This window comes from Callorhinchus milii, unplaced genomic scaffold (genome assembly GCF_018977255.1).
Source record: "Callorhinchus milii isolate IMCB2004 unplaced genomic scaffold, IMCB_Cmil_1.0 Scaffold1, whole genome shotgun sequence".
Classification (NCBI taxonomy): Eukaryota; Metazoa; Chordata; class Chondrichthyes; order Chimaeriformes; family Callorhinchidae; genus Callorhinchus; species Callorhinchus milii.
Window position 1 is genome coordinate 115,577,061 of NW_024704742.1, and position 72,089 is coordinate 115,649,149.

Sequence of the window (72,089 nt, forward strand, 5' to 3'; positions counted from 1 at the left end):
ACAGTTTGCCCAGATGAAACTCATCCTTAACTTGGATTCTATCACAATTTTGAACACTACTTATTCGCTCTGTCTTTTCCCAGGTGAACAAGCACAACTTTACGTCTTGATTGACATGGAGCCCAGGGTTCTGCCAATACTGTTTTTATTGATTTGTTGAGAGTGTACAAAAGCAGACAAGATAACCCTTCCTCAAATGTTTCCTTTTCTCTTTCCTTGAGTCTTGTATTATTCAGGTAGATTTTGGCATGTGACATATGTCCAGGTCATGCAATCACTTATCAATAATATGTAGGAGATTAATAGGGAAGTGTTGGGCTGACGCTGTGGGTTAGGAGGCTCTACTTTCACTTCTGAGTTCAAATCCATTAAATAGTGATATAACAAAAATCTCTCTCTGATGGCTATAAATTTCAACAACAGCTTGCATTTAAATATAGCAGCTCTCACATGGGGTAAAGTCTCAGAGTGCTTAGCAATGGCATAGATTGACTCTGAGCTGAGCCAGTGAGAAAGGGGAGGTGAACCCTTGAAGAGGAAAGTCTTCAGGTGGACTCCAAAGATGGAGCAAGGCAGAGGGATTGAGGCAGGGAGTTCCAGAGGTTTGGGGCGCAGTGGCTGTTTTACATTTGTATAAGTAATTTGATTAGGAGAAATCCAACTCCAGAACACAGACAATGACTATGACTTGTGTACACTGTAATGTAAAATAATGGTTGCCGTTCCTACCGGAAGATGACCGTTCAGACAATATAAACACCTGGGTATGTGAATTTGTTTTGAAATTGTTAAGTGTAGAAGCTGCTGCCCGCACAACAACCACACTCTTAGAAGAGGAGTAGAGGGCGTCGAAGGATGTGTAGAAGGCCTGAGCTGGCTGAGTGAAGGGAATATGTAGAGCAGTGGGGTGTGAGCAGGTTGGAGAGGGTGGTGCCAGGGCATGAAGCAATTTGTAGGTGAGTATGAAATCAGGAGTTCTCAACCGAGTTTCAAGTGTCCAGAATCTACAACACAGAATACCCAATTTATACTTATTACAGACCATCTCTCTCTGACGACAAGAAAAAATAGGGGCTTCCATTTAAAGACCATGGTCTAATTCTGAACTGGAAAGCTCAACAAGCTAAATACCTCCTTCTTAATCCTATGAAACTTTTATTTTCTGATAAGACTGAGTTATAAATCCCTGCTAAAATCTTTCCTCTTTAACTGTGCCCATGATCAGCTCCCACTGCCTCTCCTTCCTTGCTTGGTGTCCGACACCATCCCTGTGAAATGGTCTGAGACATTATCCTACATGAAGGGTGCTGTATAAATACAAATGCTTGTTTAGCCAAACAATTAACGGACTATGCAGTGGTAATATTTCATCCCCACCCCCTCGGCTCCCACACCTACCTCGAGTGGAAATCCTGGACTGTCCAATGCCTTGTGATGTCAACCCGATGTCAAAAGTGCTATATAAATGTAAATTTGTTGTTGTTGTAAATTCATTTAAAAAGTTCAGTTGTTATTGTTCCATGTTAATATCTCTTAGTTGAGATAAATAGTATTTGTTGAAAGCTGATCAAAGTGGGAAGGGGAGAAAATTAGGCAGAAAATCAAAATACACTTCAAAATGAATGAATCCTTTTCTGTCTTTTTAAAAATAAATGTATTTGTATTGTAGAACCCTTGTTGTTGCTGAATGCAGGACAGTGGTGTGTGCAAATTGGCTGTCACATATGTCCACAAAATACAGTGTCTTACCACTTTACAATATATCCTGTGAAGCACTTTGAGATATCTCAACCATGCGATAAGGCACTATATCAAATACAAGGAATGTTATTATATTATTATTAAATATTTGTTTTCATTCTATCCTTGTCGATTATCTTGATTTATCATATTTCAAATTTTCACATTATAGCACGCGGACTATTATCCCTGTAAAAATAGATAGAAAAATAAATTAAAGTGGGATCTGTTCCAGTTCATTTTTCTGACCACACGAGAGTAAGTGAATGTGAAAGGGGATGTGCTCCTTGGAACTGTTGAGTAAGAGCAGACAAGAGCTTTGTCTTTAAAACGGAACTGTTCAGAATCCAAAAGGGTTGAGGTGAAACCATTTCAATTGTATTTATCGAAACAACGTAGTCCATGTTTCACCAAAGCTGGGTATTTACACAGAATCTCTATCAATGCCATTTACGTAGCTTGCATTCTGTTTCCAAGGAGAAGCATTCTATCATGTGCTTCAGTAATGACTCATAGATTTTAGCGTATTTTTCCAGCTCAGTAGCTGACGCGATGTAAATGTAGAAGAAAGACCAGCATGTCTAGTGTCATTCCTGCCAACACAATTAATAGTGGCTCTGTGATGGTAAGGCTATGTAGATTTTATTTCTACATTTACCATTTATGTGATATGATACAGCATCAAGTACAACAAGGATATCGGGGGTTCAATCTTTGTGGTTTATACAATATAATATCCCACCATTGGCGGGAGAGCCTTCAGCCACTCTGCCCCCAACCTCTGGAATTCTATCCCCCAGTCACTCCGCCTCGCCCCCTCCTTAGCCTCCTTTAAGTTCCGCCTCAAGACCCTCCTCTTCGACCATGCCATCGGCCACCCCCCTTCCCTTCCCCTCCCTTCTCCCCCCCTGACCCCAGCTCGGGTCTGAAATGCTGTACACTGTCCAGCGCTTTGGGACATCCTCCCGATGTGAAAGGGGCCATACAAATGTAATCTTCTGTTCGACCCCGAGCTGTCCTTTATCCCCCATATCCGTGCCACGACTGGAATCACCTCCGGAATGTCACCAGACTACGGCACTACCTCACCCCTCACGCTGCTGAAACTCTGGTCCACGCCTTTATCACCTCAAGGCTGGACTATAGGAACTCTCTCCTCGTCGGCCTTCCCGGCACCTCCCTCCACAAGCTGCAGGTCATTCAGAACTCTGCAGCTCGTGTACTGTCCCGCACCAGGCTTCGGGACCACACCACTCCCACCCTCGCTCACCTCCACTGGCTCCCCATCCCCCAGAGGATCGAATTCAAAATCCTCACCCTCACCTACAAGGCCATTCACGGCCTCGCTCCCTCCTACCTCTCCGATCTACTATCCCCCTACCTACCCGCCCGTACCCTCCGTTCCTCTGGCTCCGGTCTGCTCCACATCCCCCGCCCCAACCGCCCTACCATCGGTGGCCGGGCCTTCAGCCTCTCAGCCCCTAGGCTCTGGAACTCTATCCCCCAGTGCCTTCGCCGCCTCCTCCCTTTCCTCCTTCAAGGCCGGTCTCAAGACCTTTCTCTTTGACCGTGCCTTCAGCTCCCCTCTCGACTCTCTACCCCCTCCTCACTCCCTCCCTTCCCTCCCCTCACCCTGACCATTTCCCCCCTGCTCGGGTCCTGACCCAACTGAACAGCGCCTTGGGACGTCCTCCCGACGTGAAAGGCACTCAATAAATGGAATCTTGTTGTTGTTGTTGTTGTTGTTATAATACAATTCATTTTACATTCATCTCGTGCCTTTCACGTTGGGAGATCATCTCTCTGTGCCTCACAGTGCTGGATTAGCACATGACAATCATGGTGTTCAGGGGTCCACTAGACCTGGGTACTTGAATAGGATTTCAACTCATATAATTAAAACATTAAAACAGCAGTTTAATAGATTGGTAAGGGAATCAAAAACAACATACATTGACTGCTGTTTAACCTGAGAGCTTCGTGTGGAGGCTGCAATAAAATACGATCCACTTTGAGTGACAGTAATATTTATCCACCTTTTAACACGCAGCATGCGTAAGTGGTACCATGAAGAGGATGTGAGTACTTAAATACGTGTCTGTTTCAGTCTCGTGATCTCTATTCACGCACAAGTGGCAGAAACAGAAAGAAGTTGTGAGACTTTGGTGAAAAATTCTTCACAAAATTGACAGTAACTGATCAGCTCTTTACATAGAGCCACTTGACAGCAGAACTGAAATGAATCATGTAGAAAACAATTCAGAGTGACATGCAATTTAACTCTTCGGACACTTGAAGTTTATTGGCTTCCCAATTATTAATAATAATAATCATCATCATCATCCTTACATTTGATATAGCATCTTTCAAGTCAGAAGAATGTCTCAAAGCGTTCAGAGACATACTACAAAGTGGAGTTACTGTATTTTGTGGCTAAACGCGACAGCCAATTTTCACACAGCAATATCCTACACAGAGTTGTGAAATGAATGAGCAATTTTAATTGGGAGATTGTTGGCCAGGCCACCAGGAGAAACTCCCTTCTCTTATCGAATAGTACCATGGGATCTTCAATATCCACCTGAACAGGCAGACTGAATCTTGGTTTAACATTTCTTTCAGACAGCAACTCCAACAATGCAGCACAGACCAGCACTGCATTAGACTGTCAGCATAACTTGTGGGTTTGAATTCCTGACATGGGACTTGATCTCATAACTTTCTGAGGCAGAATTAAGAATGCCACCAACTGAGCTAGGTTAACACACAAATTAAGAATGTATTTACTCAAAATATCTGCATGACAAACATCTGAAGGAGATATTCTTGAACTGCAATTGTTTAAAGTGAGGTTATTGAATACACTGCCATGCTGAGATTCCTCTGCGTGAGGAATATCACCAATTTTGTGCCAGGCAATGCTGAGTTAAGGTCATTTTTGTGCTGTGAACCAAAGATACATGGCAAAAGGGTAAGAAATTCATGTGTTTGTAAGCAACCAACAGGAATTGAATTGTGACTGACTAAACCCATTTATCCTGCAGTGGAACATAAGATTCACATAGGACCCTTATTCCGATAAACAGATGAGATGGGCTAATACCAAACCAATTCCAGGGTAAAATGCCACATTTAGAAGTTTGCGGAGGAACATGAACAAGAAGATATATGGCAAATGGTGAAATGTGGTAGGGATAAATGCCACTTATTTGTAAGCAATGTTTGGCAGACGCTGTTCACAGAGGTGGTTTTCCTTTAAGCATTCCTCCAATTTTAATGTTCTGTATCAGCCTCCTGCATAACATTCTGTTTATAGATGTTGTATCATTAGAAAATATGTATATTATAAACAATGCAGAGTACATTCCCAACTGATTGTCAACATTTCTCTATTTATAGTATCTTTAAGCACAGTCTTTAAAGTCGCAGTTTCCCTTTTCCTCTGGCTTTTGTAGACTTGTATTGAAATCTCTTAACAAAAGCACAATATTGCCCTTGTTTGAATTTCTGAATAATTTCATTTCCTTTTACCCTGTTTACATTTGAGGATCCAAACTGGTCTTGCGCTCCCCAGTGTTTATGTTTGACTTCTGTCAGGACATGAGATAGACATTGGGTTTATAGCTGCTCCATCCACTGTCTGTGTATGGCGGCTACAGGAACACACTGATTCAAATCGCTTGACTTTGGCTTGGTTTAAATCACATTTCTTTGAAGTTTCCCTCAAGCTGGTGGGATGGGAAAAAGGGAGAATAGTTTCTCTTAACTAATAATTTCATTTAAGTTTCCGTTTAGTCTAAACAAAATTATTGTGCATAGTGTAAACTCTCAGCAAATAAAAGTAGGAACCTCAATGTTATTACACGTACTGCATGAAAGTAGACATTGGTTCAGACAATCTATTTGTTATCGGTGTGGGAAAATGCATCATTGACATTTGAGCAATTAAACTCAATGATCAAGGAGGAAGAAAGGAGTAAATGTGGGACAGCAGATAGGGTTCCAACTATTTGAGTGAAACAAACAAAGGATTTGTTTCCTCATGCTTTAGCTCCCCAGTGCTGCTGAGAAGTCGGGAGAGCTGAACCCTGCAAGACTACATCCTATGTGGGTGATCATTCCACCTCACGGAGCTGGTGAGGAATTTCGGTGTCTTGTCTGAGCCTCTACCAAACACCCTCTCTCTCTGTCTTAACCTATTTGATTTCACTTTTGGCCATGTTCCCCTGCCATCCCCACCCCCCATCCCCCAGCTCCAACACCCCGATGGAGCATGGGCTCCCACGCAGTTGTGTGAAACACTTGAGTTGTTCTTTCAGTGTAAGAGGCACTGTATAAATGTATAATTGTAATCATAAACTGATCTATAATAATCAGTGGCTTGGGATGTCCTCCAGACGTGAAATACGCTACACAAATATAATTTTGTATTGCAACATGTCATTCAAAAGACCTAGTTGTTCTTTAACATGATTTACCACTAACATAACTAAAGATAATTACTGCTAACATAGCTAAGAATGGCTAAAAACATTTTTTAGATCTTGCCACGATCACACTTTTACCCTCCTTTTAGTTAACCTCATCTTTTTGTATGACTCCTCATCCTCGGTATGCTTTGTTCCCAGCTATTTTCTGATGTATTTCTATCCATTAGTTTTAATAAACCTTGCATTTTGACCTCTTTAATCAACTATTGTGCATTCGGTCTTGCTGCACAGGTCTTTGGCGACAACAAATTAAATGAAAATCTATGTGCATTTCTCTTACAATGCTCTTCTGCTTCAGAATGCAAAACTACTTTAACTTAGCTCATAATTTTTTTAGTGCATTTTCATTCGATTGGCTTCTTAGTTAGTCCTGAATCCTGGAAAAGAGCTGTTGATTAGGTAGTGAAGCCAGAGGGACTATAACAGTTACTTGCCAGAATATTAATATGGGGGAGAGGATTCTTCTGTCCGGATTTACTAAGAATAGCTAGTAAAGGTCCCAGAAAAAAATCATCATTTCTCATCTTGCCAAATTTTTGACACAAAAAAGAACTGTCCCACTGACCACTTCAGTAAAAGGCTGTTTGATTGCTTCTGGCATTGACCCATTGATGTATTCATTGCCAGGACTGAGGATAGATAAAACATAGAGTGGACCAGAGGCTTCCTTTATCATGTTTCATTTTGGCTTCAGGTCACAAGGAGATTTGTAACATTTAGAACAATTTCTCACACATTTATTCTAAAGATATACTCGACCGGAGTCATAAGTAATGCAACTTTCTCATCTTTTTACATATTTCTTTGGATATAGTTTTTCTGAAGCCAAGCTCAAAATAGAATGCATTCTACTTGCATTCTTCCCAAACCTTGTTCTTGCCCTCTAGATGGAAGATTAAAAAGATGCCTCAACAGCTTATTTTAGGGTGAATTGAAGCTCCCAAAACACAACTCAATAACTGTGATTGGTCTTGCCTGCAAACGCAGCAGCCATAAGCACCGGCAAGATCCCATATACAGCCATGAGAGAAGGGAGTTTCCCTCAATATCCTGACCAACAGTGAGATTGATCATATTTGAATGACCTATTTATCTGGAGGACTTTTGGCCAGCACACCACGAGTTACCTCCTTATCCTTTTAAATAATGTGAAGGGATCGTTAATGGCCAGACAAGCAGGCTGTGAGTTTAATACCTCATCTGAAAGACAGCTCTTCCAGCAGTGCTGTCCAGCATTAAATGCAACCTTAGGTCCTGATGTGGAGCTTGATCCCAAATCTTCTGACTCAGAGGTAAGAATGCTATCAACTGAGCCAGACTGTCATCCAATTGAACAAAAAGATCAAATTATAGCTTCATTGTTAAAGTGGAATTTTAAACTTTAAGGAGACAAATTTTAGTCAGCTGGGAAGAAATTGGCTATTGAGTTTTGTGAGTTTTTGTTTTTCAGCCACAAACGATTCTCCCATCTTTACGAATTTTACATTTTAATTTAGTGTTTGGACTCTTCAGTAATAATGTAATAATGTTTAACTCAGACTCTTAGTTTTACAGATATCTAGTATTTGTGCACATGTATTACTTCCGTATGTTGTTATTTCGTTGCTCTATTCTGTAAATAAACTTATTTTGATTTAATTGAAAAATCCATGTCAGCTCACAATGCCTCCATCTTCCAAAAGAAAATGGTGTCACAGAAGAAGCAGTCGATGCTAAGCATAGTTGGTAAATATTGCTTTATGCAAAATTGGTTCCATATCGCCTACAAATATAGTCACTCCCCTTCACAGTGTATTCCATGGAGTGCTTTGAGGCACCCTACAGATGTTAAAGGTGTTATATCAAATGTAACGATTAGTAATATTATTATCAGTTCTATAATTTTATTGGGGCATAGTATTTATGCTTCAATGTCAGAATCAACAAAGTTAAGGTTCAATTGGGATTTAATTTTCGATATTATGGTAACAAAATTATAATAAAATAATCATCCTTCACGTCTTCGAGACGTCTCAAAGTGCTTCACAGAATGTACTGTAAAGTGGATTGATTTGTGTTTTTTGTGGGTGAAATGCGCAGCCAATTGCGCACAAACAGTCGCAGTTTGAGTGACCAAATTATTATTATTATCTTTTTTTGAAGGGATTATTATACCCGGGAAAGCGATCCGTCAATCAATTAACAACCAGGTCCTTACTTACTGCTAGGTAAACAAGGCGTGTGGAATAAGGAAACATGCCTAACATTTCACCCTGCTCGGAAATCAAACCCAGGTCCTCTTGCTTGTGAGGCGAGTGCTCTACCCATTGAATTTCTTAATAAAGAATGAGTTTGGCAAATGGGGACTCCCTCTGGCAAGTAAAAGTATGCCATGCTGACCCATTGGATCACTGCTCCAATAAACTTTACTTCTGAAATAGAATTCCCGCAGGTTGAAACAATTGAGAAATAGCACAAGTTCTAGACTGAAGTGGAGCCACTGGGCTACCCAATTGTGAGGGATTTGTGAGAACATACAACAAAAGCAACAAAATTACATGTATAGAGCGCCTTTCACGTCGGGAGGACGTCCCAAAGCGCTGGACAGTCAAGGGTCAGGACCTGAGCATGGGGGAGAGGTGGGGTAGGGGTGAGTGAAGGCAGAGAGGTGGGAGGGTGACTGAAGGCATGATAGAAGAGGAGGGTCTTGAGACCAGCCTTGAAGGAGGCAAGGGAGGAAGCGAGGTGAAGGGACTGTGGGATGGAGTTCCAGAGTGTGAGGGCAGAGAGGCTGAAAGCCCAGCCACCGATGGTAGGGCGGGTCGGGCCGGAGACATGGAGCGGGCTAGAGCCCGCTGAATAGAGGGAGCGGGCAGGTACTGGGGTTGTAGTCAAGAAATGTACAATAATAATCCTCACATTTGATATAGTGCTTTGTCATGTTGTAGAAAAATCTCAAAGTGCTTCACAGGATTTTACTATAAAATGAATTGACTGTGTATTTTCATAGGCGAAGGTAGCAGCCAATTTGCAAGTAGCGGTGATCCACAATCAGCCATGAAGTCAGTATAATTCAAACAGCATTTCACATCCCCCAAAAAGTCAAGTGAAAAGTTGCTCAGAACGTGATGTGACAGTGTTTCCAGTCTATGCCTGTGATACCTTTGGAGCGATTGCTGTACAATGCCGCACTGTATCTCGGTAGTCCCACTTTTCCCATATCAGTGAATCCTGCGTGAACTCAGTCCCTGGGGAAACCAGGGTAGAGTTTTCACTTCCGCTTCCCTTCCTTTGTTTGAAGAAGTAAGGGAACTCAGCTGCAGTTATGCAAAAAAAAGGAATTAAAAAANTTGTCCAAAAAGTGGCCAATTGCCTTGTTTCACATTGTGCAGACAGCAAAGAGGAAACAATGAGGTTGGCTGATACAGGCCCTCAGGGGATTCAACACGGTCACTCCCAATGAACAGAGAGGTGTGCCTTCCTCCTCATGTCCTCCGATCTTTTCTGTGCATCATAAAACCCTGCTATGTCTATTCTTTGCCAGTGAAAGGAATAATTTTTTGTGCGTTTTTTTTTGCTGCAGCTTTGAAACCTTAACATGGTCAGTTTTGGGAGGTGTCAAACTTTTCTCAGAAAAGTCCTGATCTTGACGAGGAAAGTAATAGAAACATATCCTAAGATACAAAGTTTGAACTTTGTTCATCTCAATTGCTAGAAAGTTCAAAATGATGCATATCTGTCTAGTTCCGTCCCTTTTGTTTTACTATTGGGATTAAGATCTCAAATTTGCACCACAACGCCTATAGGACTGTCAGTGGCAGTAAAAGTTACAACTCCCTTACAATTCCTTTGCCATTGGAACTTTTCACGCAAGAGATGAGTGGCATCAAGCCAGACAGACTTCATTTTCTGCTGCAGATAACTAGACCTTTCTGTAATAAATCCTCAACATGTATCCTCTACTCTCATAACATCTAAAAACAAAGGGAAGGATAAAAATGCTTTTATGAAATTGATTGGATTAATAACTGAGAATTATTATTGATTACTCACATAACCAAACCCAACTGTGCATTTAAATGATAAAGAATTATATGCCTTATCATTCAGCTAATAAAGAAATTATACATCACATCAGAATGTGCTTCAGGAGTAATTACTATCAAGTGTAGTGACTATTTTTGCAGGCACCTGCAGCAGCCATTTGGACCAGCAAAGTCCCACAAACAGGCAAGAGCAGAATACGCAATTACTCAGAAATATCTTTACCAGTTCTCTCAGAAGCAACTCTCTTCTCTTTTCATATAGTGTCATTGGATATCCCTTGATACCCTGACCTAACAAATATTTGTTGTCTCACCCAAAACAATTCAGCATTATTATTCAGCAATGTACCCTCAGCTTGGACTAAGATTTCAACCACCAGTTGATAAAAATGCTACCATATGAGTGGCATTGAAACTTAAATATTACATTTCCTGGTGACATGCCTGCATTGTCCATACACGGACATGTAAGTAATAGGTAACCAGACATTTTCTGATTAGACTTTTGGACAGATCAGGGGGACACTGTAATACAACCCAACCAAAGTGAGAAAAAACACATCAGCTTTTGTAATTTTACCAGGTTCGCAAAAAAATGAGTCTTCACACATATGAGCCAAATGGTCTCCTTCGACACTGTAAATTTCTATGATTCTAGATTTGTGCTGCTGTTGTGAATTAAATATTTGATATCTATAAATATGATGATTTTATATATAAATATAGATGAAATGGGGGGAGTGCCTGGCTTAAGTGACTTCCACTGTACTTTGAAAATGATGTACAGTTGTTACAGTTCTCCTCTTTGCTAGACAGCAATTGAAGTATCACTGGGATCCATGTATACTACACTTGCTCATGAATAGGTCATTGGATTTGTGTTAACTCTGTGTAAACACATGTAATATGTAATTAATAACCAATGAACACAATTTCAGAAGATTCTGCAATCCTTGCGTTTTCAATTTTCATTTTTAATATAGAAACAGACGGCCCAAATCTGTTTTAACATATAAAATAGGAGGTAGGTGTATGCTTATGTTTCTGGGGCAATACAGTTCTGATGCTTTATGTGCAGCTCTGCTTTAATTTTAATATCCCAGAAACAAATTACTGCACAATAGCTTTGTTGCTTTGACATGCTCTTTCATATGATATGGGTAAAGGCAGGACATATTTAAAATGCAATTAACAATGGGTCTTATCAGAGCATACAATTTAAGATTGAGAAAGGGCTGTTAGCTAAGCAAGCTCGCCCTGCCACTTACATCCTTTCTCAACAGCCTGACTGACCGCTGTTTATCTCCTGTCTTCCCGAGCAGCAATATGGATGTGAGCAACCAGAAACAATGCAATGCTTTACGACTTTGTTTTGGAAAAAAACAAGATTCTTTTAACAAAGCAAATGATTATTTAACTATTCAGGGCTGAACTTGTAATGAATGGGCCAGCAGCATTTACAGTACTACAGTACAAAATAATCTGTGCTGCACACCGACTGAAGAATGGAAGGTAGCAGAGTAAAAATGGAACACATAAATCAGTTTTTTAAAAGATGAAATGGGACAATACAATAACAAGGCATTTGGATACTGAGGAGGTGAATGGGGATGGCAACAGCGGAGGTGAATGGAGGTTACTGAGGTGAATGAAGGGTTACTGAGGTGAATGGGCATGGATATTGAAGAGGTGAATAGGGTTGTTACTGAAAGGTTAATGGGGGATGGCTGCTTTCTTTTTCACTGGGAGTGTCAAGATCCGAAAAGGTTAAAAGAAACCAATTTAGTGTTTAAAAATCCAGCAAAGTCCTTTAGGACATGTTCTCTTTACACTCTCTCTTCTCACTCTGATCCAAGAGTTTTTCCGGATCTAGTAGAGATTGTGCAATTGCAATACTGCATCATTCAATCCACGCAGCTGTGTTTTTTATTAATAATGAATGAGGAACAGTGCACATTTATTACAGAACAGACTGCTGACTGTACAACATTTTATTATACCTTCAAGCTTGGTAGTTTGCAGGTTGCTTTAAACCATTACAAATTGTTTTCTTCTCCTTGACCAGTCAATTAAACAATTGTAGAAAAACAGCCAGTGCTCTCCGCCTTCATAATATTCTGCATTATGATTTGAACACCATTCTTGTGGATTCCTGTAGCTTAGTGGTTAGAGCACTCGCCTCACAAGCGAGAGGACCTGGGTTTGATTCCCGGGCAGGGCAAAAAGGTGGGCAAGTTTCCTTACTCTACACGCCTCTGTTTACTTATCAGTAAATAGGAACCCAGTCGTTAGTCGATTGGCAATTGCTTTACCGGGGGTAATAATCCCTTCAAAAAAAAAAATCATTTGGTCACACAATCCACGACTGTTTGTGGACACTGCTGTGCGCATTGGCTGCCGCGTTTCGCCCACAAAATATACAATCAATTCACTTTACAGTATATTCTGTGAAGCACATTCAGACGTCAGAAAGACGTGATAAGGAGCTAATTTTAAAATAATTTTAAACTTTTTAAATGCAAGGATTATTATTATTATTGTGGTCATCATTTATTTAAAAAGTAGGTAATTGTCTTTAGCAGGAATTAAGTGTTGAAAGGGTTAATCAATGTGTTCTGCTGTTAAACAACTCTCAGCCATAAGACTACTTCCAGGCTGCACACTCAGCTCTTGTATTTACAAGGCATCAGATTGAAAAAAACATTTCTTTCTCAAGACTGTGCGGTTGCTGCTTTGAATCATGTTTGCTGAGTCGGCCGGTTGTAGACAGTGCATTGTTGTTATAAAGAAGATCTTCAATTAGAAACAGAAAGATGGAGGATCTTGTTGAGCTGACAGAAACAATGGCAAACAGGGAATTGTTGAAACTGAACCTTTGCTTTTGTCTCAACAATACAAAAGAAGAACAACTAACAATTCCAGTTTATGGCTCACTTGGAATACATAATATCATTCAGCTGCTCTGTACAATAAGGAGATGAGAAAGCATGGAATGGTGCAAGGCAACTTGCCTCCTCAAGATTTAGCATACAGACAGACTTATGCTAAATCTGCCCTTTTGGGACTTCAAACCATCCACTCTGTGTACAGAAGACTCTGTAACTTTAAAGACAATCATAAAAATCCTACAGAATGTTCTTTGATCCTTGCATTCCTTGGTGTTATATTATCAACTTGTTCTCATCTTATTTCAGAATGTTAGTTGTCAGTTTAACACTCAAGTACGCACAATGTCTTATAGAACACACATTCAGTATTCTCTTTGGGTAGAAAATCTGTTCAGTGTTACGCGTTTCTCATTAAAGGTCAACACTCCAAGGGCAATGTGCACAATACTGAATGGAACATTTATCACAAAGAAGTCGAAAAAGATCATGGTGTGAAAACAGAGCAGTGTAAATGATTTCTTACACCAAAAAGATCTCATTCTCTTGGAAATTCTACATACATAACATCAACTCATGAAATCTTGGTTCCTGTACAAATGTAAATTTAAAGAATCCTACATAGTAAATTATCGTGTGGAAATTTTCTGATAACTATAAGACCTCGTACAACAACTGTTTAGGTGTCATGCGATGATCGGATTCCAAAAGGTGCACATAATGTGAAGTAATTCACTGTGGCAGAAAAAATAAAGAAACTGTCTATAGTCTAAATGGTAGGAACCTAAGAGGAGGAGCGACGAGATCTCAGGATTTAGATTAGCAAATCTCTAACAGTAGCAACACAGGTAGATAAGGTCATAAAAAAAGACAACGAGTTCTTATAATAATATAATAATAATAATCCTTGCATTTGATATAGCGCTCTTCACGTCTTCTCGACATCTCAAAGTGCTTCACAGAATAGACTGTAAAGTGAATTGACTGTATATTTGTGGGTGAGTCTTGGGCTTTATATTCAGAAGGATAAACATGAGGAGGTGATGTTGAATTTATGTAAAACTTTGTGAGACCACATTGGACCATAATTGTGTCCAATTCTGGTTTCTATACTATAGGAAAAATATAGTAACGATGGAAAGAGAACATAGGAACAGGAATAGGCCATTCAGCCCTTCGAGCCTGTTCCGCCATTTAATTAGATCATGGCTGATCTATATCTTTACTAGAATTTCGAATCTCAATTTTCCGCTTTCTCCTCGTATCCCTTAATACCCCGACCTACCAAAAATCTGTCAATCTCTTTCTTGATGGATCCAGCATCCACGACTTTTGGGGGGAGAGAGTTCCAGATTTCTACCACCCTTTGAGTGAAAAATACTTCCTAATTTCAGTCTTAAATGGTCTGGTTCTAATTTTAAGACTATGCCCCCTTGTTTTGCATTCCCCCAACATAGGAAATAGCTTTTCTGCATCTACCCCTTTATCAAATCCCTTTATCATCCTAAAAACCTCTATCAAATCACCCCTCAACCTTGTAAACTCGAGGGAATAAAATCCAAGTTTACGCAGCCTTTCTTTGTAACTTAATCCTTTTAGGCCTGGTAACATTCTGGTGAACCTGCACTGCACCCCCTCCAAGGCCAATATATCTTTCCTGTGGTGTGGTGCCCAAAACTGAACACAGTACTCCAGGTGGGGTCTGACTACAGCATAAGTTAACTAGGTTAATCCCAGGTTACTGTTAGCAGGATAGGCTAGTTGGTTAGATCTATTTCCACTAGAGAAGAAACATTTGAGAGAGGACCTACTAGAAGTGTTCAAAATTATAAAAGGGTTTGATAAGGTTAGAATATCTAGGCTATTCTCATTAGTTGTGGAGTCTGTAAACAGGAGACACAAATATAAGATAACAACTACGGGATCTAAAAAAGAAATTAGAAGGAACTATTTTATGCAGAGGGTGGTGAGAATGTGGAATGTGAAACGGTGGATGATTCAGATGATGTAGATGATTTAAGAGAAAACTAGATATACATGAGGGAGAAGGGGATAGAAGGGGAGGGAGTAAGGAGCGGGAGAAGACCCATGTGGAGTATAAAGCCTGGCATCGACTAGTTTGGTCGAATGGCCTGTTTCCTTGCAGTACAATTAATGTAATATTCTGTGTAAATGAAAGAGAGAATTTATCAGATTGAAACAAGCTTTACAAATAATTGCTGTAAATGTAGTGATTCTTCTCTGAAGGCAAGCAAGCTGGCCTTGAAGATGCTCTTCCACAGATACAGTTGCAGAGTCCTATATCTGTGACTCTTAATCTCTCTTTCCTCCACAGATAATAAAACAGTCACTATTGCAACAAGTGCTGTAGCCCGATTAAAATTTCCTGCCCAATTTGCTAGAGCTGCAGCAATGTCAAACCACATCTAGATTTTACACCCTCCTAACCCTCAGTGAAACAATTTTGTGTTCATTGAATTTCAGAAGCAGTAGAATATTATAGATTCCCCAGCTCAATTTCTTTCCAGCATCAATTAATCTCTTTATGTTATAGCCTCTATTGTCCAGTTATACCACAAGTCAAAACTTTTGTTGTAAAAGGATGAAATGTGTGTACCACCAAACTCATTATTATTGATATGTAAATTTTGCCAATAGAGGATTAGACCCTTACTTTTGCTTAAGACGATGTTCAGTGACACGCATAACATTTATATTTTTTATTGAGAAATTACAAATATTATGATATAGAATATATGCAACAATTAGGAATGCATATCATATTATTAATAATAATTAATTATCTTGATAACACAGAGAAAATGCTAGCCAATACTGGAAAACAAGTGAAGAAAGTCGCCCAAGGAGGGAAAGTATAATGTTTTTGTTTCCTTCAGGTACATTGATTGTTTGACTAATACAATAGAATGACATGTAAAGAGACAAGAGGTTCATTTTTATTGTTGATGATGAAGTATAAACACAACATTTGGTCAATAGTACTTTCATTTGCTACTTTAAACTTTAGAGTAATACTCTTTTACAAACTACCCAATAACAATGATTTCTAAGACATAAAGTATTTTGAGACATTCTTAATATTACAGGATCTAAATCAAATGCAAAGGATTATTTTTNATTTATAAAACCATCATCAATATTGTTGCATTCAACAGAAAACAGTGGTTACATTCTTGAAAGTATATTTTCTTTGTTATAATCACATCTAACCCAATTTCACACCTCTCCTTGATCTTTCCTTCTGTTCTTTCAAATCTCCTTGAAGACCTATCTCTTTGAATGCGCTTTCAGTCATCTTCCTCTATCCCCCCGCTCCCTCCAATCTCGGGCGTCTGTTCAGTCTTTGTAAAGCACCGTGAGACCTTTTCCCAACCTGAAAGTTTATGTGCAATGTAAATTATTGTTGAACTGACTCATCCCTTCGTGTAGAACTGTGATTCATTAATGTACGAGTCAATGCTCACTCTGAAATGATTTGAATCACAAAGAAGTTTAATCAAGTGGTTCTCAGGTTCTAACAAGGATCAAAACAAAAATGAGAGATGGAAATCACATGGCATTAGTGCACTCATACACAATGTGCCTTTGTGATCTTATCTGTTCAGAGATCAGGCACTGATGACAAGCATATGAGCTTCTCAATTTCATTAAAGAAAGAGATTTATATTATTGTTACGTATTTGTTCTATTTGTAGTTAGTTTGTTACCATTCTGGTACTTGTTGCCATATTCTTGTGCAGTTTACAGTTATCACAATTTTTTATATAAAAATGTGTATGCATTGGACAAAGACCAAACAATAAAGACAGGCTCTGATTGTAAAGTATACTTCAACACTTGCTTTTGAAATCTAGAAAACATATCAGAAAAGCCTGAATCAATAACTGTCTAATATCTGATTAGTAATTACAATAACATTATAATAAGCGTTTCGAATTATATCTGAAGAAATATCACAAAATGTAAATTAAATTGGTGTCAGACATGGTAAACAAAGTGGAAAAAGTGCCTATTTAATAGGTTAGACACAATCTGCTGGTGAATATGCTGGTGATAGATTCATGTCTCAGCCAGATGCAAGGTTTACATTGTCTGCCTGGTAAATAGACAACGCTGGTTTCATATCTCAAGCATTGGGGATAGCAGCCTCTACCTCAAGGCTGCCCAGCTTGCTATCATGGCTTTGGCGCAGTTGCAAGATCTGTATTGTTAAAGTTCCTTGGTGCCACTGACTGTGATTTGATAGAAGTGCCAGGTTTTGGCCCCATTAACCGAGGGTGGCCAACTCAATGGGCGTGTAATCTAAATACAGGTTAACATGTTAAGGAAAAACTACTGTATGTCTCACATCTCTTATGTCTATTCAGTATTACACTCTGTCTATAACATTTCTATTTCATTCAGATGTTCAAGCAATATAATGGTTAAGCTTTGTTAAGACGTCCTTTAGGCTTTTGACATTATAGTTTTCATTGAGATTATCAAATAAGTAGCAAACATTGTTATATTTGTCAGCTTCAATTCCATTCTGCAGAAATTCTTCATTGACCAGCAGGTCCTCCTCGTCTTCACTCATCACTCTCTCTTTATCTTCGTTGGCCAAGTCTCTGAAATTATGAAGTGGTCTTGCTGCTTTCAGGGACAGATCTTCTGGTACATATAGCTTGTCATCTCTGCAATACTCCTCAGGGCTATACTGTCCCATTGTATAGTAGTTGTCCTCATCTTCCTCATGACAGGAGCTTCCCTTGGCACTCTCTCCATCCGACTGAGAGAAGCTTGTTTTTACTCTGCTTTTTTGGGAAAGATCAAAGGGTTCTTCCTGCTCAAAGTTGCTCAGTAGATTGGCCTGGGAAAATACACTTAGTCCTCTCCTCCTGAAGCCTAAAATGAAATAGAACAATACATTCATCAGCTATCACGTCATTTAGTTTAACAATCTGGGTAGATAATCATTACAATATATTACCAATGAAAATGCATATGTTTCTTAAATAAATACAATCGATTCAATTAAGTTACAGATATATCAACTCTACCGACTAACCATCCTCTAGATTAATTGGTCATTCACCTATTTGCCGTTTGTGGCAGCTTCAGAGCTTCAGACCCGAGCTGGGGATCGGGGAGGGTGGAGGGCAGGGGGGAAGGAGGGAGATCGAAAGCACGGTCAAAGAGGAGAGTCTTGAGATGGGTCTTGAAGGAGACAAGGGAGGGGTGAGGCGGAGGGACTGCAGGATGGAGTTCCAGGCAGAGTGGCAGAAGCGGCCAATAGTGGGGCGAGCGAGGCGGGGGGATGTGAAGCAGGCCGGAGCCTGCTGAGCGGAGGGAGCAAGCAGGATGGTAGGGGGTTAGGAGGTCGCAAAGGTAGCAGGGGGAGCAAAAGCTTTGAAGGTGAGAGCGTCTTTCACGTTCAATGCCACCACCTTTCCACCACCATCTTTGGAATTGCTGCCTGTGGAGACCTGGTATTGGAGTGTTGTTTCCTGGAATGTTGTCTTAACTCAACCAGCACTGTTTATCACATTGCAAGTCACATTTTTCACCTTCAAAAAAATCCTCACAATTTGAATTTCCAGGCCCTTGTGCGGTTGGCTCTTCATTGAAGAGTGAGGCAAAATAAGGTGCATTATGCATTATTACTAGAAATGCATTTAACAGCTATTGAGTGAATTTTAAAGGGATTTTATTTAAGGTTATTGTTTCAACAAGTTTCTGCCTTTTTGAACCGTTCTTTGAATACAGGATTTGATTGTTTTATTTGGCTTCCACTTGGTCACGCTTAGTACAAGTGTATTCATTAACAACTAGAACAAAGGGGCATAACATGCTATAAATATTAGGGTGCATGAACTGAAGTGCTTGATATTAATCTCAACCTCTCTTAAGACCCCAGGATTTCTGGATATCATTTAACTAGCTACACTATCTCTTATCATCTGGTGATTATTAACTTAAACAATTTTAATTTTCTTTTGGCTATATTTTAGTATTGAGTGAGCTCAGGAAAAATGTGTTTTTTGTATAGTTTTGTTACAGATGATAACAATAAAGGGAACAAAACCCTCTATTATTCAAATGCAGTGCCATAAGAATATAAAAAATATTCAGCCCTTCAACCCTGCTCCACCACTTTACTAGATCATGGCTGATCTGCAACTTAATACAATTTCCCTGCCCTTTCACCATATCCCTTGATACACCGCCAGCCAAATATTCATCTAACTCTGTCTTAGAGATTTCAGTTGACTTGACATCTACCACCTTTGGAATAATAATAATCCTTGCATTTGATATAGGCCATTATCATGTTATTGAGACGTCTCAAAGGACTTCACAGAATATATTGTAAAGTGAATTGACTCTATATTTTGTGGGCGAAATGCAGCAGCTAGTTGCAAGCAGTGGTGGATAGAATACATTGCCATAACCCTTTGTGTGAAAAAAATATTATTTCACTCTTAACTGGTTTAGATCTAATGCCCATGGTCCAGAGTACAAATTATAGTTATCCTGACTCATTGCAAACACTGCTCATATGAAAAATAATCAGTATATAAGGATCAATATTCAGTATATTTATACACAGATTAATTTTAACATCAATTAATCAAAACAATTAGAATTTCCCAATAGTTTTACAAAATTTTTCACACTCCACCATTCTGTGTTTCCCCCAGCTTGGTTTCTGCCTTCCTCTATGTCGTAACTCATTATGTTTCCTGTTTCTGACTTTCTATTTTGTTTAGTTTTTTTTAATATTCTTTGACACGTTAACATAAAATATTCCTTTATGAAGCTTAAAGCTGTTTAGAGCATTTATATAACATATTTTTTGGAGAATGACAGTAGTCCTTATTCAACCTTACTGTCACATCCACTCCTGTCTGTGCACTCTGGCCTATATGTTTTCCTGCCACAGAAGTCCTGGCCAATAAATCCCCCAGATAAAACTGGTCATTCACTTCACTGATGTTTGTGGGTCATTGTTGTGCACAAATTGGCTGCCATATATGACTTTACAGTTCAGTCAAAGCACTTTACAGTAAATCCTGTGAAGCGCTTTGAGCTGCCCAGCTGATATGAAAGGAGCTATATCAAATTCAAGGATTATTATTATTATTATTATCATTTTTATTATTAAGTGACTCCTGATGGAAAATGAACATGTGTGGAGATAGAGTAAAGACTGCATGAGCCTCAACTGCGGTGTCCCCAGTTAGGTTCCCGGTGGAGGAACAAATCAGAATGATTCGTTATATACACTGCTCATAAGCAGCACCTTTAGGAATAGGAGGGGAAAAGAGATGAGAGAATTGGAGAGAAACAAAAATTAAACAGAACAACGTTCTGTTTAATTTTTGGCACCAGTAAGGAATATTAAAGGAAGTGTATGAAAATTTAAAGACAAAATACAGAAATGTTTCACATAAAAAGATAAACAAAGAAGGAAGGTAGGATTAAAAGATCTCTCCAGTGCTATTTCTGACACCTGTATACATGCATTGGCTATGCTATTCATCACAAGCAACAAAAGAAAGTTACCAAAAGAAATGATAATTGACTTAGTAGATGTGAGATGTATCTGGTTAAATTGGGGGGACACCTGTTACTCCTTATGTGCAAACACCATTGTTTTTCCCTCATTAAAGTTTAGAATATAACATTGCAAAGTAGTAGAATAATACTATCAAACAACAGTAATAGCACTGACACAATGAATGGGACAACAAAACATCAGAAAGTACGTATTCCAATAACAACAACTAATATTTATATTTATAATTATTTATATTTATTTATATTTATAATTATATTTATATTTATAATAACTGCAGATTTATATATATTTTCTTATTTATGTATCTATTTGGCTGTATCTTTAAAGATACAGGTGTTTCAGGTTTCTAGAGCTAGTTTCTTACTGTGTGAATTGGGGCCTCCATCCATGACTCCGTGCTTAATCTTCATATGCCGTGTAAGGTTTCCCTTCAGGGTGAATTTGCTGGGGCAGTAAATGCATTTGAATGGTTTGTTGTCAGAGTGCAGGTGCATGTGTCCCATCAAATTGTGCATTCGGTTAAACTCCTTTCCGCACAGCTGTTAATGCAAACAAATAAACACTTTTAATTGCATTCATTCGTTGCCTTTTTTTCAAGAAAAGACCAACAATTTCTGGTAAACTTCCAATGTATACTAATCCCTCAGGAAAATCTCAGGGCCTTAACCAGTAGTTTGGGATGCTATACACCACAAGCTATCATTATGTTTGTGTCTAAAACATGAATCTGACATTATCTTAGTTTGGTTAAACTGCAGAGGTTTATAGGATATTGTACCCCATCCTCATTTACAAGTTGCTCTCTTATAACATAAAGTACTTAACTAAATCATAGTTTTCCTCAGAGGATGTAATTGATAAATAGATTGTTCTCTTATCACACGACTCTTTCAAGAAAACATGCTTGGCTCTATTGGAAAAATTCTATTGAATTTCAACCAAAATGCTGTGTGCTTTACTCATGTTACATCCACAACAGGTTAGTAAAGGTAAGTGTTGACCAAATTGAACATGAGCATATAAATAGTGTGTGATCTTCATCACTGAAATAATAGGTGAATACGTGAAGGAAGATTTTCACTTCCAAGCTTCAAATATATTGTCATGACTGCACTTTCCTCCTCCCTATCTACTTATTGTTTTGAAATAAAACACTCATCATTTTACCTGATCTTCCAGCTTATTCTTTCCCATATCTCAAGACTGTGGAATTCATCATTTCCCTCAGGCTTCTCTTCAATCTGTGTGCACCTAAACTGCAAGTTAGCTTAACAATTTCTTCTTCACTAATCTGATCTTTCTCTGCTACTCAACCTTTGATGATGTACAATACTATAAGACTTATCCCTTCATGTAGGTTTCTGAATCCTAACACAAACTCCAGTCAGTTACAGACATTTAATACGCATATGATGTGCATTAGGAAAATCAAGTGGCTACAAGAAGAATGAAAAACATCAATGGAGCTCAGCCTTAATTAGAACTTTTGACAATGTTAGTTTTGTGAAAAGCCAATGTCTTCCCAGTGATGGAATACCATGGCCTTGGTTAGAAAGAGACAACTCATGTTTTGCTCCTTGGTTTAGTCCAGTGTAAAAATCTGCATATTGTGAGCATGATGTGGCTGTGACTATTATATGTTAAAGTTCACCTTCTACAATCATAGAAAGATGATTACTATCCTCCACAATATCATAACTGGGGAAACAGCACTGAGGAAACTGGTACTTAACTCAGATCTCTGGTTTATGCCAGAAACACAACAGCTATTGATCTACACATGAATACATACATAATGCCACCAGAAAAGCTTGGCACATCCCTCTTGTGTCTCTTCCAGACAATGAGACTGCCTGAGGTTTAAAAATAAAGTTAACCATCACTGCTCAAACCAAGGTTAGTGGTAAATACATTGGATACAATCTGTTGTCTGTTAGTATCCAACTTAATTTCATTTAATCTTTCTGTCCTTTCGAACAGTTACCATTTCATGAGACATTCACCCTTCTTTGTGTGTATCATACACTGATCACTGGCAACAATCAATGTTTCATCTTATAATTATGAAGATTACCATTATGAAGATGTAATAAATTGTACGTTGATTCCTATTGTTAGGCACCAGAATATGATAGGCCACCCTAGGTTTTGGTTGCCCCTTGTTATTAGTCCTCCTTGTATAAAGGGATTTATTAAGGATAATAAAACATGAACCGGATATTTGAAATGTACGAGGCACAATGTTTTGCATTACTCCACGTGTATTTCAGTTAAAGGCTAAGTTATGACGCTTCTCAAAAGTGCCATTTCGGTTGTGTTTAAAATTGCTGTAATGATTAAAATTACAAGTTGCCAATACCAAGAAAGTCTTTGAGGAGGTACTGAGAGGAAACAGGCACGTCCCTAAATGAGAGAGATAACAGGGTGAGTCACCATTTGTTGCTCTTGAGCACCTCCTACTGGTGGGCTAAAGAGTTACCTCTACAGGGATCAAATAGATACAGTCGTCCAACCAGAAAATTATGTGACAAGCAATGAGAATAAACCGAAAGGGGGAAATTATTAGGGAGAAACTTTTTTTTAAGAGTATTATAATCTAAAACATTGATAAATCTTGCCTGCTGTTTTCCAAGTTTCCCATCGTAAACAATCTAACAACGTCAGTAAATAAAAGTATTAATAGTTAAGATATTATTTCAAACAGTCAGAAATCCTATTTGAATTGGTATGACTTTGTCAGCTACAAGCAACAGATTTTTTTTGTCATGAGGAAACCCATCACCATGCTTAAGAGTATCCAAACCAGATTGCTAGTTCCATTCATGTGACTTACACTTGGAAATTCCTGTGTTTGGAATGGAATGTGCAATCTCTTCCTGGAGGGATGTATCTTGTTACCTAATTCCAGAGAATATTGGCAAGAGTTAAAGCTTGGGGATGCTAGAGTATTTATTGGGGTACTGCTGGAATTTAACCAGATAACACCACAGTGATTGCCATTGAAAGCAATTATTTGACAAGCTTCCTGGAGGCCTGTAGCTCAGTGGTTAGAGCACTCGCCTTCTTGCAAGTGAGAGACCTGAGTTCAATTCCAGGCAGGGCGAAACCTTGGGCAAGTTTCCTTACTCCACATGCCTAATAATAATCCCTCCAAAAACCAAAAACAATAATAAATTGGTCATTTTCAATCTACGACTGTTTGTGGGACATTGCTGTGCGCAATTGGCTGCTGCGTTCGCCCACAAATATACAGTCAATTCACTTTACAGTGTGTTCTGTGAAGCGCTTTGGGACGTCCTCCCGACGTGAAAAGCGCTATATCAAATGCAAGGATTATTATTATTATTACTACTAATCCAACTGGGACTGCCCTATCCATGTAGGGTTAACAGGACCTGAGTGGGAAGAATCTCTGCCCCCAATGTCTGGTCTGGCATTCCAAGTCCTACTGATAAGAGGCTGCCTGGTCTGTCATCAGTAATACCCTGGAGTACTGCAGACCTGCCTGGCTCAGGAACCAGATGACCAAGACCTCCATAGAGGATTGACTTGATTCTAACCCTAATCCCATCACTAAGCATGTCATCTTGGAGCCAGTTCAGCTCCCATCTATCTCCCTCAAGGAGAACACCTTCCCAGCAACCAGAACATTTGGCTGAATATAGTCTTAAATCCCCAAATTAAAGTCTCTGACACTGGGGAGTTATGAAACAATGTTGCTTTCCATACTATACATTCTTTTCACAAGATTTCCGAGTTCTCAAAGAGAGAGGGAGCAGGTCTGTAAACTTTCCAAAAGGACCGTGAGAAAACAGGAAGTTTTAGGAAGTACAAGAGAAAGCGAGATGAAATCTATTTGCAGAAAGTTCCCTGGAGACATGAAAACTATTGTTAAGCAAGCAGTCAGTGCAGCAATATCCTTCCTTCTGCTGAAGAGGAGCTTCATGCCAAAATGCATCTATCTGGTCACTGCTTTAACCCTCTACCAGCCGAGGTCAGACACAAATTTTAGGTTCAAGTCTTTGGTTATTTAGTCAGCTGATCGCACTTCCTTTCTTGTCTTGATCATGAAATTATATTTTAGTTGCCAACATTGCATAGATATATATATTATGTAGATATTATAAAACTAGCAAAGTCTGAGCAAGGATGTTATTAACCCTCTGAATTCTGGGCATCTTTCACATCTTATAAATTACATATTTTAAATTATGCACATATTCAAAACTTATTTTACCACACAGCACTGTTGCTGAATAATACTCCAGAAGGCCAAATTGCAGAAATGCGAAGAATGTGAATTATTATTAGTATTGTCATATTCAAAGATGCTGCATTCTTGTTAAATGAAATCTCAATCTGGTGCATTTTAAGGATTACAATGCTATGCTGTCACACGTAAAATATATTTTATAAACAAGAAACAAAATAAAACTATAAATAGTCCACAACATGTTCCTCTTGATGTAATCATTTTAAAATTTCAAGGTCTTTTCCTGACTTGCCCTCCACTGCTCTACTTGAGATTTCCCTTCTACTGATGAAGGTTATACATGAAATATTAATCTTTTTTTGATGAGTAGGTCTGACACTTCACCAAGTTTAAGAGTTTTGCATATGTATGCCACCCCTATGCTTGAAAATGTCCCCGTTTCTAGAATGGAATTGGACCTTCTCTCCCTGTAGGGATGTACCCTTCATATCTAATTTCAGAGAATATTAGGTGCAAGTTGGCAAGAGCCTAGTATTAGGGACCCAGATGGTGCTTTGAGGTACTGCTAGATTTTAATCAACTAAAACTGCATAGCTTGCCATAGAGATCACTGTCTGGCAAGCTTCCCATTGTCCAGCTCTCAATCACTATGCAGAGATGACAGGAATTAGGAAGATGATAGGATCAGGCTTGAATTTGATGTGGGAGAGGGAGTTGAACAGCTTGCTGACAATCACTGTTCAAGGTTCACACTGGTCAATTGTGCAAAGAACAAGGAAGGTGGAAGAAAATCGGAGGAGAAACAAAATCCAGTTCTTGTGTTCTAGGTGGATCTCATTTGTCTACAATGTAGACTATAAGACCTACATAGTTGTGCTAGGTTTCTTGGGTGCTCATAGCTCATTCTATGCATGTGAAAGAGAATTGACTCATTTTCCTCATGGTTTCAAGATCTTTTGAGATCTTGGGATGATTTGAGAGCATACAAATTGTTCTTACCATTTACATTTACAAATGTAATGCTAAGAGTTAAACATCTCAAGTGTATCTCTGCTTCATGATCAGTTCTAAGGCTTATATTCCCTGAAGGAATGTCCCTCTGGCTTTACATTGTTCCTTTCACTTATTTGATTCACCCCTAGGGTAGCTAGAAGATTGTAAATGAATGATACCACCCTTATTCTGGCTGTCCTTCTTCACTGAGTAGTCCAGGTTACCATCACAGTGACTTCCTTTTGCTACATTCAGTTGTAATTGTTTATTACTTAATGGAAATATATTCTGGGAAACAATCCTTCTTTGAAAACAATGTTGATAGTTTGTTTTCAGCATCCACAAATGTTTGAAGGAATGCACTCCACAGCCTATCTGAGTGAGCGGGAACAAGATTTTGGAAACAAAAACTTATGTGGCTTAAGATTTTAAAGATTATGTGAAAAATGCTCTGATAAAAGATTTCAACACATAAAAGACAAGCTGCGGTATGGACAGCATGTCTTGCAATATACTGAGTTTTGAGTGCCTCGCAATAAACAAGCTTTGCACATATGAGCAATAAGTCCACTAGACCTTTGATTTGTATCTGTATTTCATATGTTTATATCATCAGCGCATCACAGACAACAGATACAACTCACAGAAACAAATTTACTTTGAGCAAATGTAACTAGAATCTATTATGCAACTTGTTTTATACATTGGCATTACATATGTTCCTGTTAATATACCTCACACACTGGATTTCTCCAGTCAATTTTCTAAGTTTCAAAAGTGGTTGGAACAATTGCAAAGCTCCAAACTATAGCAAACTAGGGAGAGAACCGGAAGATCAAATTAGTTAGAATATTGCCAATAACCACCACCACAACAACAACAACTTGCACTTATATAGCGCCCTCCATGCAGGGTAGAGTCTCAGCAAAGCTATTGAATATTAAATACTATGAAATTGCTTTATTGTCATAGAATATTGCAATATTCATATCAAATCACTGCATATTTTCATATCAAATTACTGCAGCTTCACAAATGAAGGAAAGATTGTAGAAATGTCATGTTTATTAGCAAGATCCTGACAATCAGTAAGTACAAACCTTGCATTTGAAAGGCTTGATGTCAGAGTGCACAATCATATGCGCTTTTAATGTTTGTTTCTGCACAAAGCTCTTGAAGCACAGGTGGCACTGGTAAGCTCGGATGTTGGTGTGGATGAGAACATGACGCTTCATGTTTGCCAGCAGCGTGAACTCACGCCCGCAGATTCCACACTTATGTTCCTTCACACCCTGGTACCAGGAAAACAAAAGTGAACAATTAAAAACCACAAAGAATAGGAATTCTCCCTATATTCTCTCTCTCCAACATCACATTCAAGCCTGACCCTGGCATCTCCCTAATCCCTGTCATCTTTGCGTTGTCTTTTATATGTGTTGAAATCTTCATCGGATCTTGCAGTCATTTTAGGTGCATGTTACAGTCATGGTACAGCATGGATTCCCCCCAACATGGAGGGCGCTATATAAATGCAAGTTGTTGTTGCTGTTGTTGTTGGTTCATAAGATCAAATAGAAGAAATGGGTAAAGAAAGTTCTTTGTCCCATTTGATCCCATTTTTCTATTATATCCACCTTATCAACTTACCATTAAAGCATCAAACTGTTTCTTAAATAAATCTAGTGTCCTGGCCTCTACCACGATTCCTGGTAACCTGTCCCAGTAGTCACAAATAATATTAATAATAATCTTTACATTTGATGAACGCCTTTCACATTGGGAGGACGTTCCAAAGCGCTTCACAGGTTACAGTGACAGTTTGTTTCATGGCGTGTGTGAGCAAAATAAGGCATGAAACGCAGAGATAATTATTGTTTTTAAGGTGCATAAGAAATAATAGTCTTAGAAAAAGTCTAGAAACCAAAATCAATTAGGTAAAAATTGTGGGATTCCTAAAGATATTCTGGTTTTTTTAGGAAGATGTTGTGGAAAACCAGCAGGTGGCTCCCTCTGCAGGTGTATTTATCCTGAGGTAGACAATCTGATTTTGTCAATTTTAGAATTTATGGGTCTACATCAAACTATATGTGGTTGTTTTTGCTCATTATTACTTGTACTAAAACCCAGAAACAATCTGTAGAACTGATAACCACTCCAACACAGTACGACTTAATAATTCAGGTACCATGTACAATAAAGTTATTTAGTAGTTGATCATCAATTCCTTATACACTGATTTATGAAAGAAATTCTCCCCCGCCCCCACCACCACCCGCCCTTGCTTGGCGTCCAACTGTATCTGTAAAGTGCTCCGAGACGTGAAGGTCATTATATAAATTGACATCGTTGCTAAAAAAATCTTTGGATTTCATGCAATATCTGTAACGTTTAAACATCTCAAAGAGCTTCACAGGGAAGTCCTGTAAACTAAAGTGACTGTTTACATGTGAGAAAAGTGGAGTCAATTTGCTCAGAACAATGTCCCACAAACAGCAATGAAGTGAAGACACATTTTATCTGGCCAGAACACTGGGAGAACACCCTTTTCACTTTGAATAGTATAACACTGTGAACTCAGGGGCCTGAACCCACAAAGCATATTAGCATTAAACCAACAGCATTGAACTCTACAAAAGCATAAATCAGTATCTTATAAAACAAGTCTCAAATCAGTGCAGTAAATTCCAGTATCAATGTGTTAATATTTAAATTCAAAACACAGTATGAAATTTGGCAGAAGAATAAAGAGAAGGAATAAGAAAAGAACATTCTACCCTTACATATTCTGCCTTTTAAGACCATATTCAAGCTCTGCACAGATAATGAGACAGAGGAGTGCAATTTTGATGGATATTTCTACTGCTTCACTCTTCCATATATTCATAAGAATAATTATCGTGCAATGTTAATGCAGAACATGGAAGTTACAGTAAAAAGTAACACTGTTTTCAGACATCTCATTTACATTTGCTTTGTCTTCCTGCTATGTACCTACCAGGATGCAACATTCTTTCCATCTACCAAACATATAGGCACCCTTTATATCCTGTCCTTTCAGCTAACCTCCTCATCTGATTCTTTTGTCACTAGTAAAAGCCTTGGGCCTTTCCTCAGCCTTTTTACAGTATCTCCCAATCTGAAACGTGCTGTGTAATATTCGTAATAATCCTTGCATCTAGTATAGCACCTTTCACGTCAGGAGGACGACCCAAAGTTTTGCAGGATTTACTGTGAAGTAGAATGGCTGTGTGCTTGTAAATATGTGTAAATTGCTCTAGAGGCTGAACTGTGCTCACCTCAAGGAGATTATCTAAGTGAGAGAGTGGATCTCTTCCTGCTACCCAATGCTTGGACAAGAAACAATATCCAATGGAGATCCCTGTAAGTTGCGTCTTCTTGAATTGAATAATCTTGTGTTTTTGGAGACTTTCTCACGGAAGATGGAATGACTGGGGTAAAGGTGTACCAGGGAAGTTTTAATGTATTCTGGTGAACTCTCCTACACATTGTAAATAATTTGAAAGTATCAGGAGACTCAAACTGCTCCGGTGAATGTCAATCCAACCCAGCTCACACCACATGGCTATAAACATATAAGCTTGTTCTTAGTTACATGTATTAGTTGCAACAATTAGTTGGTCATTTTGAAGGAAATACACTTCGATAATAATAAGCCTTCCATTTGACTTGGTGTCTATCATGTTGAAATGTCTCAAAGCACTTCAGAGATGTAGAATGAAGTGGCTATATTTGTAGGAGAAGACAGCAGTCAATTTTTTCCACAGCAATGTCCTATAGACAAACAGCTGTGAAGTGTGAAGCTATATCAAATGCAAGGATTATAAGTGAATGACCAATTTATATGGGAGAATTGTTGTGTAGGATCCTGGGAGAAATATGTGGAGTCCTGTAGCTCAGTGGTTAGAGCATTCGCTTTGCAAGCGAGAGACCTGAGTTCAATTCCAGGCAGGGCGAAACCTTGGGCAAGTTTCCTTACTCCACACACCTAATAATAATCCCTCCAAAACCAAAAACAATAATAAATTGGTCATTTTCAATCTACGACTGTTTGTGGGACATTGCTGTGCGCAATTGGCTGCTGCGTTCGCCCACAAATATACGGCCAATTCACTTTACAGTGTGTTCTGTGAAGCGCTTTGGGACGTCCTCCCGACGTGAAAAGCGCTATATTAAATGCAAGGATTATTATTATTATTATCCTTCTGTTTTCAAATGATCTTCAACCTGAGTGTTAACTAAGCCTGTGAGCGTAAAGGCCCAACGTGGGGCTTGAACCCACACCAGGTGAGGGAATGCTACTAACTGAGCCAAGCTGTCACCTTAATGGATATGCACTAACATTGTTTCAATTTCTGCCACTAAATATGGGAAGAACTTTGAAATATGATCACTTTTTAAAACATAAATGATCATGAAATAATGATAATTCTCTGTGTTTCCTGTACTTAGCTGGGTTCATAACTACAACTTGCATTTAAATAAAGTCCTTCACATAGGATATAGTCTCGGAGTGCTTTACAGAGCCGGTGTCAGATGTTGAGCAAGTTACAAGGGGAGGAAGAGTGACCATAGATGTGATTAAGGAGATAGATTGCAGGTGGTATTTAAAGAAAGATAGAGAAGGAATGAAATACAGTGTAGAAGGGAGGGAGTTCCAGAGGGTGAGGGCATCATTGCTGAAGGTTCGGCCATCGAATTGGCGGGAGGTGGGAGGTGGAGTGGGTTGTGCAGCAGAACCACATTTGCTGAGTGCAGGGAGCAAGTACACCAACCATAGTCTCTTAAATGAATTATGTTACACAAATTAGGATCAGAAAGGAAATACAGTCATTGTGAGTTTGTATTAATGAGAACTGAAACTCTTCTATGTAAACACAGGGCCAATTTGGTGGATATCAAAATAACAATGAGAAATGAAGCCTGTCATATTTTCAATAGAACAATGTGAAATGCAGTCACTGATGATGTGAGATTTATTACCAGTGCAAATGATCACATGAAAAACATTGCATGTTTAATAATAATAATCCTTGCATTTGATATAGCGCCTTATCATGTCATTGAAACTTCTGAAAGCGCTTCCTGGAATATACAGTAAAGTGAATTGACTGTATATTTTGTGAGTGAAACATGGCAGCCAATTGTGCACAGCAGTGTCCCACAAACAGTCGTGGATTGAGTTGATTACTATTATTATTTTTTTGAAGGGATTATTATCCCCAGAAAGCAATCAACCAATTGACGAACAACCAGGTTCCTAATTACTGTTAGATAAACAGAGGTGTGTGGACTAAAGAAACTAAACTAAGGTTTTGCCCTGCCCAAGAATTTAATCTGAGTCCTCTCATTCGCAAGGCAAGTGCTCTAACCAATGTGCTACAGGAGTCCATCAATGTTTCACACCAATGTTTTAAACAGGCCAATTAAAATGTATTTTTTTTATAATTGTGAATATCACCAGATTGGCCCCCAGTTTACAGGATTAGTCTTCTCCCTCAAGAAAAGAAAAAAAAGAAGACTTGAGAACAGTCATGTGAAAACACATGATCAGATGAGATTCAGATGAAGAAGTTGGTTTGCTGATTTGATCTCATCTGTCCTTCCAACTGTCATCTCATTACAGCATCAAGTGATTTCTTAAAAGAATCCAGTGTCCTGGCCTCAAATCACTTTTCTTGATCGTCAGTTTGAATCATTAATCACCCTCTGAGTAAAGAAATACTTTTTGATAAACAAAACGTAAAATACTGCAGATGCTGGAAATCTGAAACAAAAACAGAAGTCACTGGGAGCAGTCAGCAGGTCAGGCAGCATCTATGGAAAGTGAGTCAACATTTCAGGTTATGAACAAGCATGAACGTTGACTCACTTTCCTTTCTCCATAGATGCTGCCTGACCTGCTGAGTGTTCCCAGCGACTTCTGTTTTTGTTTCAAATACCTTTCGATGTCTGTCTTGACATTACACTTTGCGGCCATGAACCTGTGCCCTCTTGTTCTGCTGTCTTTGTTATCTGCAAGTATGTGGTGGGTTTACTTTCTCAGTTTAAAATCCTAAATACTGTACAAGGTCCCCTCTGAGTTTCCAAGGCTGTTTCATTCTTGTAACATTAAGATCATTGATTACTCCCTTCTCATTACATCATAGCATCATCACCAGAGCACTTGGCCCCTCTTCTGAGATATCCAGTTTAGTTTTAAAACTGGCGGAGGGGAATTTCACATTGAAAAATAAACTTTTTGATAAATAATAATAATAATCCTTGCATTTGATATAGTACCTTATCACGTCGTTGAGACATCTCAAAGCGCTTCACAGGATATACTGTAAAGTGAATTGACTGCATATTTTCAATCAATAAAAAANTAGGATAAATCCGAACTTCCTCCTGTATATTCTGCACATTTTCAGTTATGCTTCTAACACTCTTAACGTTAAATGTATGTTGTGAATATTAGAAATATCTTAATTTCTGTAATATTTCTACAGTTTTACTACAATTTATCAATCTACTGGGATGTACTGATATAACTCTCACTCATATAAATAAAATATAGAAAGGACATGTCACCAAGGATCAATGATCATGAAAGGGATCTAACCCTATCTTAGACCTAGAATGAATGACCTGGGCTGTGATGGTTGGGTCATGAATGCTAAAGTGTTGTTGTATGCTTCCAACAATTTCTTTATATTTTGCTTTTATCATAAAAATTTTGTCAATTTCAGGTACTAAAATGTTCTAATAATTTATGTGGGCATTTATACTCAGTTTTATGAAAACAGAAATTGTGAAGTTTGGCCACGCATCAAGACACAGGGGACAATAATTCCCATTGTGACTAAGTGACTTTTTCTTGTTCCAATAAATGAACAAATAAATTCTGTACAGTTTTGCATATAGATAATCTACCAACCTCCTTGAGATGATCTGAATGAAAGGTCACTTTGTCTTTAGACACAAGATTCTTACCTTGTGAGTTAAGGAGTGCTGCTTGAGATGGTGGGGTTGAATGAATTCCATCCCACATTCAGTGCAGATGTAGGGACGGATATCTTTGTGTTTCATCATGTGATTTTGAAGCTGACTTGGATACTGGAATGTTTTGTCACATTCATTACATTGATACAGAATGGGACCTCGGTGAGACGTCAGATGTCGCTTTAGCTGGGCTAGAGTGGGGAAGTCCAGTCCGCACTCCACACAGATGTTGTCTCGACCATTTTCATGCTTGGTTTCATGGGCTTTGAGCTCACTTGGATAGGCAAAGCCTCTTCCACAAATGCCACAAGTATATGGTTTCACATCACTGTGCTGCATCATGTGTCGTTTGAGATGACTAGTTTGTGTGAAGGCCTTGTTGCAAACAAGGCATTTGTGAGGTCTGGTACCCTGATGTGTCAGCATGTGAGTGTGCAGGTGGCTCAGTTGTTTGAAGAGCTTCCCACACTGAGAGCAAGCATGAGGCTTAATACCACTGTGCCCCAAGATATGTGTCACGAGGTTATATTTGGATGTGTACGACTTTTCACACATTCGACATTGCCAGCGTTTCTGATCGCCACCCACATCAACATAATAGGTATCATCAATCTTAATGTTGACATCAACTCTTTCGACCCTGTTTTTCTGACCATTTTCTTCTGCAATATGGAAGCCTCCAATGGGATATCCAAGTAGATCATGATTATAAAAGGGATGTCTAAAATGCAGACTTGGTGGTGCCATAACAAAAGGGAACATAAATTCAGGATGAATATTAGCAAAGTATGGCCGGGGAGAGTGCATCATCAGAGGACTTGCTGGCCACATCACGTTATGCTTAATGGATTCAGGTTTCAATCCCATAGTACCAAGATGATCTAAAGTTCTGAAGAACTGAAATCCTCCGTTGCTCAAGTCTATCATCTGGGCACCGGCTGTGGGTTTTGGTGATGGTATGTCCATCTTGATGTCTTCAGGCTCTTCCATTTCTATTGAAAAGTCGTCTAACCGGGAAGTGTGAATTACTTTTGTGGGAGTGCTTTTCCGCTTACGGGACCCTCCTTCAGAGTTTACAGGGAATCTTTCCAGAGTTGGGGTAGACACATCCTTCCCAGAATACATGATGCCCGATTCATAGTTGTCTCTAAAGATTGTATATTTGTTTGGTTTAGCAGTAAGTGAAAGAGGCTGCATCGAAAATTGTGGAGAAGTCTGTATTTCCTTAAAATCTCTGAAACTTGGAATATGTTCATCCATTTTGATGATGTACTTGCTCTCCATGGATGTTACCTCTGATTTTTTCCTTTAAAAAAAGAGTAAATAAAGTTATAAATAAATGTATTTATAAATTTGAGGATAATTAAACCAGTCCGTTTTAATTCAATATTAACTCTTAGCCACCTTAAAAAAACAGAAATTCAAAAAGCCAACAAAATAGATGCTGTAAATAGCTTTTTAAGAGTTAAAAACATGAAGAATTATCATTTGTACAAATTTCTCTCAATTTACCGGATCAATATAACTAACAGATATAGATTACATCTCATTCAAATTTAAACTCCAATGAAGTTATAATTTAAATAATTCAGACAGCCTGGAATAAATAGAGTGCCATGTATTTTATTTCTGTCCGTCCTGCATTTGCTCACTATTTTATTAGTGCCTAACCAGTGAAAAGCATGTATCTCTGTAAGCTTTAGTGAGGTTCAAATTGGATATTCTAAACCTTTAGAGAGACACTGAACTATCATTCATAGACTCGTAGAAAATACGGCACAGAAGGAAGTCACTCAGGCTATTGCAGCAAAGGTGGGGATAGCTCCTTCACCTATTATATTGATGTGAGTAGCGATCAGAAACAATGGCAATGTCAAATGTGTGAAAAGTCAAACACATCCAAATATAACCTTGGGGCACAGTGGTATTAAGCCTCATGCTTGCTCTCAGTGTGGGAAGCTCTTCAAACAACTGAGCCACCTGCACACTCACATGCTGACACATCAGGGTACAAGACCTCACAAATACCTTGTTTGCAACATGGCCTTCACACAAACTAGTCATCTCAAATAACGCATGATGCAGAACAGTGACGTGAAACCATATACTTGTGGCATTTGTGGAAGAAGCTTTGCCTGTCCAAGTGAACTCAAAGCCATTGAAACCAAGCATGAAAATGGTCGAGACAAGATCTGTGTGGAGCACGGACTGGACTTCCCCACTCTAGCCCAGCTAAAGTGACATCTGATGTCTCACCGGTGATTTTAAATGAGCACTAAAACCGCAAGAGAATGTACTTTTGGTTTCTTTCTGATCATAGCCAGAAAGGCCATGTTTTCAGTTACTATGCCCCATAGTCTCTGGAACTCCCTTACTTTATCCCTCTGCCTTGTTCTTTCTCTATCTGCCTTTAAGTCCTGCCTTGAAACAAACCTCTTTGACCAAGCCTATGGCCAATTCCTCCTTCCCCCTCTCCCCTTTATCTTGCTCGGTGACTAATACTGCATCTGTAAAGCACTCCGATACATTATGCCATTGGGAGGGAGCTAAATAAATACAAATTGTGCTTGACCTACAAATAGATATGTTGCTGTTTCTGAGAAGAAAACGTGTTCAGATTATATCATTGCTATGGTGATGCGTTTCCGCATTTGTAAAACACCCAGTGGTCAAAGATAATTTACTCATGTTTTTATCAATGGGAAGATGTTATCAACAAAGTCGATACCAAGTTATAACTCAAAGGTGTTTGTCTCAGGCTGAAAGAAGGTATTCGAACACTATATGGATCACTGATGAGGCATTTGGAGTGTTACAATATCAGATATGTTAACTTCAAGAGAAATTTTACAGAATAGCATGAAGGACAGCACCATGATGATGCAGCTCCCCATTGAATAATACTATCCAATGTTACTTTTATATAGCTCCTTTCACTTTGAGGTGATGTCCTAAAATGTTTAACAGCACTGGCTAGGCACCCAAACTGTGGGTGGGAGCCAAGAGTGCTGGGAAGAGGAAAGATGACCAAAAGTGCAAAAAAGTAGGCCTTGAGACAGACTTGAATGAAGTGGAGTTCCAGAGAGTGAGGGTAGAAAGGCTGAAAGCGCACCTGCTGATGGTGGGGCGGGAAGGGGGGGTATATTGAAGCAGGCCAGCGCTTGCCGTGTGAAGGGAGTGGCTGGTTGGTAGGAGTTAAAGAGTTCACAGAGATAGGATGGAGCGAGACTATGGATGAATTTAAAAGTAGGAACTCACAATTTACTGATACAGAGTTCTATCAAATGGACCAAATCAACAATATTAAATAATGGCTTGATAGGTCTTTGGCTAATGTAAGCAGTGGAATCTTAACTGTGGAAAATAGAAACATAGGAACATATTCTGTTCTTTTAGACTGTTCTGTCATTTTATTTGAATATGGCAGATCTTCTAATTCCATTTCCCCACCTTTCTCAACATCCCTTTTGTAGCCCTTATTTCCCAAGTAAAAGATACCAAATCTGCTGCACATTACTGCCAATTATTCTGACTGTTCAAATATTATTGATGCGCAAACGAGATGGAACAATTTTTTGAGAAGGCCTTGTCTGCACACATGGCAAACTTTGTTTGTTACTTAGAAGCCTATGTGAATTTCCAAGATCCATAGTGAGGGCAGAACCATAATAATAAATAATAATCCTTGTATTTGATATAGCACTTTATCACATTATTAAGATGTCTCAAAGCACTTCATAAGATATACTATAAAGTGAATATTACTGTAAAGTGTATTTTGTGCATGAAATGCGGCATCCAGTTGCGCACAGCAATGTTCCACAAACAGTCATGGAATGAGTGACCAACCTGGTGATCCTAAGAGGAAGGCAATACTGAGGGAATAGAGAGTTTCACAATCTTGACAGTCATTCCACATCAACCTGTGAAAACATTCTCCCGATGTAAAAGACCCTATGCCAAATGTAAAGATTATTATTATAAGCTCAGGGTTCTTGAAAATGCATTAAACTTTAAATAGGACTATTGCAGATCGAAGAGGGGAACCGACATTGAGTGGGAAATGACACATATTTGCTGATCCATCTAATCCTGCTCTCTACCCTGGTTCTTGGAATGTATTCCTCTGCTTAGTGCCAGAAAAAATCACATCCTTTTTGTAAGACACGCCTATGCTTTCTCAAGGGAGAAATGTTTGTCTGAAAGAGAATAATAACTAGATAAACACAGCTGTCGATGTCATCAAACTGAGCATTGGCTTGAGAGAGTTTCAGCAATGAAACAAAGCAGCAGCTGATATGTGGTTGGCCTATCTGCCTTAGCAACTACAAAACCCAGGCAATTATTTTTGGTGAGCCGAGTGTCTGACACATGTGGAAATCGATCACCATGGTAAGAGTGTCCAAATCATAGATTTAGATAGATTGTACAGCAAAGAAACAAGCCATTTGGCCTAACAAGCTTGTGCCTGGGTTTATACACCACATGAGTCTTCACCCACCTCTTACTCCCTCCCTTGTGGAATCCTGTAGCTCAGCGGATCTAAAGGTTAGAGGAATTTTCTAAAGGATAGAGGGATTAAGGGATATGGGGATAGGGTGGGTAAATGGAATTAGGTTAGAAGATCAGCCATGATCTTATTAAATGGCGGGGCAGGCTCGAGGGGACGAATGGCCTACTCCTGCTTCTACATCTTATGATCTTATGATCTTATGGTTAGAGCACTCGCTTCGCAAGCGAGAGACCTGGGTTCGACTCCTGGGCAGGGCGAAACATTGAGCAAGTTTCCTTGCTCCACACACCTCTGTTTACCTACTGGTAAGTAGGAACCCGGTTTTTAGTCAATTGGCGGATTGCTTTTATGTGGGTAATAATTCCTTCAAAAAAATAAATAATAAAAATTGGTGACTTAATCCATGACTGTTTGTGGGACACTGTTTTATGCAATTGGCTGCTGTGTTTCGCCCACAAAATATACAGTCAATTCACTTTACAGTATTTTCTTGAAGTGCTTTGAGATGTCTCGAAGATGTGATAAGGCGCTGTATCAAATGCAAGGATTATTATTATTTATTATTAAATCCTTCTCCCTCATGTGTCTATCTAATTTCCTCTTTAATGCATCTATGCTAATTGTTTCAACCACCGCTTCGGACAGTGAATTCCACTTTCTCACGATCTTCTCGTGAAGAAGTTCCTCTTAAATTCTCTTTAAATTCTTTTGTAACTATCTTATACTTTTGTTCATTGGTTACAGACCCCAACAATTCGAACCGATTATTTACACTGTATACTAATCTAATCAAACCGTTTTATGATTTTAAATGTTTCTATTAGGTCCTCTCTTAAACATCTCCTCTCTAGAGGAAAAAAGACCTAACTTATGTATTCTGTCCTGATAGAAGTAACCTGTTATCTACATCAACAACAACTTGTTCAACAACTTGCATTTATATAGTGTCGCACATGTTCTACACTGTATAAATGAGATGCTCTGAGATGCTAGCAGTGTTCACATAAGTAGCATCTCAGAGTGCCTGAACATTTATTCCAGCAAACCTATACTGTACTCTTTTCTTCAGTGTGGTGACCAGAACTGAACTCCATACTCCAAGTGTTGTCTAACCAAGGTTTTATATAAATTCAACATTCTCTTCTCACTTTTACACTGTATCCCTCCGGAAATAAAATCAGGACCCCACTGGTACTTTTATATGGCCATATCTACCCATGTTACTACCTTTAGAGATTTGTGGATCTGAATTCCCAGATCTTTATGCTCCTCTCTACTTGTCTTATAACTATATAGGCTATATACAGCTTCTTTATTTTTTTCTACTAAAGTGAATTACTTTGCATTTTCCGATGTTAAACTTCATTTGCCATCTATTTGCCCATTCTGCCTTACAAAATCCTGGAGTTTGGCAAGAGCCAAATATTGGAGACCTCACTGGTTGTGCTGAAGTTTAACCAGCGTAAACCACCTAAATTACTATTGATATCACAGTCTGATAAGCCTCCTACTGTTTATCTAGCTTGGACCACTCTACCTCTTAGGGCTTTGGCTTGCAGTGTTTACTGAAGCTGAGTAGTAAGAATCTCCTTCCCTCCAACATCTGCTGATGAGTCAGGCTGGCAGGGTTGTCATCAGCAGTGCCCCGGAGTACTACGGACCCACCGAGATTGCCACAGAGAGTTGGCTCGATTCTGACATTCTTTGCCAGCTTGACTCCAAGGAGACCCCACGTAAATGCAATAAACCTAATGGAAATGTATTGGCTCAAAAATTACCACAACCAAAAACCTCTCCTATTTCAGGCAAAGATCGACCTGCTGTGCATCTTCAGAATTTTCTACCTATATTCCAAACTTATAACCTTTTTGTACTACTGAGCTCTATAATAACTTTGAGGCTGTTGGAACAAATTAATTCATGAATTTGACCTGGGGATTATATTGGAGCCATTTTAAAACCTCAGTATAAGCTTGTCCATATCAAAGCCTTTCAACATCTAACTGTTTTCCAGTGGTAAGGTATTCCTGTGATTTACAGAGGTAGTTTCCCTGGCAACATGTATTGACTTCATGTAAAACCTTCAGACATAGATATTACTCTGCTGGCGTCTGTGAGTAGAATGCCTGGTTTTATTTGTGAATATTAGTCACGACTAAATCAATAGTAATTATGCTTTAATTGACTAATTGACCTGTTCATTTCCATAAACTTTGCTGGATCTTAGAAATGGTATGATCTATACACTTTTTAATTGACAAATATTAACAGAATTTCTTCAAAAAGACATGAATGAAGAGCTTGACATGTCAATTGATGAATTAAAACTAGATTGAGAATAAAGGCATCATAATATTTGAAGATTAACAAATACAATAAAAGAAGGACCAAAGACAAAAATGTACCCATAAATAGCAATGTTCCACATCATTCTCAGCAAATCTCTATACAGTAGGAGAATTTACAAACAATAACAACTTGCACCTTTCACATGGGGTAGCATCTCAGAGCGTTTACAAAAGTTTTTCTGAAAACATTATCGTATCCACCAGCAATTGGAAGTCTGTGTGTGTCGTACATTAAAGGAAGGTTGCAGCTCTGATTACAAGAGATTCAGATAAAAAAGGCCCTTCAGCCTATTTAATTGCAGAGTATCCATACAACAGTTCACCCATTGCATCATCCAGCTGTTTAACAGATGGGAAAATAGGATAAAAAGTATAAATAGGTGCTAATACACCAAGGCACACTGAGTATGTTGCCAATGCAGGAGCTACATCTGGTCTAAGTACTGTACTGTATTGTAATACATCTCTTATCTAATTTTCTTATTTAGAGAATTAAGTTTGTGGTCCTCATTAAACAAAGTCATGATAAACCAATATATGTTCCAGAATGGAGTGTATAGACTGTAAGGAGAATTGGAATCATCATTGTCACTTCTCTGGACAAGGAAAAGGTATGGAAATATTCTCAGCATCATAACCCTTAAGACAACTAGGAAGATGTACATCTTTAGCAACTAACTTGATTGGGAAAAAGCAAACCCAAACACAACTATCTGCAAATAACCTCTCCTTGGAGGAAGAATACTGCTGACAACTCTATTGACAAGTCTGCCTGAACTGAAATACCAAACAACAACAACAAATTACACTTGTATAGTGCCATTCACATTGGAAAGACGTCCCAGGATGTTGGACAATCAAGGGTTTTGGACAGCACTTGTATACTAGGGACTTATTATACAATACAATTTACATTTATACAATGCCTTTCATGTCGGGAGGATGTCTCAAAGCACTTCATAGGGCACCCAAGTTGGGCACTGACTCCTGCATTAGCACAAAAGATAAAGCGTGCACACACATACATGCACACACAAATAATCCTTGCATTTGATATAGCGCTTTTCATGTCGGGAGGACATACCAAAGAGCTTAAAGACCCTACTCAGTCTAGACTTGCGGATGGTTGACTTTGTCAAGTGAACAGGGAAATTCAAGGCTTGCTTCTGTTCACATACACGGTATTCTGCTATTTAATTCAGAAAATATATTCAGACCAAAGAGTGTTTCAAAAAATATTTCTCATTGCAGAGGATTGTGAGAATGTGGAGTGATCTTCCCTTGGATGTAGAATTGATTGGGATATTTAAAAGGAAGATGTTTCTATGTCCATAACTGTGTTGCAAGCAGTTTATAACATCAATTCAGAGCAGTCCTTACTTATTGAAATAGTCACTGCCCCTTTACTTCTCTATGCTGCTGGGTGGGACATGGAGAATTTTTTAGTGCCCTGCGACTGTATAATATTTTCATGAGTATTTGCAAGTGAATCCATTAAATATAACTTTAAACAAAGACCTAGGCATCTCTGCTTGTCCTTCAGAATTATTTTAGAAATTGTGTGTAGAAAGTGTTTGATGAATTTTCCTACCTTTTGCAGTAAAGCGCTCTGAGACGCCATCCAGCGTGGAGAACGCTATATCAATCCAAGTTGTTGTTGTTAAATAATGAATAGGACGTCCAGCACCTTGGACCATCCTCCCAATGTGAAAGGTGCTACACAAATGTCATTTGTTGTTGTTGAATACTTGCATAATACGATCTCTAGATGGTTAGGAGTACTTTGACAATTTATAAAATATTACCAATAATGGTCAATTTAAGGACATCTGTTAGATAATAAATAGTTGAAGGATATGAAATATGACAAAGCACACTGTGTTCTTACAGAGCTCATTACAGAATAAGACTGCCCAGTGGGGGAGACACTATCTAAGCCATAAAGAAACCAAAGAATTCCAGGTAGTTTGGGGATTCTGACCAGCTGCCTTGTGAAGCAAGCTTATGATATTTAGCTGATCTCAGCCAGGATAGCAGTTGAGATACTAACAATTGATCTTAGTTCAGTACTAGCGTGCTAGAGAGGTGAAAAAAAAATAGATAAGATTTCTGCTGAATAACTGATGCTGTAAAGTGTGTGCTATGTGAACCCACATAATATGTGAGGATTAAGCTAAGCTGTGATACACCCCCCCCCCCCCCCCCCCCTCCCCACAGTTTGAGTAATGTAAGGGTGCTGGAATGTTACCAGTACCCATTAGACTGTAGGCCAGCAAATGCACCTTTGAAAGGAGAAGAGAACATTGGCAGCAAAAAAGCAATATGATAATAATACTGCAGTTTATTGTTCTTCTCTGACACAACTACCACAAGAATTTAGTTTGACACTGGCTCCACTATAACAGCTGGAGCTTACACAATGTGTGGAAAAGCATGCACATCATAATGTCACAGTGTCACTACAATGCATTATAAAACAAGTCTATCTGCTTATCAGTGTAAATTTGATACATTTGCCCCTTACTTCTCTTAAAGATCTAACAACAACAGTACCCTTCATATGGGGAGTGTCTTGGTGCATTTATCTAAGGATGGATGACAAGGTGAAAAGCAACACTGCTGTAAGGCTCCTATTTGGAAGAAACCAGATCAGTGCCAAGTGCTGGTTAGTATAATCCGTTGGTGTGAGGGAGGAGGCAATATATAAGTGCCTTACTCCTAACAGCAGAGTTAATACAGCCAGGACATTCCCCCACGCAACTGAGTCCAGCCACATCCTTCAAGGGAGGCACTGAGCGGAGGTAACACACTTCCACACAGGAAAAGGGGGCATTGATGGAGACCTACCACCCATTGGCTACAATTGGCACATAGCCTAGGGATATAGAGAGCGGAGAGAAAGGGATGAGAAATCATAGAATTATAAAATTTTGAATATTTATAGCATAGAAAGAGATCATTTCGGTCCAGAGTTTAGGTTTCAATTTTTTTAAAAAAACTGCGAAAATCTGTAGAAGGAATTTCAAGCTTAAAATGCTAATGGCAGTGAGGAGTATGAACATTGATCCTCTCCTAACAGCTCAGTGAAGTTCATCAGTTTGTGCACTGATGTTAGCATCAAACACTCCCTGCTCGGGTGTAGCAATGGGCAACAGTAGGCTTTAAACTCAACCTCACAAAGAGCATCCCCTTTCCACTTCTCACACCACCCATCTTTATACTGTATTCAAATGATCTGAAGCTTGTCAATTCAGTGCCTACGTTTGCCTGGTTTGTAATGCAGTCAGTGCCCATCCACAGTAAACTAATTTACAACTGCAGCATTTTACAGTGGGATCTTTACTCCAGAAATGGGAGAAGACTTCATCCCTTCAGTCTGAGATGTTAGAATCCACAGGTGAAAGCACAATGTGCAAATCTACCATAGCATCCAATTGCTCCACAGAGTAGATTTCACTTTTGTTTTGTTCCATATGTCACTCAGTGAGAGCATATTTAGAACATACACAAACTCCTCATACTCTGTCTGAAGATATAGCTTCATTACTGTCACACACAAGTTCCCACAAGAGAATTCAAATGATCATACCCTAAATGTTCTCACCACTTTCAAAGCATTAAAGTCTCCAGGAAACATTGGGCTCTACAGAGGCTTTACTGATTTCAGATCTTTTGTTAAACCTGGATAATCATCTGTTGTCTGATTAAGATTCTGATGCAAAATGTATCTCAAGATTTTATCTTAGTGCAATTCTTGTGGAAATTCATGGACTAACAATCGAAAAGAATGTGATTGTTGAGCGGGGCATTTCAGTGGAAATCTGTGGATGTTTTGAGTTGAGTTGCTGAATTAGGGAAGTGAAAACTTGCAGGCTTCTCTCCAGTGGTGTGAACATTATCCACTTACTGAAAACTGGGACCGGCTGTCTTTTATTGTTTTTTTCATTTCTCCCTGGGAATTTACCTTTGGGTGCTAGTGAGAACAGAGGGATTAACACTTCTCATTTTGATCATTTTTAGTTTCACTTCATTCTTCTGCTTTAAAGCAGGAATGACTGACTCACAGAACAAATAATCAGTGCAGCAATGCAGAAGGAAATTCCTTTTCCTTCAATGTATTTTGATTTGGGAAGAGTTCTCTTTATAACATTCCAGTGCCTTGGGACATCCTCCTGACATGAAAGTTGCTATACAAATTTAATTTTGTATTGTATAAAAATATTTGTTTGTGTTTAGTGCCTAAACAGTCCTCTGAACCTTTCTGTTTCTCTTGTAGTCAATCAATAGTTTGAATCATGAAAGAAATAATAAATAATCCTTGCATTTGATATATCGCCTTATCATGCATTCAGATGTCTCAAGGCGCTTCATAGGATATAGTGTAAAATAGATTGACTGGTATTTTGTAGGCAAAAGAAACACGGCAGCCAGTTGTGCACAGCAATGTAGCATTGTTTTAGTCCTCGCAATGTCACAAATTCAACTCTTCTTTCATTGTCCTTTACCCGACAGAAGCTGATCAAAGGTTTATTCTCAGAGACTTTTTGACTCTTGATTAAAATTTGTTTCTAAAAAGGATTCAACTTTTTTTTGTGAAGTAAACAGTGTCCAGTGGAGGTCAAGAGTTATTCAAAAAATTCACTCCCACACCCAGCTATGGTGCCCGTCCAACAATGTCAAGCGCTTTGAGATGCCCTCCCAATATGAAAGGCTCTGTGTAAATGTAAATTGTATTGCACATTATCTTGTATTCTTTCACTCATCTGTTTCCTTTTTGATATTACTATATATAATTTTGTTGGCTCTGATATATTAGTGTTGTACAATATGCACATTTTAGTCTGAATGCCAGAGACTATGGATTGTGTATTAAAAATGCCAGTTCTTCCTTTTTTCTTTCTAAGAATAACACTTGCTCAGTGTTGAATTCTACAGCCTGAAGTGTTGCATCAAAGCAAGGACATGCTGATAATCCTAAATCTTTTAACAATACTTATCAAGATTAATATTAGTCTGTTGTATGTTTAATGGAACAAATGCTCTGGAGTAAATGTTAATAAATAATAGTCTATTGATTTATCGACTTTCAAAATTAATAACTCACTGAAAGCTGAATCTACCTTCATCTCCTGGGCTCTCGTTCTTCTGCTACTTATTGCAGTTGTAAACAAATATCTGTTAGCCCCGCAAAGACATCAACAAAGCCATTATTGCTAGCAGTGTGTGAAGAGTAGTTCTGAAGACTTCCACAAACTGAAAGCTCTGAGACAGAACGAGAAGGGACACTTTTGCTTGAGAATCATGCGTATGGAAAACAACTTTCTTCAAAGGAATGCTAACTGTGCATATTTGATAAAAGGGTCACAATATGTATTACTGGTCTCACACTTTTTGCTTTTTAACTTCCTTTTTACACCACTAAATATATACAAATCATGCAAACTACTGGATTGTAGCCAGATGCTATTTTTTTACCATTGAATTAAGGAAGAGTTTAAGCACTGAGGATAAACCGTGCCTGTTTTAAGAGCAAAAATCACAAGTATATTCATACTTTACATATCAACATTTAAACCCATGTTCTAACAGTGAAACTTACCAGTGTCCTCCCTTAATGTCTACAGAGAGCTCTCTCCTCTGTACCTGCTCCTTGCAGCCTCTACCCAGATTTGATTAAAAAAGGAACTAACTGTGACAGAGTTTGAAGCTACAGAAGAAGGAACAGGAACAAAATCACTTCGTTCTCTTTTTTTTCAGATGAGTACCTTCGGAAAAAAAGGAAGGAAGGGAGGGGAGAGGAAGCCAACAGCCCTTTGACTTCCTGCAAAAAAATAAGGAAACTCCAGATAATCATCTTTCTCTGAGAAAAAAAGAGATTCATATGGAAACAACAAAAAAGGAAATTAGATAGAGGTTTGTGCCTTCATTCCCAGCCTGGACTGGGGCACTGGTTACATACAGGAATGCAGTACTTATGGAGAAGATAAGCCTTTTTTAAGCACAATCCATCAATTGTCTGTGGGCAATAAAAGCTTTTCATTGCTTATCGTAATCAAATTATTATTAGAATGCATTCCTTGTAAGTTTTGTTTCATATCTGTAACTGAAGTCCTTTACCAATATAATCTAAATTAATTTTATTTATTGCTAAACCCTTCTAGCAGTACCTCATGAATAGAATTTTATGAAAATAAAATGACTAATGTTTAACTTTTGCACACATTTAAACTGATGGATTCTGATCAATTTTTATGCTTACAATAAACTGCTCTTGTAGCTGCAAAAGTTTACAACAGAGAGAAGTGATCAACGGCGAGTATTTCTACAATAACTAGCTGGAAACTAATGAAAGACATTTTATTACCTACAGCTCAATCTTAGAAAGAATGTGCATTTGAGAGGAGATAAACAGATTACCGAAAAATAGACCACTAGTGATGCGGATACTGTGACTGTGGAATAGCCATGGCTCATGCGAGTTATGTTGCTCAAATTTATTCCACGATTTATTTTCCAAAATCTTCTTCTTTCATTATTTATCCCAGTCCTCGCTAACTCCATTGGCTCCCTATTTCCCAGTGAATTGTTTTCAAGGTCCTCACCCTCACCTATAAATCCCCTCTCGGCCTAGTACCTCCTTATCTTTTTGCATTTATATATATCTAATAATAATCCTTGCATTTGATATAGCAGCTTATCATGTCTTCAAGACATCTCAAAATCCTTCACAGAATATACTGTAAAGTGAATTGACTGTTTTTTTGTGGGTGAAACGCGGCAGCCAATTGCGCACAGCAGTATCCCACACACAGTCGTGGATTGAAGGGACCAATTTTTTTTTTGAAGGAATTATTACCTCCGGAAAAATGATCTGCCAATTGACTAACAACCGGGTTCCTAATTACTGCTAGTAATAAATGTCTTTGTTGTACACTCTGAAACCTAATGTTATTTCTCAGCTGCATTAAAGCTGTTTTATCTGTCTTTAGCTTTTGATCTCTTTGTTCACTGTTGATATCAATCTGTGTTGAAGTATTTTATATTTTTTCACATTTCTCTGCTTGGGTCTTGGTGCATCACATACCATACCTTGGCAGGAAAGGTGGGCTGGTGGCCCTCTTTTCAAAAATGGCTGACCTTTGCTGGTAACAACTTCAGTGCTATTATATCCCAGGGCAAAGCATGTTGCAGCACTAATGCCCTGCTTTACGGCGCTTACTCACTCTCGGCATCCAAACTATTGCCTTCAGCACCTTTACCACACCTACAGCATTTTCCTCTTTCCAGCATCATTGTTCTTACTGCATTGTTCAGATTCATTTGTCTCATGGAATAGAGTTGGGACCCCTGATTCATAATGGGGAAGAATATAAACTTTAAAAACATTTTAAAAAATCCCATCACTCTATTAAGGATTCCCTACTATCTCCTGAAGAAAATTCTGAAGTCCTTATTCTCCTTTTCTCCATAGATATCACATAAAATTCCAGAAATTTTTCCAACTTTACATCTTGACCTGTTGCCTTGACCTCAGAAACCATTGTGTTCCACAACAGCATTCCAGCATCTTTATGTTCGCTTTGTGCACTTATCCCTCCAATCCTCAATCTCATTCCAACCATTTGTGTTTGTGGGTCATTGCTGTGTGCAAATTCGCTGTTGTGTTTGCCACAAAATAGTTTACAGCATATCCTGTAAAGCACTTTGAGATATCCTCCCAAAGTGAAATGCGCCCTATTAAAGGCAAGGATTATTATTATTATCTTTCATACAACTTCTTTTAAAAATTCTTAAATAGCAAAACATTAGCTGCTTCATCTGATACCAAGATGATCCTTACATTTGATAATATACCTCATCAGCTCAAAATGTCTGAAAGCACTTCTCAGAGTTTTCTGTAAAATGTAGTGGCTGTGTGTTTGTTGGCAAATGCAGTAACCATACAGCTGTGAAGTGAACGATCAATTCTATAATCTGGGGGAATTGTTGGCTGGGAGATCAAAAGAAACTTCTTTACCAAATAATGCCATAGGATCTTTAATGCCAATTGGGACAGGCAAACGGGACACCAAAGAATAAAAAATCTCCAACAATACAGCACTGACATTGGAGTGCCAACCCAGAACCAGGGTCTCCAGCCAGTTGAATGTCGCTAAGTAGCACTCTTGAGCATGTTCAAAAAGACAAGAGAAAGGAGTGGTAGAATTGCGTAAATATTCAGTCCAGTTGAAAACGAAGCCAGATGCACAAAGTATTTCATGAATCTGGAAATAAAAATAAAAACGTTTTTGTTTAAACTGTGGTAAATATTGTTTCTTCTTCTTGATTTTTGTTGAGCATGCACAAGATGCCACCTAGTAGCAATCGACCTCAGGCCTAGACTACGAGCTCAAAGTCCTGATGCGGAGTTTCCTAACCTACAACTTTCTGATTCAGAGACAAGAATGCTACCACTGAGGCAAGCTGACACTGATTACCTATTTCACACATTAATGACTCTGTGTGTGTGAGAAAAGGAATAAATACAATACAAAATTACATTTGTAAAGCGCCTTTCACATTTGGAGGACATCACAAGGTGCTGAACAGTCAGGGATTAGTACCCGGTGGTGGGGGTGGGGGGTGGGGGGTTGGGATCAGGGAGGGTGGAGCGCGGGGAGGGTGGGCGTAGGAGAGTGGCCGAAGGCACAGTCGAAGAGGAGGGTCTTGAAGCGTGCCTTGAAGGAGCCAATGGAAGGAGCAAGGCGAAGGGAACATGGGATGGAGTTCCAGAGGGTGGAATAATTCCAAATACATAAGAACAAGACAGTAAAATTCTCCAGATTATCTTCGGCATTTTTTCAATAAATAGTCTCCTACTCACTGATTTTGCTTAATGCTGAATTTGTGGTGGGATTTGCTGAGTGCAGCTAATCTTTCAACATGTATTTTTAATGGGGAATCTGATTATTAGAATACAATACTTCACAAAAGAGGCAGAATAAATCCTGTAATCTTCAAGATCAGACAGTTTATAGTCGTATAATAAAGAATAATTTGCCATCCACTGGAGTTAATAGGATAAATTTTGCATTTATTTGCTTGTGATTCTTAAAAAGGTACTGTCTAACCTCCTAGAATGGGGCAGTGAGGGGTGGGGGGGAGGGGGGAGGCGAGTGTGAGGAGCGGACAAGCCAAAGCCCTAATGGATAGGATAGTCCTAGCTGGACTATCCTCGTTTGGGAAGTTTGCCAGACACTACTTTCAATGGCAAGCTATGTCGGGTTTACAATAACAATATCAACAAATTACATTTGAATGGCCTTTCATATCGGAAGGATGCCCCTAAGGCACTGGACAGTCAAGAGTTTGCACCTGAGCTGGGTGTGGGTTTGGGGGGCAAGATGACCGAATGTGCTCTCAAAGAAGAGGTCCATTTTGAGATGGACCTTAAAGGAGGCAAGGAAAGGGACTCCGGGTTGAAGTTATAATAAATAATAATAATCCTTACATTTGATGTAGCGCCTTATCACATTTTCGAGACGTCTCAAAGCGCTTCACAGAATATACTGTAAAGTGAATTGACTTTATATTTTGTGGGTGAAAATGGAGTTCCAGAGAATGGAGGCAGAGCAGTGATCCTGGAATCAAGGGTGGGGACAAGACATAGAATTGAGTTTCGCTGATTAACCTTCAGCAGTACCCAACCCTGGGGTCTTACTGTGTCTAATATTCTCTGGGATTAGGTAAACAGTGTGTGCCTTTCCAGGGAGAGAGTGAACATTAATTCTATTCAGTGTGCGGAACTCTGAATCTAGTTTCCATATGTTAGGCATAGTTTCAGACAAAAAATAAAAACTTCTATTTAAAATTAATTTCCCTTCATATTCAGCACTATTATCCATTGGAGAATACGGACAGGAAGTCTGATTGCAGGACCTCGCTTCTTTGAGAGTGACTGCTAGGAAGTGTGTGAGACTGGCCTGTGATGATTCACCTGTTCACCTTCCCTCCCTCTTAGTGGGAAATGCTTAATCTCAGTTTGGCAGCACCAATAATGTCGCAGCCAAAATCCAGAACTTGGGCTTGGAATTGTGCCTGACAACTGTACATTGGCACAATGACCATCTGTGCCAAGTATTTAGTAATTTATCTTTTTTACTATTTCCCCCATTGGAAAGTTGTTTTCTCTTTGAGTTTAGGTCACCCAAATAATGCACCGTTCCCTATCCAAGTTGGCAAGTTGATCTTCCCCCACTTCCTTTTTTTAGTGGTGCAAAATCACCAGGGTCCATCTGCCAACACATAATTTAATAGATACATAGAGTGATTCAACACAGAAATAGGCCATTTGGCCCAACTATACTGGCTCCCACCCTCTCTTACACCTCTCTATTCTCTATTGAAGTACAAGACAGCATCAACAAGATCGGTCAGGTCACATTACCGAAGCGGAGTGGAAAACCTGAATTTTACTTACTCCTCCTCCTTATTGTTCATCTTTGAGCTGAGTAAAGCTCTGTACCCAGAGGTCCCCAATCCGGTGTTGTATTTTCAACATAAAGAGTCTGCTATGCGCAAGAACATTTGAAGGACCACTTAGGAGTGGAGGTGAAATCAATTTGAATTTGCTGCATTTATTCTGAAATCGATGTGTTGACAAACACATTACAACAAGGTAATGATTGCACCCAGGCTCCAAGACAATTTATTTTTGAGGTGTTTTGCTTAACTGAGATTCATACTGCGTTTCTTCACAACATGAAAAGTGGATCGTAAACATAGTACAAAAAGTGGAATCTAAACATATGTTAAATGTTTAGAAGGAGGTGGCAGGGAACTGTTCTTACATGGTGCCGGAGAAACCTATATCATCAAAAATTCCTCAGCATTACAAGCTCCACTCATTGCGATGCTACTACTTAGCATCACCACATTATGAATACGCACACAAATATTTACAGACATGGTTCTCTGAAGCGACTCATGAGGATTCTTTTCATCGCTAAGCCAGGTCAATTCATCCATTTAAATCATTCAGTTATTGTGCTGAACCGAATCTATATGCAACAAACATATGATGAAAGGTTCCAATTACTTATGCTTTGCTTGGAGCACATCCTAGTCTCTCGCTGTCTGGAGCTGTTTTTATGGAGGCGTCTCAGCATTTTTCTGCTTCGTGCATTTGTTTCAAGCAAGTTGTCTTCAAGGCTGTTCTTTTTGATTTGTTTGAGCAAACCCTGCATGCAATCCACTTTCCTGCTATTGTTGGCAGCAGAGACACTTCATTGTCGGGTTGTCTGACAATGCTTCTTGCCAATACATAGAGTAACAGTTACAATGAAACAGTCAAGGTGAATTTATAATAAGGGAGCAAGTATTCCAGGTATTTGCTCTATCAGGCTCTGCTATTTGAGACCTTGGGTTTATGAATATTGAAAGTTTGAAAGTGATATCTTTCTCGATGGTCCTTTTTTTCCAGATTTATCATTTTGGAGGATTAACAATTTCACGCAGTTTGAACCTTGCAAATGAAACAGGTTTTGTTATTGGCAAACCAAATTCACAATCAGTGCAATGAAGCCATTCTGGGAATATCGCAAAGTAGACCCCAAATATACCACTACCATGTTTGGTACACTACAATGCAAAGATCAGATATGCTCTATATCTAATATTGTGATTGATTCACGGCAGTGCAAAACGTTAGGCAGGTTTCCTTAATCTACACCTAGCAATAAGTAGGAACCAGTTGTTAGTTGATTGGCAGATTGCTTTGCTGGGGGTAATAATCGCTTCGAGAAAAAAACAAGAATAATTTTGTCACTCAATCCACGACTGTTTGTGAGACACTGCTGTGCGCAATTGACTGCCGCGTTTTGCCCACAAAATATACAGTCAATTCACTTTACAGCATATTCTGTGAAGTGCTTTGAGACTTCTCGAAGATGTGATAAGGCGCTATATCAAATGCAAGGATTATTATTATTACAGTAATGTCCCTAGCTCAACATAGAATCACAGAATCATAGAATTGTACAGCACAAAAAGAGGCTATTCGGCCTATCGAGTCTGTGCCGGCTCTTTGAAAAGAGCAATGTAATGTCAGTTCCACTTCCCAGCCCTTTCCCCATAAACCCTGTAAACCCGACCTCCTCAAATACCTGTCCACCGCGTTTTTAAAAGTAGTTATCAAATCGGCCTCGACCACCCTTTCAGGTAATGCGTTCCAGATTCGAACAACTCGCTGCGTGAAAAAAAAAATTCTCACCTCCCCTCTGCTTCTTTTAGAGACTATTTTGATTCTGTGACCTCGAGTCACCGACACACCCACCAGTGGAAACAGTTTTTCCCTTTCTAACCTATCAAATCCCCTCATGATTTTGAAGACCTCTATTAGGTCTCCTCGTAACCTTCTCTGCTCCAATGAGAATAATCCCAGCCTCTCTAGCCTTTCCTCATAATCAAGGTCCCTCATTCCTGGTACCATCCTCGTAAATCTCCTCTGCACCCTTTCCAATGCCTTAACATCCTTCCTATAGTGTGGTGCCCAGAAATGGGCGCAATATTCTAACTGAGGCCTAACCAGTGTTTTATATAGGTTAATCATAACCTCCTGACTCTTGTACTCTATGCCCCTATTTATAAAGCCTAGAATCCTATATGCCCCTTTTACAGCTTTATCTACCTGTTCTGCCACCTTCAAGGATTAATTTACCTGAACCCCCAGGTCACTCTGTTCTTTCACCCCCCTTAAGATTGTATTACCTATCCTATATTGCCTCCCCTCATTCTTTCTACCAAAATGCATTACCTCGCATTTCTCTACATTGAAATTCATCTGCCATGTGTCTGCCCATTTTACCATTCTGTCTATGTCTTCCTACAGTTGGCTACTATCCTTCTCACTGTTTACCACCCTACCTAACTTTGTGTCGTCCACAAACTTGGAAATGGTACTTGCTACAACAACACAACAACAAGATTCCATTTATAGAGCGCCTTTCACGTCGGGAGGACGTCCCAAGGCGCTGTACAGTTGGGTTAGGACCCGAGCAGGGGGGAAATGGTCAGGATGAGGGGAGGGAAGGGAGGGAGCGAGGAGGGGGTAGAGAGTCGAGAGGGGAGCTGAAGGCATGGTCAAAGAGAAAGGTCTTGAGACTGGCCTTGAAGGAGGAAAGGGAGGTGGAAAGGCGAAGGCACTGGGGGATAGAGTTCCAGAGCCTAGGGGCTGAGAGGCTGAAGGCCCAGCCACCGACGGTAGGGCGGTTGGGGCGAAGGATGTGGAGCAGACCGGAGCCAGAGGAACGGAGGGTACGGGCAGGTAGGTTGGGGGATAGTAGGTCAGAGAGATAGGAGGGAGCAAGGCCGTGAATGGCCTTGTAGGTGAGCATGAGGATCTTGAATTCTTGGGTATTGCTATACCCAAGTCCAGATCATTTATGTATATTAAGAAGAGCAGTGGTCCTAAACCCGATCCTTGGGGTCGCCACTGTACACTTCCCTCCAGTCAGAAAAGCAGCTGTTCACCACAACTCTCTACTTTCTGTCTCCCAGCCAGTTCTGGATCCATGCTTTTATACCATGGGCTTCTATCTTTCTTACAAGTCTTTCATGTGGCACTTTGTCAAATGCCTTTTGAAAGTCCATATAAACGACATCAATTGCAATGTAGGGAAGCAAGCACAATGTTCCCAAATCATCTCTTTTTGTACACTTCTTCTTTTGGGTGAATATTTATAATAATAATCCTTCCATTTGATATTTTCATGTTAGGAGGAGTGCTTTACAGCACTGACTGTAGGTGACTGTGCATTTTTGTAGGTGAATATCTGTGCTCATCAATGCCAGGATGAGAAAACTGAGAAGTGAAACACTTTTCCATTTCATCTATTCAAAAGTTAACGTTAAGCACTCCCAGGTACCAATAGGTTAGCTGCAGAGTAAAGCCCCTCCACTCTGCTCCTATAATGTGTACTAGCCAGTATCTCTTAAAGCATCCATAAGAATGTAAGGAAGCAACAGTGAATTAATCCATCAAGCCCAGTCCACTCACAGCCATATAAAACCTACTTTAATCATGGACTTAATCTATCTCCACATCTATTCAATCCAAATATAGACTCCTTCCTGTCACAGACAGGCAACGTTTTACCCCTTCCTCTCTCCACTCACTCCAAGGCCGTTGCAGCAGAGAAATCATTGAGTCCCAAAGAGCATTTATAATTTCAGTCTGCACCTAATCCTATATGCACCAATATTTGTTCTCAAACAGATACCTATCTAATTATTTTATGAAGAAGCTAATCAACCAGCATCAGCTGCTTTCGTTGAGAGTTTGTTCCAAATATCCAAGGGGAACAATCTTCTAATCTCTAATCATGCTTAAAGATTTTAATTTTAAACCTATGCTGTCTTGATTTATTCTCTCATTCTATGTCAAATAGTCCTCTTAGGTTAACCTCATTATTCCTCTCAGCATTTTAAAGCATTGAATCATCTCCCCTCAATCTTATTATTCCTAATACGAGTAAATTCAGCTCTGTGATCATCTCCTTACAGCCTAGAGCTCTAAGCTCTCAGAATCATCCTTGCTGCTCTTCTCTGAAACATCTACAATTGATTCAATGTCCTTTTCAAGCCAGGGAACTCAAAACAGCCTAAAAATGGCTCTTAGGTAAATCTCCGCAAGATTGAGATACGTTACACTGACTATTTCTTGCTGCTCTCAGACACACTGATCAGTTGTATGTGAATTTGCCTGAATAAATGTACAATATGGGTTATCCAATTCTTAACATGTTGCAGAAGCATCAGCAACTTATCTTTCTGATTGCATTATTGCTAAAGAATAATGATTACCCAACTAATTTTGCAATCGCAAAAGAATGAACAATTTTCATATTTACTGATACTATGGAAACCATAAGTGACAATAAATTAATTCAAGGTAACGTGGGGACCTCTAGTGTTTGCTGTGCTACACAGTGTTGCAACAATGCTACCCCTGTCTGTGACCATAATAATTACAGGGCCTATAAATACAGTAGGAAAGCAAATGCTGAAAAAATGCAATATGCAGTATGAACCAGGCTATTTTCTTAGCATTTGAGTGAATAGAATGGATGAATTCTTAAACACTGAATTAATTTTCTTTTAAGAAAATAGAATAAATCTGGACCCAGGTGGAATTTCTCTCCCATTGTGCTTTGACTCTATATAAGAATTGCAGTTCAGCTTCGAGATCTTATACAGAAACTGGTGATGTGGGGACAGGGTCTGGGGTGAATAAAGAGAGTCTACACTCACTGCTCAGATATGAATTCAAATTCTGTCTAGACACGTGAACCGGGATAGTCTTTTCTCTATACCCTTTCAGTAGAGGGGGGAGAGTTTCATACCAATGACTATAAGACAGATTGACCATAAATCCCCGATTTTCAGGGCTAGTCCTGGGATGACTTGTTGTGTCCCTGACCAAATTTGCCCCGTCTTGAGTTCAGCAATAAACTGAGTAAGAATAATAAATCCTAAAACAGATACACTCATCAGAGAATTAAGTCATTAATCCAACAAGCTTCTCCAGTATTGCCAGCATCAGGAATTGTGGTGAGTTCAATTTATTTTATGTGTGTTTCCGGATTTGGTTTACAAAATATGGTCACCCTTCCTACCTAATGGTCTGTTTCTGTGCAGTATCACTATATCTAACTACCGTATATGTAATAATAATAATAATTCTGGCATTTGATATAGCACCTTATTACGTCTGCGAGAGGTCTCAAAGCGCTTCCTACAATATAATGTAAAGTGAATTGGCTGCATATTATCTGGGCGCACACGGCAGCCAATTGTGCACTGCAGTGTCCCTTAAACAGTCATAGATTGAGTGATCAATTTTTTTTTGAAGGGATTATTACCCATGGAAAAGCAATCCGCCAATCGACTATCAACAAGGTTTCTACTTACTACTAGGTAAACAGAGGTGTTGGAGTAAGGAAGCTTGCCCAACGCTTTGCCCTGCCCTGAATTCAAACCCAGGTCCTCTGCCATGTGTCTGCCCATTTTACCATTCTATAATAATAATAATAATCCTTGCATTTGTTATAGCGCTTTTCAATCTTCTAGATGTCCCAAAGCGCTTCACAGAATATACTGTAAAGTGAATTGACTGTATATTTGTGGGCAAACGTGGCAGCCAATTGCACACAGTAATGTTCCACAAATAGTCGTAGATTGAAAATGACCAATTTATTATTGTTTTGTTTTGGAGGGATTATTATTAGGCGTGTGGAGTAAGGAAACTTGCCCAAGGTTTCGCCCTGCCTGGAATTGAACTCAGGTCTCTCACTTGCAAAGCGAGTGCTCTAACCACTGAGCTACAGGACTCCAGATAGCAGCTTTCGTCTAAGTATATTAAAACCCTGTTATGTGGCAATAAGTGGGTCCATAAAATTCTAGCCAACCTTAAAATGGGATGCAATCAAGAACAGCCACCACAGCAACAGCATTGTACACACAAGCAGAAAGTCCACCAGCTTCCCACACTAACCAATGGCTGGCTTCCAGGTTATCAGGTCACAACCAACATCACTTCTCGTGTGCATGCTGTGCGCAAGAAGCTTCCTGCATGTGGATGACATACATGGGAAGTGATGTTAGCAGTGACGCAACAACCTAGAAATTGGACCTTTCTTAGCACATGGGTAGTCTGACAAAACCAATGGCAGATCTATAGGTCACCCACCTTATAAGAGAACTATTGTTATGATGGGGTATCTTACAATGGGATTCTACTGTATTTTGTTTAGAAAAAAGTTGCAAACTTGTGAACTATAAATTGAATTACTCATCCAATACAGGTGATCGCATGGAGAGCCATATCAGAAGGTACATTCAGGTACATTTCTAATCTAATACATTAGGAATTGCTAAGATTACACCCCAATATTGCGCAGTTATGCTGTTTGCAGTGAAAGCTAGAAGAAGAATGCATTGGAGGACAATGCTGACAAGGTCACTGTGCCTGCCACGCCCCATGTTAACAGCTTTTCTTTGCAGTTTGTTCCTATAATGAAGAGTTAATCTGTGGCTCCTTTTGCTGTGTTGCCTTTGGGTTGCATAATAGCAGAGATGCAGAAGGGATTGTACTGGCTGTATTGGGAAATCAGTTTCAATAACATGCCACATAAATAACCTGCAAATTGTCATTAATGTATTGAGATGGAATTGAAGGGGAAATTGTGCAGTAGTGCAGATGAATGCAGGATGTTGTAGAGCTATGATTTGATTTGTAACTTTGATCTTTCTCCACATGGGTTTCTAGAAATTGGTTCCTACTATGGTCCTCATGAGAGGAACGAGCAAATATGTCACAAACAGAACAAATCACCCTAAAAATATATGAGATTTCATGGGAAAGTAGAATTTAATATCTGGTTGAGAGACTAAAAGTACAAGTGAAATAGATGTGAATCCTCGTTGAGTCAATGATACTGGAGGTGGTAGATGCGGAGGTATTCTAACCTCAGCAGTAAGAAAAGTTGAAAATATTGTTAAAATCCTGGTGTTATTTTACTCTGAATTCTTCCCTTAGATTGAGGATTACGCAGGCTATGTTTCAACCAGACGTCATGAAACACCTGTAACAATAATGTAATAGTCCTTGCATTTGATATCGCGCCTTACCACATCAGCAAGATGTCTCACAGCATATTACTGTAAAATGCTGTAGCTGTGTATTTGTAGGTAAACACAGCAGCCAATTTGTGCACAGCAATGTGGAATCCTGCAGCTCAGTGGTTAGAGCACTCGCCTTGCAAGCGAGACACCTGAGTTCAATTCCAGGCAGGGCAAAACTTTGGCCAAGTTTCCTTACTCCACACGCCTAATACTAATCTCTCCAAAACAATAATAATAAATTAGTCATTTTCAATCCATGACTGTTTGTGGGACACTGCTGTGCGCAATTGGCTGCTGCGTTTGGCCCACAAATATACAGTCAATTCACTTTACAGTATATTCTGTGAAGCACTTTGAGACGTCGAGAAGACATGAAAAGCGCTATATCAAATGTAAGGATAATTATTATATTATTATTCCACAAACAGTCAATTTTATCTGGGGGAGGGGAAGTAGGTTTGTGCTGGCCAGGATACTAGAAAAAATTATCTTCTCATTTCAAATAGTGCCACATGATCTTTAATGTTCACCTGAACAGGCAGACAGGGCCTCGTTTTAACACGCTTCTGAAGGATGGCACATTCAACAATACAGTACTCCCCTAACACTGCATTGGAGTGTGAATCCTGACAAGGGGCTTGAACCCACAACTTGCTGAATGTGAGATGAGAGTGCTAACAACTGAGTCAAGCTGGCACACATTTAAGTCTACAGTATTAAAAATTTATATTTCGAACAGCAAGCATGTTCACAGGCTATTCCGTTCTGACTTATCCTGTGTCATCTTTGGCATTGAAACACACAAGTTACTATGATTAATTGTATAAACCATTAGTTGTGCATTACTACAAACATTGAGTTGCACAACATAGTTGAAAGTGTTTCACTTTTGTTTCTGCCTTCTCATTGTGGAATGGAAGCTTCCACCAGTTTAGGCTTTTCATACTATGCACCAGGAGATAACCAAAGATAGAGCTATAAGAGAACCCTTTAAACAGATCCAGCAGACATGCATCAAAATTATGTGTACATTATTAATTGACATGAACAAGAAGCCTTGGGAAGGGACTGGTGCCTTATGTCATCTTCTATCCTCAGTCCAAATTATGCTTCTCCTTCAAGAACGATTAACCCTGAGGTTGAATTTCCTATTCATTCATACGCATTTTTAATGCCTTCCATTTGTTGCATTAAGACTATTAAGACAATATTTTGCTTTTTTTTCTGTACAAAGAACTCATATATCAAATCATAGAATCATAGAATATTATAACACAGAGCCATTCATCCCATTAAGTATGTGCTGGTATTTTTCTCCAGAAGAGCCATCTAACCAATCTTCCTACTCTTCTTATTTCCCAACCACCTGATTCCCTTATAAATAATTTATGGACTGCTTCAGCAACCATGCTTTTGGATGCTTTCTCCCACCCTATCCCTTCTTTGATCCAACTCCACAGCTGGAAACAATACCATACAGCTGGGTGTTTTAAGGATGTCATGTTTGCCTCCTGTTCTGCAACAGTTTAATATGTAAGTTGTTTTATGAAAGTTTTTATCATTGCTATTTGGAGACAGATAGTCTGAAAAGGAAGAGACTGCTTTTCACTGGTTTGTGGCATTGAGATTGGTTGCTGGGGTGAAGCATGATTATTATTCATCTACACAAGGCATTTTGAGTAATTAAATGGTTAGACGATAATTAAGTTCTAAAGACACAGAGAAAATCTAGAAAATTCATTAGAAAACGTAGGTGAGATATATCGATGAGGTTATCAGCATATGAGCTATAAAGCTGTTTTAAGGGCAGGCAGCACATGTGAAAGGTTTTAAAAACATAGATTACATATGAAATGATAAGCAGGGCTTCACTGTTGTTATAAAGAGGGTTTATCTTTCCATTAGTGAAAGGCCTCAGCGCACATTATACCGGAGATCACAGAATAGCAGCCAGTACTGTGGTGATCAGCTCCTGCTCTGAACAGTAGACATGCAGCTAGCAGGACTGTGCAAGAGGTTAAACTCTTGCAGAAATGTGCAGTGATGTATTTCAATACTCTTATCATCCTGTACATATATAATGTAGTCAATGTTATATGATCTGGACAGAAATAAATATTACTGATCGTAAATGACTCAATAATGGCAGGCATTATAGCTATGAATAATTACTGTTCTGGGCTGCAATTTGATCTCCTTCAAGCAATAGGGAAGAAAGGAACTGAATTTATTTAAAAAGGGACAGATGAGAGAATGCAAAGAAGTAAAAGTTGAAACAGTTCTTTTTCAAGAAATGTGGAAAACTGTTTTCCAGATTATGACTGAATCAAAAAAATCTTAAATATTAAAATAAAGTAGTCTTACAGATTAAGGCTTTGGAACTTTACCTTATCTAAATGTTGCTCATAACTATAGCTAATCCTCTAACATTGGAGATCATCCTGTGAGATCTCCTCCACACTGCCACTAGAGCCATCACAATGACCTTATGTCACAGTGACCAGAACTGCATGAGGTACTCAAGGTGAAAGCACTGTATCATTTAACTATGACTTTGGGGGATCGGAACTCAACTGATTTGACAATATAGTATGCTTTACTGTTCTCCTTGTTTATCGCTGTCCTACATAATTTTGACATGATGAGCGATGAGTCAACTAACACCCCTCAGTCTCTTTGAGCTTTCCCTTTACAGGTTCTACAATAACAGCTTGCATTCGTATAGCACCCCTCACACAGCATCTTGGAGCGCTGTCGTATCCATGTCGTATCCTCACACAATTAATCTGATAAGAAAGATATACATTGTAGTCAATAACTAAGGTCTGCCGATGGATGTGAACCTCCTTCAACTTTAGTATAATGATTGGGCCCAAAGATCAATTCTGTCCTGTTGTTGGCGAATGTGGAGGGGGCACAGTTCACAGGATACATCAGCTGAATACAATGGGGGTGAGGAGGAGAAGTTCATAGTCATGGCCATCCTTTAATTATCAACTCAAAATTGTGATAATTCTTAACAGATTTGATGCATGAAATTTCGTGTCCTCACAGAATTACATAGAATATTAGAGCAATGAAACAGGCCATTCAGCTCAATTAGCCCATGCCAATGTCTAAACTCTACATTACTCTCCTAATCCCTCCTCTATTCTTTCCTTCCTTTATAATCTCTGCATTTGATCCTTGTATTTGGTATAATGCCTTTCACACTGCTTCACAGATTTATTGTATTGTGTAGTGACTGGGTATTTACTAGGCAAACATGGCAGCAAATTTGCTCACAAGAATATCCCGCAAACAGTGCTGAAAATCCCTTCTCTTTTTGAGTAGTGCCATGGGATCTGCTCCTGGTTGTCTTATATTTATGCCCCCTCATTTTGGACTTACCATCAACTGTGGAAAATTCTTTAATGATTTAATTTGGAAGCCAACTCATTTTAAGAAATGCCGGGAAGCAGCATGTCAACTGAAGCTGAGCTAAGAATTTTACAAGTTTTACCTGATCTTACATTTTAACAAAAGAATATCTTACAGGTTAAGGCTAGGCAGAATTTCAAGCCTTTGTTGTTCATCAGGTTCGTTAAGAAAGATCCCCATTTTGATTCCGTTACAAAAACTAAGGGTTAAATACGTGACTTAAAGGCAGTAATCTCTTCCTGAGGTGGTGGTAAATGTTCTAGACTACAGTGGAGGTTATCAACAATTTTGTGTTGTTCAGTATCAAACTCTAGACCACATGATATGAATCCCAGTGATGAACACAGAACAACAACAAAATTACATTTGTATAGCGCCTTTCACGTCGGGAGGACATCCCAAGGCGCTGGACAGACAGCATTTTGAACCTGAGCTGGGGGTCGGGGAGGGTGGAGGGCAGGGGGGGAAGCAGGAAGATCGAAAGCCGAAGAGGATGGACTTGAGATGGGTCTTGAAGGTGGCAAGGGAGGGGGCGTGGCGGAGGGACTGTGGGATGGAGTTCCAGAGGGTGGTGGCAGAAGGTCCGCCCGCCAATAGTGGGGCAAGCGAGGCGGGGGACATGAAGCAGGCCGGAGCCCGCTGAGCGGAGAGAGCAAGCAGAATGGTAGGGGGTTAGGAGGACGCAGAGATAGGGGGGAGTAAGACCATGGAGAGCTTTGAAGGTGAGGACCAGGATCTTGAACTGTCTCCTCTGTGTGATGGGAACCCAGTGGAGTCGGGCGTGGATGGGGGTGATAGGGTCGCGGACCTGATGCAGGAGAGGACACAGGTTGCAGAGTTCTGGATGATCTGCAGCCTATGAAGGAAGGAGTTGGGGAGGTCGACTAAATGTTAGCTGTATGTATACAATAATAATCCTTACTTTTGGTAAGTGCCTCCCAAGTCAGAAGGATATCTCAAAGGGCTTCACAGAATACATTGTAAATAATAATAATAATCCTTGCATTTGATATAGCGCTTTTCACATCGTTGAGATGTCTCAAAACACTTCACTGAATATATTGTAAAGTAGATTGACTGTATTTTTCGGGTGAAATGTGGCAGCCAATTGCGGACAGCACTGTTGCACAAACAGTCATGCATTGATTGAGTGACCAGATTTTATTCTAGGGATTGTTGACTATGACACTGGGAGGAATGACACTCCCTTCTCTTTTCAAATAGTCCATGGGATTATTACATTCACTATATTGTATTCATTGTATGAGAAAACAATGGTCTATATCTGTGCATGTGTGGATATGAACATCTTTGGCTGGATGTGTATATGTTTTGTGCATATGATTCATATAAAAGTTTTGTCAGTGGAACGCTGAACTTAATAACCAAATAAGTAATAAATAAATACATTCTTATACCAACAGTGAATTGTTATTTAATAATAATCCTTGAAAACATGATGGTCAACAGATGGCAGCACTGTAGACAAATTGTAATCATAGTGACTGACCCCTGCCATTTGTTTTTAAATAGAGTTAGATATATACAAAATATTGTTTTCTGGTCCAACTAATATGTTGGCGATTGGTAATATGAGCAATAAAAACAAATAATCTTTAAAAGTATAAATCTGATGAGGTAAGGAAATTACGCATATCATGTTCATTCAAGATCGAGCCCTTCAGGTGCCTGTGAAGGTCACCTGTAATCTCGTCCTTGATGTTGAGGACAATGTGTATTGGAAATTATGAACAAAAAACAGCATGAAAAAAAATAAAGGTGAGCACTCAAAGTGAAAATGTATGGTTTCTGACCTTAAATAATGGTAATACAAGTATGTCAAGCTTTTCCCTGATGTTTCCTATCAAGTATATTTTTATTAAGACACACATCTCTAAAGTGTGCAGTGCAGAGAGATAATATACAATCTATGATTGTTTTAGCATTGACATTCATTGATGTTGTTATGTAACACTTTTTGGTTTAAAATCTTGATCACGGTTCCACCACCGAAACTGAGTTGCCTTCAGTGCTTTCAGAATCAAAGAGCCACTGTATTATTGAAGGAGCTTGGCTCTTGCTGCCAGTAGAATTCTGAACTTAACAGGGAACAACAGAGAACTAGCTGGGTATTGTTGGCAATTCAATAACTGAGAGGCACCAGGGGTAACTTCAAATTGAATTTGCCAGAAAAGCAACTTTTACACAACTTGCTCAAGACCAGATACTCTGAGGCACTTAGTCTTCTCAGAAAAAATGAACGTCATTGCCATTTTACCAGCTCTGAATGTTTGGGGGAGAGCTGCAGATGTTATCGTTGTGGCATCATACAGCTGTATGAAGAGCCTCTGATGTACTCTTTGGCTGCTGACACTGAGCCAGCCAAGCCACACAAGAAACGTCTAGTGTTCTCATTACATCAACGTTCCGGGAAATCTAGGAAGAGAGAACCTTAAATGAAGGAACATAAGATCCACATTAGACCAGAAAAGGCAGAGAACTGCATTTGATTTTTTTAACCCAGTAAATGTTAGAATTCCAATTTCTGTAAAAATGTCCATTTTGGTCATCTCAGTGATAAGTCAAAATGGAAAGAATACTTCTGTGCTAATCTATGTTTGTACATCGCCATCATTTAATATAGGAGTCTAATTTTCACTCTTTCTTAACAAGATTCCTTAATAAAGAATCAGAGTTGCTCAAATGGATGGCCAGAAGTGCATCATATCAACCTGCAGAAATTCTGTCCAATGCATTTCCAAAGTAATTCAACAGGAATTTTAATGAAATATTTTAGTGCAGCCATCCTCCCCCTCCTCCTTTGCTTGGGATCTAACCCCATCTTTCTGAAGCGCTCTGAGACGTTATCCTACCTGAGAGATGCTACAGCAAGGTTTGCTGTGGTAAGGAATTGCAACAGTACTATAAATACTGCAAACTGCATGTTTGAAGAGAGTAGAATGGAGAAGAAATGTTAGCACTATTCGTTGGTATATGTAATACCAATTGGTATTATAGTTAGTACTGGTTGCGTGTTAAAATGCAGTCACTACACGTTTGAGATGTTCTCCTGACATGGAAAACAGTATATCTATTATTTATTTGTTTTGCTTATTTTGAAGGACTTCACCAGCACAAAGACATTGTTGTGACCCTTAAACTAATCTTCAGAACAATTTTTATTTCACTGGTGTAAGCATTGAACTGAGTTTGATTAGTATATTTAAATAAATACTGAATACTTCATTGGCCTGGACATTGACATTTTTTGTTACGATTCGGGCTTGGTTTTAACCATTTGTAACCAGAATGCACTGTCCTCTTCTCAATAAGCACCTTTTGCTGTTTTTATTGTTCTTAACCAAAGAAAGATTATCTGAGCATAAGTGAAATATCAATTTTCAAAAAAACAAACGGTCCTCAGCACCACTCCCTGTGGCACAAATATCTCAAGAGAACAGCTGCTAAGAAAATGAACGAGAACTGTCTTGCCTGTCAGTGCCACTGCTGTCCATTTAAGGCAACAACTACAACAAAATTACATTTGTATAGTGCCTTTCTCGTCGGGAGGATGTCCCAAGGCGCTGGACAGTCAGTGTTTTGGACCCGAGCTGGGGGTCTGGATCGGGGAGGGTGGAGGGCAAGGGGGAGAAGGAGGGTGATCGAAGGCATGGTCGAAGAGGAGGGTCTTGAAACGGGTCTTGAAGGAGGCAAGGGATGGGGCGAGGAAATATAGGCTTTACAGTAAATCTTGTGAAACAACTTGAGACATCTTCCTGATGTGAAAGGTGTTTTCACAAATGTAAGGATTGTTATTTGTTAAATTTTATTTGAACACCTTACAGGATGTAACTTTTATTGATCATTTGTGATCAAGTCTGGCAGAGCCTTCTATGTCACAATCTGAGCAGTGTTTATTTTTAAAAGTGACATTAAATTAAAAGGTCACATTTTTAAACCTATTGAGTGACACTTGGCAGACCCAGGCAAAGGATATGGGATCTAACATGTGTTCTTTGCTAGCACGAGTGTATTTTACATCCCGTCCTTATATAGGAACACGAGCATAGAAATAAGCTGCACGACCTGTTGAGCCTGCTTAATTTCTCATTATAAGCATAAACTGAAACTTTGCTAGCAATAACAAATATTGCATTCTATTTAAACCTCAAAGTGTTGTATACAACTACTCTCTATTGTCTCTACCCTGCTATTCTGTCTTTTGGTAAGCTGGTGCAAAATCGAGCAACAGTGCTCTTTTCTACTGTGTTCTCAGTCTAAGTCTTCTGTGATGCATTTGTATTAAGATTATGGTTTGACAAAGATAGAGTGACATAGCATGTGAGAATCTTTGAGAAACAGTCATCTTCTAAGTGGCTGGAACAGGTTTCAGCTTTAAACATTTGTAAAACAAAAATAATTTTATAAAGGACAGTTATTTAATTCTAAAAAAAATTCAAAGAACACTTCTTATTTTGTGTAAAATTTAAGTTGGCAGAAACAAATTATTTTCCTATTGCAAGAAAAAAGACATACTGGTTAATCTGACAAGACAATTTGTACTCAATCACTTGATCTCATTCTGCCACTAAACCACTTCTTTAAAGGGTGTGTTTTCATATCGTGCAGTTGGGCACAAAGGCGTTGCCAAGTATACTCAATTCCCTCCTTTTCCGCCCCTGCCCTCCACACTCCCCGATCCCAATCCTCCAGATCAGGTCTAAAACGATGATTGTCCAGCACCTTGGGACCTCCTCCTGACATGAAAGGCGCTATACAAATATAACATTGTTGTTGTTGTTCAAGATTCTATTCAACATGAACTTGGCAGTCAGTATCAATGGAGTATTGAAAGAAGAAGTGAACAGCTGTGTCCTTAGAAATGAAGGTCATAGACAGGCTTTGCACTGGAGCGGTGGTAATATTTGGATCTGGACTCTAGTGCTCTGTTATGTTTTCCTGGAACTCAAAACAGATGTTGAAATTAATACATTTTGTTTTGCTTCTATGAACCAACTACCAACATTTTATTTCATAACTACCTTTTGTGTTGAAGTTAATTTTGACTTGAGGAGTTATAATAATAATAATAATAATAATAATAATAATAACAATGACAACAACAATAATAATAATAATAATAATCCTTGCATTTGATATAGCGCCTTTCACGTCGGGAGGACGTACCAAAGCGCTTCACAGAACACACTGTAAAGTGAATTGACTGTATATTTGTGGGTGAACACGGCAGTCAATTGCGCACAGCAATGTCCCACAAACAGTCGTGGATTGAAAATGACCAATTTATTATTATTTTTTTTTTGGTTTTGGAGGGATTATTATTAGGCTGTGTGGAGTAAGGAAACTTACCCAAGGTTTCGCCCTGCCTGGATTTGAACTCAGGTCTCTCACTTGCAAAGCGAGTGCTCTAACCACTGAGCTACAGGACTCCACTATCTCCTGTGGGGAAATTGCTCCAAGTTTAGTGATATGAGGATACGTTACAAAAGTATGCATAATCTATTATAATTGTAATATTTAGCAGCCCTGTAATAAATATATTTCAGGATTATTAATAACACTTATATTTTATCACAATAAAAGTCACTATATCAAGATGCAGTTCATTTGCACATACTATCTGTTTCATTGTCATATGTAGACCCTGTACTTAAGGTCCCTTATTTCATTATATTTTATATAATAATTTCTGCAACAATTATAATAATAATGATAATGATCCTTGCATTTGATATAGTGCCTTATCACGTCATTGAGATGTCTCAAAGTGCTTCCCAGGATATACTGTGAAGGGAAATGACTGTCTATTTTGTGGGTGAATTATATGACATTTAATTTTGTAATAATGATTCATTAGACCAACACTTTAGATAGCAGGAGTTAACCCAAGATTCAAATCTTTTTTGTTAATGGAATGCATTATACACTGATATTTTCATAAAGACACAGTGCAGAGATTGCTATTTCTACGAATCAGCGTATGTCAGATACCACCTCTCTCCAATGTCTTCCCTCTACCAAATGTGACCAGGTCAGGTTCATCAAGAACACTAACAACATTTACTCAATGGCATTTCAAAAGTGGAAAACACAAGTCTATAAATTATTCAACATTTGGTGTCAGCTTGGCCTAGTTTGTAGAACTCTCACCTCTGAGTCAGAAGGTTATGAGTTCAAGCCCCAAATTAAATCTTTGAACTCACATAGTCACTACACTTTACATTAAATCCTGTGAAGTACTCCCAACATAGGAGGCACAAATCAAATGCAAGAATTATTATTATTATCATCATCATTTTTGATCAACCATTAGGCCTATTCTAACTGTATTTTTAAAAATTGTTAACATAACCTAACTAGTTCCAAAGAAGGTTTCTGTCCAAATCTTTCCAGACTGTTCAATATGTCAAGCAATATGTGATACAGGGTATTTTGTTTAGTCTTGAAGAATTTTCTCTTTCTTTTCCATTATCCCATCAAAAGCAATTCACAGTAAACCCAGGCTAAATACTTCAAAGGGAATCAAGAAAGTAAAACCAGAGAACCTATTACAAATCAGTAAAGCTTTACGACAGATAACAAGATGGCTGGAATAATCCATCAAACAAGCTAATACAGGCAAAAATATTGAGGTTATTCAAAATGCAAAAATAATTTAGAAAGCATAATGGGCAACTAATATTTATAAAGTCTAAGATTTTCTGGGTTTAGATGAACAGGAGAGTGCAGAATGGAGAGAGTACACAATGAAGATAAGGGCAAATTGCCAGTCATATGTACAGTCAGTCTGGTTTGCATACTCTTAAGCATGGTGATGTGTTTCCTCTGATGTCAGAGCATGTGCATCGGTATTCTGTCCTTAAACAAGTTACCAGATGGAAAAACATTTTAAAGAAAGAATGTACACATTTGAAAATGCAAAATTAATCTGTGCTGCATCAAACCTGTCTATATTTATTATTTATCTGTCTGGAACTCCACCCGCAGTCCCTCTGCCTTTTCCCCTCCCTTGCCTCCTTCAAGACCCATCTCAAGATCTCCTCTTCAACAGTGTTTTCGATCACCCTACTTCCCCCCCGCCCTCCACCCTCCCCAATCCCGACCCCCAGCTCGGTCCGAAACTCTGACTGTCCAGCACCTTGGGACATCCTTCCGACATGAAAGGCGCTTTACAAATGTAATTTTGTTGTTGTTGTTTCACTTTGTGGAGTCCCGTAGCTCAGTGGTTAGAGCACTCGCTTTGCAAGCGAGAGACCTGAGTTCAATTCCAGGCAGAGGGCGAAACCTTGGGTAAGTTTCCTTACTCCACACGCCTAATAATAATCCCTCCAAAACCAAAAACAATAATAAATTGGTCATTTTCAATCTACGACTGTTTGTGGGAACCGTCATCTCTCCCCTCCCCCCCACCCCCTTAAGTGCTCTGAGATGCTACCTGGTATGGAGGGCACTATATAAGTGCACGTTGTTGTAGTTTTTCTAACTTTCAAGTTGGAAGGACTCTCAAAGCACTTCACAGAATATATTGTTGAAAGTAGTAACTGTGTATTTTGTAGGTGGAAGCTTACAAAAGATGTATTCATGATGATACACTGGAGAATGGGCGAACCTGAATTCTCTCTCTGATCTATGAATCATTGTTACCAAACATTTCCTCAAAAGGAAGTAGCACACAATTTAGAATATTTAAACTTATCAGCAAACTGCAGAAATTGATTTTACTTCCTTATTTGCGCCACAATGATCAAAGTGCAGTTGATTTTGTGACAGCTTTTGCACTGTGGATGATGTCAATACTATATGAGTCACAGTCTACAGTTATTCTGACAAATTCTACAGTGATTCATCCCCACAAATTCCTTTTAAACTATCATAATTTCAGAAGGAGGGAATTGCATCCCGTCTTCAGTGATGACCTTGAGACAGTTTTTGTGAGAAATTGTCTCGAATGGAGCGAATTTTATTCTCAGTGCATTGGGTCCTTTGACTGGTATATTGTGTCTCACTGTGCCTTAAGGCATTGAAGGGATAATTTTATTTGCAGACATAAGGAGTGGCATTGCCATGTTGATTAGCCTATTTGAGTCCAATTTCAGCTTTGTTACAGGATTTGTTAGAGTCTCCGTGGACATCAGGCAGAAAATTATCTGGCACTTTTTTAAAAGGAAAATACTATACAAGTCATCAGAGCCTTCTGGACATTTGATTCATTAATGTCAGCTATGAATAGTTTTGTTTAAATCATTTTGTATTAACCTGTTCACTACTATTGCTCTTTATTTTATTTTGCTCCACTGTAATGATACTTCCACCTGTCCGTGATGCTTTACCAATGATAGCTTTGGATAGTTATTACAATAGTAATGTGGCTGGAAAATTGATTCAGCATAAATTCTCTCTGTCGAATAGTTCATTTTTTNATATTATCCACAGATACAAGGTGTCTTTCCAAGGAAGGAATGGGCTTTCATGCCATTTCAGAATTTGGGTTTGCTGATTCTAACATTACTTCGAACCTTGAACCATAGAAACTAATTATAAAAATTCTTGCATTTGATAAAGTACCTTTTCAAGTTGTTGTGGCATCTCAACTGTGAAGTAATGTCTGTGTATTTGTAGGTGAAAAGGAGGCCATTTGGCTCATCATGCTTGTGCTCAGATATTTATCTAGGATTCAGGTTTCCATTGTCAAAATTTCCATTTTAAGATTGTACAAAAGCAGGAAAAGCTCCCTCATCCAATTCACATTATTTCTCCAGCCTATCACATCCCAAGTCCATCAACCATATCTTCTCTATCCCCCTTCATTCCATCCACCATAACATATCCAACGTCTCTCATTCTATCCACCATGCTTTCTCCATCCTATCCTATTACATCTACCATACCATGTACATTATACCCAGAAGAAGGTCTTACTGACTTGTATCATGTTTCTGATACTGTTGCTATTTTATTGCCAATTGTGCTGCCCCAGTTGGGTCTAATATATGTATTTTGGGAGGGGGAGTGGGGGTTGATCAGCTGGTATCTGACTCATGCAGAGACCTGTCACCATGATTAAGAGTAATAACACCTACACATGGAAATTTGCCTGACTTGAATGCGCTCTTTCCAGAGGGTCGTACCCTGCTTATCTAACTACAAAGAGAATTAGGCGCAGGTTAGCAAGAGCGAAGACTTGGGACTCCAGAGTAGCATAATGTATGATAATTTCCACCCAGATTCTTTAATGAGGAAAGTCATTGCGCTAATTCACAGGAATGCTGGACTGATGCAATGTACTTTTGGAGTGGAGTTCTCATGTATTAGCATGCAGAGTGGGGATGAAGTCCACTCACATTGTTTATTAAGGAATTCAATCTGAAATAGCTCCAAGTTACAACTAATTAGCATTACAGAACATATAATGTTTTGTAATTTATAGACATTACTAGTATCCAGTTGTTACATTAATCAGATTTCTCTAAATGAAAACATGCGAAGAGTGTGGACTAAATACAGGAGCAGTTATAGCAGCAATTTATTGATGTGTTTTAAGAAAAATATAGCATTGGATTGGAGTGCTGTGCTGCCGCTTCACACTTATTGTTTCTTTTTGGTTGGCAGCACGACAGCTAACAGGAACTCACTGAGCAATAAGATTAGAATGTGCAGCTGATTGTGAGCATACTGAGAATGACTGTCTTTCATAATTTAGTAAAAGTCTACATTTCCCTGATTCGTTTATTTTTAATTCTAAACATTCGCCTGATCTCCTGCAGGGCTGTTTACTTCAAGGCAATCTCCTACAGCAGAGATCTGACCCACTCAAGTGCCCTTTGCTGCAGTCAGTATTTTTCTATAATTGTGAGACAGACCACCGAATGGGAAGGGATATCAGTTTTCCCTTTTGGCAACTTGTACCATCCATAGCATTGTATCAGGATACTCCATCTGGTGGCACAGCCAAGAGTTGCTTCTTAACATAGGCCATGATCTTGAGTGACCTTGGTAATCAAACCAGCAACATGAGAGGCTGGCCTGTTACTCTGAGCTGCTCTATCCAATGTTACTTAATCCGAATCATATCAACAATGTACAAAAAGAGTTCTGACCATGATTCAATTACTAAATAACCTATTATAGGATGACCATATTTTGTAAACCACATCCAGGGACACATATATTAAAAAAAAATCACCACAAGTGCTTTAGAAACTTGCTGGATTAATGGCTGTATTTCTCTGCTGAGTGTATCTGTTAGGAATATTATTAACATAAGAACATCAGAAATGCTAAACGAAAAAAGACCAAGATCCATCTAGTTCGCCTTTCACCTACCTGGCAGTCACATTGCATGTATGTCCCGAACTACCTATGTACAATATCCCATAATGTTATTTCCTAATTTGTGTTTGAAAGAATCAACGCTTCCTGCTTCAACCGTCTCACTAGGGAGCCTGTTCCACAGGTTCACTATTCGCTCACTGAAATAGCGTTTGCGTAGATTTGTTGTGAATTTCCCCCCCTTCAATCAGAGGCCGTGTCCTCTGGCTTTACTATTCTGGACAAGTTGAAACAGCCCGTCATGATCTATATTGTTTAGAATGTTAAAGACAGCATTCACGTCACCTCTCAATCTTCTCTTTTCCAGCGTGAACATGCCCAATTTACTTAGTCGCTCCTCATAGTCCAGTCCCTCCATTCACTCAATCATCTTGGTGGCCCTCCTCTGTATCTTCTTGATTTCTCCAATATTCTAATGACCAGAACTGTACACAGTACTCTAAGTATTGTCTCACCAATAATTTATACAGTGGCAGGATTACCTCACTATTTTGGCCCACTATTGATCTTTTCAAACATCCCAACATCTGGTTTGCTTTACTTACTGCCGCAGAGCATTGTTGGGAGAGCTTCAATTTATTGTCAATCAGGACCCCCAGGTCCTTTTCATTTTTCATACATGTTATTTTCCTTCTGTTCAAATGATAGTCCCTTCCAGGATTTTTTGTCTCCATATGAAATACTTTACATTTCTCCAAATTGAATTTCATCTGCCACCGATCTGCCCAATTCCCAAGTATGTTCAAATCTTCCTGTAACCTATCTAGTTCAGCTTTGCAATCCACCACCTTCATTAGCTTGGTGTCATCTGCAAACTTAGCCACTGTGCTTGCAACTCCTATTTCTAGATCATTTATAAAAATATTA

The 72,089-nt window shown here is 39.0% G+C and overlaps 1 protein-coding gene across 1 annotated transcript; it reads right to left on the reverse strand.

Moving 5' to 3' along the window:
- Window positions 1–15,973: 15,973 nt before the first annotated feature.
- Window positions 15,974–45,452, reverse strand: znf366 (zinc finger protein 366). Its single transcript, XM_007899793.2, has 5 exons — window positions 45,391–45,452; window positions 32,922–34,236; window positions 27,029–27,220; window positions 21,087–21,261; window positions 15,974–18,045 (listed from the first exon to the last, which is right to left on the reverse strand). The coding sequence occupies exons 2-5, from the start codon at window positions 34,212–34,214 to the stop codon at window positions 17,570–17,572; spliced, it is 2,136 nt and encodes a 711-aa protein (XP_007897984.1). The 5' UTR covers window positions 34,215–34,236; window positions 45,391–45,452; the 3' UTR covers window positions 15,974–17,569.
- Window positions 45,453–72,089: the final 26,637 nt, after the last annotated feature.

What these genes read in the sequence shown, in the direction of transcription:
- znf366 (XM_007899793.2), bottom strand. Translation starts at nt 34,214, where the DNA reads ATGGAGAGCAAGTACATCATCAAAATGGATGAACATATTCCAAGTTTC. An exon ending in AGCACTCCTTAACTCACAAG is followed by an intron (nt 27,221 to 32,921) that starts GTAAGAATCTTG and finishes TCCTGGTACCAG; the next exon opens with GGTGTGAAGGAACATAAGTG. An exon ending in TGGAGGCCCCAATTCACACA is followed by an intron (nt 18,046 to 21,086) that starts GTAAGAAACTAG and finishes ATTTCATTTTAG; the next exon opens with GCTTCAGGAGGAGAGGACTA.